This window comes from Triturus cristatus, chromosome 6 (assembly GCF_964204655.1).
Source record: "Triturus cristatus chromosome 6, aTriCri1.1, whole genome shotgun sequence".
Lineage (NCBI taxonomy): Eukaryota > Metazoa > Chordata > Amphibia > Caudata > Salamandridae > Triturus > Triturus cristatus.
The window spans coordinates 856,173,523-856,245,611 of record NC_140589.1 but is presented as its reverse complement, the minus strand read 5'-3'; the positions used below and the strand labels follow the sequence as shown (position 1 = coordinate 856,245,611).

General features: G+C 45.4%; 1 protein-coding gene across 1 annotated transcript; it reads left to right on the top strand.

Annotated features, from left to right (window-relative positions):
• The first annotated feature begins 27,800 nt into the window (after window positions 1-27,800).
• On the top strand, window positions 27,801-33,961 carry LOC146817962 (zinc finger MYM-type protein 1-like). Its single transcript, XM_085611441.1, has 2 exons — window positions 27,801-31,129; window positions 31,575-33,961. Exon 2 carries the CDS (start codon window positions 31,614-31,616, stop codon window positions 33,726-33,728), a length of 2,115 nt encoding a protein of 704 aa, XP_085467567.1. The 5' UTR covers window positions 27,801-31,129; window positions 31,575-31,613; the 3' UTR covers window positions 33,729-33,961.
• Window positions 33,962-72,089: the final 38,128 nt, after the last annotated feature.

The window sequence follows — 72,089 nt, the reverse complement described above, 5'->3', positions numbered from 1 at the left end:
ACGAATAAGTTGCTGAGATGAATTGGCAAAAGCGCGATCCCATCTGTGATGATAACATAGAAGGTTCCACCATGCTGAAAAAAAGACTTTGGAGGCGTCTTTCCAATTAGAAGTAATTACCTGAAAAGCAATCGCTATTAAAAGGTCCACAAATTTACCCAACGTACGTGATCCAAACCAAATTACAGAATTACTTCCCCAAAAAATTGAGAATATATCAAACGGAAAATTAATGTTACAAATAGAGGAAATTGATTCACATATCCTAGTCCAAAATCGAGCAATATTGGGGCATAAGAAAAAGGAATGCATGAAGGAGCTGGGAGTAGAAGGGCATACCCAACAATTCGGGAATAAATTAGGGCCATATTTGGAAATTGATAAAGGTGTTAAAAATAATCTATGATAAAAATAATAAAGGGTCTGAGTGGTGCTGGAATTGCATGAGGTGTGATGTATGCGTGCCCAGATGGAGTTCCAAGTATGAACAGAGAGGGTATGTTGTAAATCAGATTCCCATACGAGTTCAATTTTACTTTTAGGACGAGTAGGGAGGGAAAATTATAAAAACTTGTAAATTTGGGAAGCTTTAATAGAAGAAGAAGTGGGTAAAGGTTCTATCAGGGGATGTTGAAGGGGAGGAGACGCTACAGAAATTAGGGAAAGCTGTTCCGTCAGGAACAAACGTAAAGATTCATATCTTAATAAAGAGGATGCAGATAAGTCAAAGGTAGATTGAACTTCTTGTAAAGATAGAAAACGAGAATCTTGTATTAGCTGTTTAACCTGAAAGATCCTTTTGCAGCCCATGTCTTCCAAAACATAGTACGGTTAGACAGTTTAATTCTTTTGTTGTGCCAAAGAGGTGAATCCAGAAATATCTGTAAGGGGCTATGAGATTTACAATAGATAGAATGAAAGGTTGAAATTAATTTTGAGATCGTTGGACAGTTAAAAGATCGAGGAGGGTGAGAGAAACTTGGTAGAAGGGAGAAGGGAGAAATCAGAGAGTTCTCTAATCTGTGCCAAATAGAAGTGGTAGATGTTTCCAACGGTGATACATACGGTAGCATTTGGCGTGTTAGGAAGGAAGAGTGATATTGTCGAAAGTTAGGGAACTGAACACCACCCCGATCTTTAGGAGCAGAGAGAAGGGCGAAAGAAATGCGAGCTTTTCGGCCATTCCAAAGAAATGTACTCAAAATGGCATTAAGGTTTTTAAAAAATTTTAAAGGTAATTTAACAGGTAACATAGATAGGTAGAAATTAATAACTGGAAGGAACATCATTTTAATGGTATCTAATCTGCCCCACCATGACAAGAAGAGAGGAGACCATCTATCCGCCATACTTTTAACTTTAGACAAAACCTCTTCCAAATTAACTTGAATTGTTCTTGCGAGGGTAGAAGAATAATTAATTCCTAAACAAGTGATATTATTGGTATTCCATTTAAAATTGATGCCCTGAAACATACTTTTTAGACAATACTTGTTTAAAGGGAGTACTTCAGATTTAGAAAAATTCAATTTATATCCTGACAAGGCAACCATTTACGAAAGGGGGACCCCAGATGCACAATAAAGAACCGGTTTATGCGGGGTAAGTAACAATCAACTCAAAAACAAAACCAAAACCGGTTCAAAAGATATATGTTTGGGCCTAGTAAATAGGTACCTATTAAGAAACAAAACAAAACTGGAAGAAAATGGACAGATAAAGATACATCAAACACCCAACAAGAATATAGATATAAAAAAATATATATCTTTTTATTTGTTTTTTGTTTTTTAATTCAATTATTCATTTCGATTTATACAAAAACATTCTTTATCTAGTAAATACATGTATAGGTATTAAACATACAGTCAAAGCACATCAATATATATATCTATTCATGAAAAACAAAGTTCAAGGCCCCAAACACAAACAGTCAGATTCATACAACTACTCATTCAATCTGAATCACATTCACCAACACACATCACAAAATAAAATAAATTATCCTTGGGTGTTTAGGTGGGTATAATGGTTGGTATATCTTCCAACGGAAGCCAGGTGGTACTCAAAGAAGAAGGAGGTCAGCAAAACAAGCGCCAACGCGTGTTTCGGTATAGGACCCACTGGGGGGTCCCACCTTCATCAGGGCGTAGACCAAGGATAATGAGGGGCAAGAACAAAACCTAAAAATTTAATAGAATAAACACAAATAAACCAAAGGTAATAAAATCGAATTCCAACAACGTTTAACTATATTCAAATGCATTTTTCTTCAGAAAGGGCATTAATGTAATTTGGTCCAAAGACAGTTCCAGTTAATGACGGATACAAGTCAATCACAAAATTATTTAATGTGGCCCAATGGGTCCAGAGGTAGCTCAAACAGACATTCACCAAGAGAATATAAAGGTCAAGTGAGAAGAGATAATAAAACCCAGCACCAAAGTATGGACAAAGAAAATTCCGAGAATAAAAGAAACATCACATAAAAATTTTAAAGTATTAAGAAGGAAAGCGCCTATACCAAACTTCCGAATTATAGGGTGTAAGGATTGAGATATATGCCCGTGAGTGAGAGAAAGGTTCATCCATAGCTAATACATACTAAACACAAGATCCTTGGTAAGACGTAGGTGCCAATCAATCGCACCTATACTCAAGACGTCGTCAGATGTCCGACGGAAGCATCCAGAAAAAAGTTACGTTTATAACTCAGATCTGTGCAATACATAAAAAACCTTCTAATGGTATAGAAAGGTCTGACTGCATTAACGATTACAAAATCTATAGGGACAACAATTAAGAACATACTTGGATCGGTGAGAGCGGCGTGTGAAAACAAGTAGCCAATGCTATACAATGGGTATCGTCAGGCCACAAGGCGTCGGGGTGCAAAAATATGCGCTCGAGGATCGGTAGCCGGTAATGGAGTGGGAACGGTAACTAGGGTTTATGCGCAAACATCTGTGGAAAAAAATATATATATAAATACAAACATAGTTGTATCTAAGACAACCGCTAATAATAACGTACAACAAACAAAAAACCACATAAGTAAATCTCGACGGTGACAAGCTGATACAAGTAATCAACAAGGGATGTTATGCGGGTGAATAGTGTGATACAGGCCACTGCCCAGAATGGACATGTGCGGCAAACCGAGAGCCGATACCCGTGGTGGCGTTTAGTGATCAGAGGGGGACCTATGGAGCAGCAGTTCGCTATCCAAACGTACTTACTAGCTAATCAAGAATTCGGATCCCGCGGTCCCTCAGTTTCACACGCACGGCAAAAGTGGGCGTCAGGAGACTTCCTCGCTAAAGGAACTAACAGTCCCGCCATTATAAATACATGTAGCTGTTAGGTCGTCAACCAATGGGACACTGGGTGAAAGGGGAGAGACTCCCCATAGAAAAGGGACTGGCGCACAGAGGAGGAATCGGCGAACCCAGCGCCATCTTAAAGCGGGTTCCTGATATCAGAGTATAACGACGACACTGATCCTAGGTAAGTAAAGTGATAGAATACACATTGGTTAAAAATAATGCTAATTTAAAACGGGCTATTAGAGCCCGATGCTGGGTCGAGATTTGTATATCAGAGGCCTTCGACATCAAAAGATGTAGTTCCAACATTGCAGACACAATCGATGTACAGGGTCCTGCTGGTACAGCGAACACCCACTTCTAGATCTAAAAAGGAAAGACCTAGATGGGGTTGGACACGCAAATATAAATCCCAGTGTGCTAATCACCTGAACCAATAGATTTGATAATACAAATAAAGAGAGAAAAATAATAAATCATTAATCCCTCAGATAGGGATGCATTAATGCCGCAGGTTCCTTAATCACCAGCCCAGGATGAAACACAAACAGGCAAGGAGGATAGAGGGGGAAAAAAGAAGGGAGGAAATAAATCAAGATCATAACTCCTGAAAGGAGATTGAAGCCATACATAAAATCATGGGGAGGAGATATTCAAAATCGGAAGATCCTGTGATGGCATTTTCCCACGAAATAGTTTCATTTAGGCCATGCTGGACAGAGTTAAGGTAAAAAATCCAAAAGGTTTCCCTTTTCTTCCTAATAGAAGTAGGATTTCTTCCCGAGGGAGTGTATATCTTCTCCAAGATGGTCCATCTCAACTCGGTATCTTTATGGTTCTTACTTAGCCAGTGATTGACGAAGGGGGCAGATGTTTTGTTGGTGCGGATATTAGATTTATGTTCGCACATCCGCAATCTTATCTCCCGACTAGTTTCCCCAATGTAGGGGAGGTTGCAAGGACAAATAATGATATATATCACATTAGATGACCGGCAGTTGGTCATTCCATGGAGCGTAATCATTTGATTGTTGATGTCAATTGTACTGCCTACAATCGCCTGGGGACATGCTTGGCAGGTGCCACACCGGTGGTTGCCTTCAACAGGTTTGGTGCCGACAATAGCAGATTGTATGGGAGTTTTTTTCTTTTTATCCGATATCTTACCTCTAATCAAGCAATTTTTCAAGTTCTTATTCCGCTTAAAAGCAAAAAGAGGTGTGGGAATCCCCATCCCATCGTTACCAACATTCAGCAGATACCAGAGGGAGTTAATGGTTCGTCTGACCTTATGATTGATGTTAGAGTGCTTCGTGACATAAACCAATTTGTCCATCGGGTCAAATTCTCTTTGCTCGAACATGGTATCTCTGTTAAAGTATCGCACTCTTTTGAGGGAGTCTTTGATAAGCTTGTGAGGGTAACCTCGTTTGAGGAATTTGGTTTTGAGAATGTCGGCTTGAACCAAAAAATCTTTCATTTGTGAACAATTTCTACGAAGACGTAGAAATTGGCTAAAGGGGATACTATCCCTCTGACTCCTCGGGTGATAACTGCCACATTGGAGCAGTGTGTTTCTGGCAGTTGGCTCAGTGTATAAGGACACACTTACTTTGTTGTCATGATGTTCAACCCAAACGTCTAAAAATTCAACCTTTGTATTGTTGGAATGGACAGTAAATTTGAGATTGATGTCCACTGCATTCAACCAAGCTACGAATTCGCCCAAGGAGTCATGGTCTCCGCTCCAGATGAAGAATATATCGTCTATGAAGCGTGACCATACTCGGACGTTCTCGTAGAAGGGTGCCATGTCATTATAGATATTGAACTGCTCGAATTTGCCCATATAGAGGCATGCAATACTGGGGGCACAAGATGCCCCCATGCTAACTCCCTGAATTTGGTGAAAGAAATCACCGTTAAATTCAAAGTAGTTGTCATTCAGGACAACCTCGAGACACTGGATGACAAAGGAGGAATTGGTAATCGGGTTGTCGTTGGTAAGGATTTCTTGTATCACCGATAGTGCTCCCTCCTGCGGGATATTGGTATATAGCGATTCCAGATCTAGGGTCACCAAAAGCTCCCTATCTGGATCAAAAGGGATGTTTTCGATCTTGGAGATAAAGTGGCCCGTATCTCTCACATACGACTCCAATTTACTCACCAAGGGTTTCAAGAAACAATCCACATATTTCGCAAGGGGTTCAAGAGCCGAACCGATGGTGGAAACAATAGGCCGTAAGGGCGGGTCCATGATGTTTTTATGTGTCTTGGGCACCCCGTATATGATGGGTAAACGGGTATACCTGGGGGTTAGATATTCTGCCTCTTTAGTGCAGATGAATTCCTGGTCCACAGCATGGCTGACCATCGATAGAATCCGGGTTTTAAGGTTGTTCTCAGGGTTTCCTTTAATGTGCTTATAGTGTTTGGTGGAAGACAATAGCATGTTCATTTTTTCAATGCAGTTGTCAGTACTAAACAGAACAATACCACCACCCTTGTCACATGGTTTGATAGTCAGAGATTTGTTGTTTTGAAGGGAAACAAGAGCTTTCTGTTCAGCGGGAGGTAGATTGTTGGTGGGTTTGGGTTTGGGCACATATTTGATGATTTTAGAGATCTTAGACATAACCGCTTTTTCGAAGATGCCTACCTCTGGACCCACGAGATCAAGCCCGGGGGTGAAATCGGAGGGAGGTTTTAATCCAGACAAATTGTCCGAGGAATCAGGGGAGGGTCTGTTGTAAAAGAATTTTTCTTTTTGAGTTGATTATCCTGACAAGGCAGCATAAAATGAGAGAATATCAGTGAATGCAGGTAGGGAAGTAAATGGATTAGATACATATAGCATAATATCATCTGCATATGCAGTAAATTTCACTTCTACAGATTTATGTATAAAACCATGAAATGAGGGGGAGTGTCTTAGAGAGTGAAGAAAGGGCTCTAGAGAAAGAATAAAAAGTAAAGGAGAAAGAGGATAAACTTGACGAGTATTGTAAGGAGAATTAAGAAGATTGAAAGCCATTGAGGAAAACCGAGGTAGTAGGAGATGAGTAGAGCAAGCTAATCAAGGAAAGAATGGAAGGGCCGAAACCATGCCATTTAAGAGCACGCATCATAAAAAGCCAGTTGACAGGGTCAAAGGCTTTTTCCGCATCTAGGGTTATTGCAGCTATAGGAGAGGTACTCTTAGAGGCAAGATGGATTATATTGAGGAAAGTTCTGGAGTTGTCAGAAATGGACCGACATTTAACAAACCCTGTTTGTTCAGAACCAACCAAGTCCGGAAGGACTTGATTGATGCGAAGAGCTAATATCTTGGCAAAAAGATTACAATCAAGATTAATCAAAGATATGGGACGATAGTTAGCACATCTGGAGGGGTCTTTATCTTTTTTGGGAACGAGGCAGATCATTGCTTCAAGAAAGGAGCCTCTAGCCTTTTCGTTTAAGGAAAAGTATTGAAAAAGAGATAGAAGATGGGGCAAGAGAGCTGACGAGAAACAGGAATAAAACTCAGCAGTGAGACCGTCAGGGCCGGGAGCCTTATCTTTAGGTAACGTGGACAGGGCAGATTTAATCTCACAAAGAGAGATTTCTCCTTCCAAAATAGAACAATCAGGAAGAGGGGAAGAGCAGAGAGGTAAAGAATCAAAGAAAGAGTCCAAATTAGTGTCTGAAGGGGAAGATTCAGGAGTATAGAGGGTCTTATAAAAGTCCGTGAAACAGGTTAATATCTCTTCATCTTTGAAATGAGGGGTATCGTGGTCATCAATAATCCAAACAACTCTAGATCATTGAGATTTCACTTTCAAATAGTTCGCCAAGAACCTAGCAGCTCAGTTACGACCACAATAGAACTTAGAATTGATTTTTAGCAGTGTCCCTGAAGCCTCTTCAGTGGATTTCCTATTAAAATCTAGTTTGACTTGAATCAAAGATTTGAGGGAGTCAGTATTCTTAGATGAATAATATGCATGTTCAAATTTTTTAATAGAGGAAAGCAAGGAGACTGATTCTTTACGAAACGATTTCCTTTTCGTAGCTACATACTCTATAATAAATCCTCTAGCCGTAGATTTAAAGGAGTCCCAGACAAAATGAAAAGGCATATCAGGAGTGGAATTAAGATGAAAAAATTCAGAGACAAAATCTTTGAATCGACTAATAAAAAAAGGGTCTTTAAGAAGATAATTATTAGACCGCCAACGGTGAGATTGGGGAGACGAAGAAGGGAGATCTAAGCTTATTATGACAGGTGCGTGATCTTAGATAAGAATGGGACCAATCTCTGCATATGTGAGGTGTGAAAGAAGGTCTGGACTTAAAAATATATAATCAATTCTAGATGTAGAATTATGAGTGGGGGAGTAGAATGTATATTCTAAATTATCAGGGTTATATATTCTCCATGCATCTATCAGACCCCTTGCAGAAATGGTCCTAACAAAAGTTTTTTGCATTCTATTGGGATTATATTTGGAGGAGGATTTCCTATCTGTGAAGGGATCCATGACTTGATTACAATCACCACCCACTATAAGGTTAGAACTCGAACAGGTATTTAAAGTGTGGGACATGGATTGCCAGAATTGTGAGTCAATGCCTGTGGGGCCATAGATGTTAAGTAGGGAAACCTGGGAATCATTAATGGTAGTATGAAGAAGGAGCCAGCGACCTTCCTCATCTTTTTCTTCTTTTTCTATCACGAGGGATAAAGATTTGTAAAAAAGTATTACAACACCATTTTTCCTGTCTTTCGACGGAGAACAACAAACATGACCTACCCATTGCTTCTTAAGGGAATTGACATCATTCTCATTTAGGTGAGTTTTCTGTAGCATAGCAATTTTACATTGTTGTCTAGATAAATGGGAAAGTACACGTTGCTTTTTGACAGGATTGCGCATACTTTTAACATTCCATGAGGTAATTCGAACGTTGTCAGCCATTATCATTCAAAAAACAATTTAGCCAAATTATATATTCAATATAGAGGAAACCAATAACAAAACCATGAAAGCATTTAATAATTGGTAATTGAACATAGAGATATATATAATTACAACTTGATGACGTAATAGAAATTGTGAGAAGGAGGAGACAGATGAGAAGAGACGGAAGAAAAATCCGAAAGAAGGAAAAAAGGGGGAAAAAAAGAGTGGACAAAGATGAAGAGGCGTAATCAAGAAATGGGGGTGAGAAAAGAAAAGAAAAGCAAAGGGAAGAAAAAAGAAAGTGCAAAAAGCAAGTGATAAAGAGAGAGAAGTTGACTAGAAGTCGAGAAACTTCAGTCAAATGAAACGGAATGTATATCCTTATTGAGAAAATTAACATGTAGGGGCGGGGAGCCGCGAGAGAATACAGACAACACAACCAACACCGACACCGAGATCCATTCAGACTATTAGATAAGAAAAGTGAAAAAGGAAATATGACATAATTGAAAAAATAAATAGGGAGACCAATAGACAGAAAATAGGATGAAATAAAGTTATTAGACGACGACGACCAAGATAACAATAATATAATAACACATACCAGAAAGAAGAGACACCTGTAAACCTAAGGGTCAGGTTGAGAGGGCAGGGGGAAGGAAGACATCTGGAAGAGGAATCAAAACACTAGGAGGAGCAGCTACGAGAGAAAAGATAAATAAATAAATGAATAATAATAATTAAAACACAATGAGAATTAACCATTGAAGAAAGCCATAAAAAACAAAAGAAGATAACATCAACAAATCTTGAACTACACAGCAACAAATCTTGAACTACAACAACTCAAATGAGGAGAATAGAACTTTGAGGATATTAATCACACAGCAAACAAACATAGGACAAAACAGCAGTTGGATTCAAGGCCCTCCGAATTCCATATCATCCCCTTTGTGGCGAGATATGAATTGTCGCAAGTCTTCAGGGCGATCAAAGGAATAAGATCTATCTTTGAAAAACACAGGGGTGAACCAGACCGTATCTAGAATTCATGGATCGCAGAGCCGGACGAAGAGAAAGGAAGTCTTTACGTCGAGCAGCAGTGGTGCGGGCCACATCTTGGGAGAAAAATATTTTTTGACAAGACCACAGCATCTGTTTTCTCGATTTTGCTGCTGAAAGGACCATTAACAGTTCCATGTATTCTGAAAACAAGACAATTATCCCTCGAGGACGATGTAAAGACGAAGACGATGAAGACTCCGCAGATTTGGATCCGATACGATGAGCACGTTGCAAGTTGAGAGAGATACCATCCTTGAGACCAACAATCTTCGGAATGTGTAATTTTAAAAATGCCAGCATGTCGGACTCTTCCTCACCCTCAGGAATACCATAAATTCAAAGGTTATTTCGCCTATTGCGATTTTCTAAGTCTTCTGTTTGTGTCTTGAGAGAAGCAATTTCTTTAGACATGGCCGCTACTTGAGGTATCAAATCCTGCGCATCATTAATTCTCTGTTCCATCACAGATACTCGTGAATCCAAATTAGACCACTTCTCATCAAGCCTCTGAAGGGTAGCATTAGTGTCAATGACAAATGGCTTCAACAACTTAATCTCCTCCATAAGGTCTTCCATAGTAATTGGTAATGGTGACGTAGTGGGTGAGTTAGGTTCTTTCTTATATCTTTTGGAAGAAGCATTCAAGTTAGAATCTTTGCGAGATGAAGACATGTTTGCTGAATTTAATTTCAAACTAGGCGAAGGAAGAGGTTCCATATGTAAAACTTATTAAAACTGCAAGACCTTCAGAATTATGCAGCACAAAAAATATATTGTTTGTCTTATAACAGCGTTCGAATTTCTGTACCTTTCACAACCCAACTATGGCAAACGGTATAATGAAACATGAAATTCAGGCATAGAACAGGCTGTAGGAGGGTCCTTCGCCAAAAATTAAAAAATAAATAAAAAAGTGCCTCAGTCAGAAAATGGCGATAGCAGGGTAGTAATCACCATTAGGTATTGTAAGGGTAGGACATTAAAATAACACTTGAGATGCGTTGCTGGAGAATGAAAGAAAAACTCCTCAGAAGGTGAAACCGAACTGTGAGGAAGCTACACCAGAGTAAGAGGGTGTAAGGCTCTCAAAATGGCGGTCGCAAAGCTTTTTACCTCATAATAAATTGTATGGCAGGCTGTTTAGAGATGAAGGGATTAGCGAGAAAATAATTGCAATTGTCCTGCACAAAAAAGAAGGAAAACCATAACGGCCGGCATACCATGCAAGATGTCCGTTTACGAGCAGGAGCAAAGCCGCATAACCAGCCCAAAATGGCGGCTGCGAATCTCTCAGGAAACGCGTCGCATTGTAAGGATGAAAATACAGGCGATAGCGGACTTCATACGGCGGGAAAAGGGGCTCTTTTTGATCAGCGGACACTCCGACGTCCGCGTCCGACCTCAGAAACCGCTGTGAATTGATGCCATCAGCCGCCCTTCGTCCGCAGTAAGATCTCAGTGCGGAGCAAGGCTAGTCCACCGCCATTACCATCGGCGCCCAGACCACCCCCCCATCCAGACTGAGTGTTCTGATAAGCTTTAGGAACAACATGAGATTCAGCACTTGGCCCTTGGAGCTATTTCTTCTCTTCGCACTTCATGCTGCAGCCTATGACTTGTGCTATGCTTCAGGCAACAACATCAGTGAGGACAACTACAACTTCTTCCAGACCTTCCCACCACAGTACAACCATATGCCCTCAGTCTATGACACCTCATCTTTATCATGTGACACCCACTACCTAATCCTGCATGATGCAACCAGCCTGACACTGTGTTCCATTTGCCTTTTGCATGTGTCACGCCTAATCTGACCCTGCAGCAGTAGTATCCAACTAAGAGATGAAGAGGAAAGGTATCATAATTTGTGTATTGAAAAGTTTCATTTGAAATGTTGAAATATGTGATTTTTAAAATAAATGCATCTGGTGATGCAGCATCACTATTCGCCATTTGCATTTGCTGACATGTTTATGTGTAATGTGTAATAATTTCTTACATATATTCATGTATAATTTCATATTTTTACTTACTATAATGTGCGACTACATATTAACATTTAACCAGAGCTAGAATGTGTTCACGTCACGTTAGCCACAGTCCCTTGTAGGCCTCAATTGAAAGGCCTGTTATTAAATGAAATATTGTATTTCTGTTTTCTTTGCATAATCTCTCGTTTCATGAGCCACGTATCCAGAGCATACTCGTTAAGAAGGTATTGTTATTTTTGCAGTTCTATATGAAGGCCGTTGGATGTAACATTTTAATGAATTGGACAGTAAATCCCAGCACCTGTGTGTGAGAACAGCAGATGGAGAAGAAATCCTCCCTTGTCTGATATCTCTGAAGACCATGGAACTGAAATCTTGCCTTATATGACTCATGTGAAGTGGGCTGACACAAACCGCACCGTGAAAGTTACAATTTGATTGATTTCTTCTTTTGTTATTTTTCACATCTGATTCTAATTGTATTTCACTGACCTTAGTTACTTAGACTTACTTCTGTCCACCCTTGGAGGCGGACGTCCCTTCCCACTGTTCAGACCCCATGCTCCTCTTATTTTTGTTCATAGAGTTAATATCTTTAGCCAGCACATTTCTTCTTGTTCTGATTGGAACCTTAATTTGGTTCTATTTTAGATACTATGGGCCTGATTATGATGTCGGATGGATTGCCACAGACAGGCTGTCGGTGGCAGTCTTCCCGACATTTAAAGCCGCGGTCCGACCGCCGGATTATGATGAGTGGGGTTGTCCACTGGGGGGCTACCCATGGTACCCCCTGCATTTCCCTGCAGAAAGTGGCAGGCGCCATGTGGTGTCTGCCACGTAGTGCAGGGAAATGCACTACGTGGTATTTTCGCATGGCAAATGGTGCTGCAGTCAGCAGCTCCATACGCAATGTTCAGGGCCCTGGATGCGCCTGCCATAGTGGCAGGCACATCGTAATTCACTTAGTGGTACCGCCGCCTTACCGGCGGCCGGTTCCCAGCACACAACGATGGAGGGTGGACTGATGTCCGCCCGCCATCGTAATGAGCCCCCAAAGATCCATCCTTTCATTGCAGCTGAAATCTGAAGATTTGCACCATGTCCTGCATGATGCAAACACAGCCCTTTGCCCTCCATCACATCAGACGGCTGCTCTATCTTTATCATCAAACTTTGAGCAGTAAGCCGCATCTTTAATTGAAAGGAGAGGGCGTTTGCACCTCTGTCATGGACGCTTCTTACACCTGCAGCCACTTCAGCTACGTACATTAGAAAGTATATCCCCCACTGATTACTACCACCACACACAAATGCACATACAAATTCACTCATCAATTTCCAAAGTCTTCCACTAATAAAAAAGGAGAATTTTCGCCTAGCTGCTCCACAATTACAGCAAATGCCCTGCATAACTATTAGGCAGAGCACTTCCAATCAGTAACTATTAATGTAGGGAAGGATTCTGCTTTCTTTTGGTGTGTTATGCAGAAGAAGCACGTAAATAGTAATGGGAGACACAGAGTTAAACCATTAAACTGATTTAGTTTGATAGATATGTCTAGATCACAGTAAATTATGTAGCCGTACTTTTAATGAGGAAGCATTAGAAGGATTTTGTTTGATTATTTGCAGCATTTACTGACGGTACATCTAAACCAGGGCCATGGCATAGATTAACATTCAAAGATGAAATAGTGTTGGCAGAAAAAAATGCGCATCTTTGTTAATTGATTCTGTTTCTCATACAGCTCTGCAGAGAAATAGTAAAAAAAAAACGAGGTTTAATAAACACCAGAGCCGGCAGCTGTGTTACTCTGCATAATTCTAAATCATCTCATTAAACCCAGGACTTTTGCCAAGTTCATAAGGAGAAATGACCTGGATCAGATTTATGACACACAGCTTCCATATTGATCAATCTTACTTAGAGTTCTCATTTTCTCTTTCAATTAATCCAACTACACAGCTTAGTTTTCATCAGCCACCGGACGCGGACGGCCATGGAGATAAATATATTTATTCTCTAACAACCACACACATTCACTGCTCAAGAATGGTTTCTAATGCTTTTAGAATTTGGTTGCAAGAAATGGATTTTAAAATGAGTTATTCATGAAATCATCCCTACTCTTCTGCTATTGTACATGACCTATGACCACATCGTGAAAAAAAGACAGCAAAGCTGCATAAAACATTATGTAACCATTACTGAGCATAGATCCACCACACATCTGCAGAGGTACATCAGATTTTCTCATTTTAATTCAGCCAGTCGCTCCTGTTAACAGCCATAAGGGACCTTTTAAATAGGCACATAGAGTTACAAGTCAGCATGGTAGTATAGGCACTGTGCTATTGCGATTTTAGAGAAACCGAGGCCCAGATATAGTAAGCGCTTGTGTTGCCATTGCGTCACCCAAGGCGACACAAGGGCTTAAGTGATATTTACTAACCATGCAAAGCAACCTTGCGTGGCTCTGCATGGTTTAGTAAATGCAGAGTAAATCGCTGCCTTTTTGTTAGTCTGTGTTGCAAAGGCGTTCCATGGGTGGAGCATGGGCATTGCAGTAGTGGCTGCTACCCGACGGGGGTGGTGGGCGGTTAATTCATAAATATTAAAAACACTTACCTTCGAACGGCCGGCAGGCTACTGCCTTCCCTTCATCTCTTCCTTCTTCCTCTGCACTCCGATGGCAGCAGGAAGCACCCGGTGCACAGGTTCCCCAGAGCCAATAACAACGCTGCAATGTAGAGTTCAATCAATCAATGAATTTGTATCGCGCACTACTCACCCGGAAGGGTCTCAAGGCGCTTGGGGGAGGGGGTCTGCTACTGCTCGAACAGCCAGGTCTTGAGCTGTTTCCTGAAGGCGAGGTGGTCCTGGGTCAGCCGCAGGTTGACGGGCAGGGAGTTCCATGTCTTAGCCGCCAGGTAGGAGAAGGATCTTCCTCCGGCGGTGGCTCTCTGGATGCGAGGGACGACGGCGAGGGCGAGGTTCGCGGATCGTAGCTGTCGGGTGGGCGTGTAGAAGGTCAGGCGGTCGTTGAGGTACCTTGGGCCCAGGTCGTGGAGGGATTTGTGTGCGTGGGTGAGGAGTCTGAACATGATCCTCTTGTTGACAGGGAGCCAGTGCAGGTCTCTCAGGTGGCTCGAGATGTGGCTGCGTCGGGGGGCGTCCAGGATGAGACGGGCGGAGGCGTTCTGGATATGCTGAAGTCTTTTCTGAAGCTTGGCTGTTGTACCGGCGTAGAGGGTGTTTCCGTAGTCTAGTCTGCTGGTGACAAGGGCCTGGGTGACAGTCTTCCTGGTCTCGGTCGGGATCCATCTGAAGATCTTGCGGAGCATGCAGAGGTTGTGGAAGTAAGATGAGGAGACGGCGTTGACTTGTCTGGTCATCGATAGGGAGGAGTCCAGGATGACGCCCAAGTTGCGTGCGTGGTCCGTTGGCTTGGGTGCGGTGCCCAGGGCCGGGGGCCACCAGGAGTCGTCCCATGCGGAGGGCGACGGTCCCAGGATGAGGACTTCTGTCTTGTCCATGTTCAACTTCAGGCGGCTGATGTTCATCCATTCGGCGACATCTTTCATCCCTTCGTGTAGGTCGGCTTTGGCGGTGTCGGGGTCTCTGGTGAGGGAGAGAATCAGCTGGGTGTCATCGGCGTAGGAAATGATGTTGAGGTTGTGTTGGCGTGCGATGGCAGCGAGGGGTTTCATGTAGATGTTGAAGAGAGTGGGGCTGAGCGACGATCCTTGCGGGACGCCGCAGATGACTTCGGTGGCCTCAGAGCGGAACGGAGGGAGGCGTACTCTCTGTGTTCTGCCGGAGAGGTATGAGATGATCCATTCCAGAGCAATCCCCTGGATGCCGGTGTCGTTGAGGCGTTGGACTAGGGTGCGGTGGCAGACAGTGTCAAATGCTGCGGAGAGGTCAAGGAGGATGAGTGCCGCTGTTTCACCTTTGTCGAGGAGGGCTCGGATGTCGTCGGTGGCTGCGATGAGGGCGGTCTCAGTGCTGTGGTTGGCTCTGAATCCGGATTGCGATGGGTCGAGGGATCCGTTCGTCTCGAGGAAGGTGGCCAGCTGCTTGTTGACGACCTTCTCGATGACTTTGGCAGGGAATGGAAGGAGCGAGATAGGGCGGAACTTCTTGAGGTCGGTCGGGTCCGCAGTTGGTTTCTTCAGTAGTGCGCTGAGCTCGGCGTGCTTCCAGCTCTCCGGGAAGGTGGCTGTGTCGAAGGAGGCGTTGATGATTGGTCTGAGTGCCGTGGATTGGTGTTTAGACTCAAACAGGTAGCCTGTGCATCTTCCTGACCAGGCTGTGTAATGCAGCCTGGTAGGAACATGCAAAGTGTGCTTTGGGAGTGCAAACTACTCCTTCCCTGGTGAGCCCCGCCCCACCCCACACTGCACACAGGCTGCGTTCAATAGGAAAAGTAAAATGACAATAACAATACAATATTGTAATTTCATTTTACCTTTTTGAGCAGTTTGGCAATTCTTCTCCGCCTCAGCATAGGAGCCACCACTGGTGCATTGCCATGCATGGATTTTGATGCAATCCCAGATTTAGAAGTAAACCTGTGAATGCCTCGAAATGCTACGCCACGTCAACAGAGGTGTAACAAGGAGAAATATGGTATTTCGCCTCGTTATTTCCTCTTTCTATGTGTGCTGCATTCTGCAGCACACTTAGAAAGAGGAAAATGCCTCTGTGGATTGTTTTTGTACTTGAAGTTGTTTCTTCCTGCACACAAACAATCCCACCTGTAACACAGACACCCTTGCACCATGGCGCTAGGGTACCTGCATTGGCACCAGGTCAAACTCAGAGTGCCAACACAGAGAGAGAGCGGGAATGTGCAATTCTCTTAGTAATTATGGCACATTCCTGCTCCCTTCAATTGACGCAGCTCAGCAAGTTGTCTGGCTGTGTTGTGTTGTGTTGTGCCAAATGTTAGTAAATCTGAGCCCGGATGCATGGCTTTCCTTTGTGCCTGTCTGCAGTTTTCGTGACATAGGCACTGACCATTGTGGATTGGCTCCATTGAACAATTTATTCTCTTGTGCAAGTACAATGCTTGGAAATTCTTCCCCCAATATCGTTGACAATCTGGGTCTGCCGTGCATGCGGACTGTGCTTTTGTCACAAATAGTGAGCAAGTCGTGGATTCGGATACTCAAGTGAAAAATCTTTGATTCTGCTGGTAAAAGACAGAGGGAAAATGAGAAATTACTGAGGGGAATCAAGAAGAAATATCTGATTCCTCCAATAATTACATGTTTCTGTGGGCACTGTGATCGATTGGGGATATTGAATGGTCCCAAGAATTCCAAGATGGTGGCTGCGCTGACCCATCCTGGAAACGAGATCAGCACTCTAGGACTTTTGACAATGCCGGGACTGGGAAAGCGGAAATGAGACGGCCAGGGGGAGTCCGGGGAGATAAAATGGACCGACCCCGAAACTGAGCGAGGAGGAGCAGAGACGCACGGACGAGGAGCAGAGTGCACAACAGAGAAGAGAAACGGGACAGGAAGAGACAAACGAGCCGGACAACAACGGAAGAGCAGAGTGCGAGGAGGCACAGGACGACGTTAGGAATTGCCGCTCACAGAGCACTGTGGTTGAGTCCAGCACTCCTACAGAGGAAGCAGAGGCTGTGACTCCCCTCCCTACAGCCCTGGAGGGTCATGAGCACAGGCAAGTGAAGTGCATGCCCTTTTTCTCTTTAAAGGGTGGGTGGGCAGGGTTGCGGGCCGCACCATAGTGAAGTGTCACTATTTTCCTCCTCCCCTGAGGCACGAAGCACGTTAGGGCACTAGTGGCGGCTAATCAGGGCAACCCCCTTTCCTCCCCTTGTTTGATAGAGAGTATTAGTGGGCCACATCTTTACACCTTCTCTACTTTATTTTTCCGGTTCCTTTGTGATGAGACAACCCTGATGACCTGGACCACAGAAGTAAAGAAGGGATCAGGACCCATCCCGGTCTATCTGGAAAACTGGACAGAGACTATATTTGTTCTACAAACCTATTATTGTTTTAAGTATCCTGACCTCAAATTGCCCACCCCAAGAAGCATTGGGACTATTCTACCTTAGCCAATAAAGAATACTAATTCTACCTTCAGGCTGGTGTGTCATTAAGGGGGAGTCCCCTACAGCAGGTCCCTTGGGTCAAAGACCTTACAGGCACATTGAGGATCCAGTTGTAATCTCCTGTATGCCTGCCCATCGGATTTACAGCTACCCTTAAGGTATGCAGATAACTCTGGGTAGAGTTATGTGGAAAATAATGGATATCTCATCATGAGTTTTTATGAGTAACTTTAGGAGCTACAGACAGCACATATTGGAAGTTCAGAGAGGTTTTTGTATGTGGTGCTGGAACTGGTTCAGGGCACGTGCACCCCACCCTTTTTGGAAGCAGGGTCACCTGACCAGTGACGCCTGTGATGGTTGGGTGTAAAGTGGGGTTACAGCACAAGACTGAACACTAGAACGTGTCCAGCAGGACACTACATCCCTCCGAAATTTTATTGGGAATGAACCAAACAAAAGTCCAACCTATGGGCAAACAAACAACAATTCGCAGCACCATTGAGTCTCTTTAGGCCAGCTGCCGGGCAGTGCTGGATGTCTGGACCGCGCATTCAGGAAGCTTTAGTTCACCTCGGCGATGTAGTTTGGGCCTGCCTAGTCTAACGGTTTTAGAGACTATTCATACAGTTCAAATAGGGGTGCATCTGGAGCAGTGGTGGAGTCCATTTCGGAGATCTTCTTGAAAACACTCAGGCTCCAGTGGAAAGCAAGCCTGCAAAGATTGTGGTTGACCTTGGTGGATAAGGGCCTTCCTTTAAGTCAATGATGCCTCCCAGTGCCCGCTGTTGAAGGAAGTGGCCCTCAGGGGCCACCCGGGTTACTTACAACCACCTTCTATGCCTTCCCAAGAATGAAGAGTTGGTAAGACAGTAGAGAATACAAACATACAGTTATTAGCAATGCTCTGCAGAGGAGTCCAATCTGACCTGCACCCTAAGATGTCTGCCGAGAGACTGAAACCCCCCAACAGTCTACAGTGAGTAATTATTCCCCCCGAGAAGCCTCCAACCAGGCCCACAATGAAAAACTACCAGCCTGGGCCGAACATGAACAAAGTTGCACAGTAGGATGAGCTACCACCTGCCAGATGGGTACATGCTATCTACCATTCATGGCCACAGAGCTGAGTCTCATCGCCTCCTAACGTTGGATCGAAACTACACACTTAGATAGGTATGCGAGGGCAGAATGGCCTATTTATTAGTAAATCGGGAAGCCTTGAACAGAAGAGAAAATAATGATGATGTACAGTGTTCTGCTGAGGCAAGCAATACTGAAAATGAGGCCTAGTTCAGACACAGACTAATGGAGATTGCAAAATACAAAATGTAGTCACACGTGTTAATTGAGGTTTGCGCATTACAAGGATAACTCAGTGGGTTACATAAGGTGAATGCAAATAGAACGTCATTTAGCCGCACACTGCTGACCTACTATGGCACAGAATAAGTATATAATAAGAATGGGGTTTTTTCAAACCTAACAGACCCTCCTTTTCGCGTGGGACGTAAATGCTTTATTGTCACTATCCGGTTGGGTCTTCACAATTCTAATCTGGAGGGGAAATCTCTATTCACATGATCAATATCTTAATACTCAGAAGTGTTCAAATGCTCGCTATTAAGCAGGGAAACCTTAAGAGACATGTTGACCTAAAAAGTGTCTGCATCAATGTTCATTAACCCATCGATCTCTTTCTGAAGCATGATCTTAGCATTTGTATCGCATGGATATCCTTTTCTTGGGAGTCGGTGTACTTACACAGCAGGCACAATGAGCTGGGAAACTGTGTATACATGGGCATATGCTTTGCGTTAGCAACTCTTTCTGACTAAGGGCAGAAACCTACTATTACGTTGTAGCTGATGGAAGGTATGATGCGTAGACAAGGCAACAAACATTGGGGGAAAAGGAAAGAGATGCAACATCTGTCAGACCATTTTCTCATAGATAAAACATAACTGTGCAAGTAAACATTATAAAGTATGATCCAAGGCAAACTTGTTATCAAGCAAGCTATAACTCTACGGGGCTGCAAAGAGATGTTCTTTTTCAATAAAGGAACGACCAAATGGATACATGGTAATTGGGAGAGAAATGCAATGCAATAGAATTGATGACCAGGGAACAGGAGGATGGGCAAAACTCTTCTTTCCAGTGTCTTTCAGAGAGCCATCACTGGCAGGCTCCTATTGTTCGTCTGGCGTAGGTGCTGTTGAGCACCGGCGGTGGAGCTACTCGTCTAGCTCTTTCTGGAAAAATCATCTTTGCTCAGGATAGGGCACCCTCCCTCCTTGGAGGACACCCTCAACTAATCCTGTCCAGTGTCCAGGCCAGTGCACCAATCTCTTCTTCTCTACTCTATCGCTGGCACCTTACACAGGGTACCTGCACCATATTCTTCATCCATGAAGTCCATCCCTACTCATTCAACTTCCCCTCTGGTGCACAGTCCTTCCATCAGGGCACAAATGGCTCTTCAATAGTCCAGGCACAAGGGGGGTCAAGGAAAAATGGTTTCAGGCTCAAGAGGACCTGGGGGCTGAGACTCAAACACAGGCGTGCCCACAGGCTGGGCTCAATGGGCTAGGACTCAAGCACAGGTAGACCAATGGGCTGGGGCTCCTGGATAGCCCCTCTCTCTGTTTTGAGTTTTGGTGGTACTGCCTCGTCCAGCACTTCTTTGCTCTGCAGCTCCGCCTCAATCATATTCATGGATGTTCCATAATAAGCAGCCAGGCTGTGCATCTCATCTGAGGCCCCTCTGATGACTGCAGGGTGTCCCTGACCTTTTAAGGGTGGAAACGCAAAGTTTTAATTAACTGGCAAGGATAAAACGTTATACAAATAATTGTTTTCTCTCCCAATACCAAGTAGCAGGGTAAGCCTTAATTCATTTACTAAGCTCTGTAAGAACAATCCAGACATACTTTTAATCATTGCATCTATCCATTTCTATTTCACTCATCAGAAGAACCTCAAAAAGGGAATTTCAAAGCAATGGCTTGTTTGTCTTTCTTGTCTTAGCAAACTTGTGTTCAAAAGTCATAGAGATCACAACACAACTTCAACTTTATGAATCTTCGCTGCTGTGCAGGCCGGCAGACACCTCTAGAATTATTCTTCCAAGGGAGCCAACATAAATATTGCATTTGTGACTATGCTCTCAGTTTATAGTTGTGGCAGGAAAATTTAAAATTGCTAATTTAACAGAGATCCTGATTATATATATATATAACTGACAAATTAAGAACAATGTAGCAAGCACATGAATTCTCCAGCAAACCCTGTTGTTCCAAACAAGCTCCTGTAGAGCTATGTGCTCTTCAAACTGTTAACCACTAAAATATGTGGTGCGCAATTACCCGGGGCATACAGGCGCCCTCTCTAGTATTATGATCATGTGCATCGTACAATACACAAACTGAGCAATGCCTCATCCTGACAATGTTCCTTACTTTCGATTTAGACATCATGACTTCCAGTACCCACCCAGCAGGGCCTGCTACAAACATTCTTTCATTTCATTTTAATAATTTTCTGCAAACACATTGTTCCTTCCCACATCATCTGTTACAACCCAGTTACTCAGGCAAACTAATAAAGGATTGTGATGTCTCTACAACTGTAAGTAGTGTTGGTGTAACATGAACAATAATGGTGGGCATTCAAACGAAAGCCCCCAACATATAGTTCCCCATAAGGGTCAGATAAGGGAACATCAGTGTAGTCTACCCGTCCTTTCAGGGGACACTAACATGGCTGACTTCAAGGTGACACATTTTTCTAATCATGACACTTTTTGCGAACAATGTTGTTTTATAAGCAATTAGACGTGCACTGGTGAGGTACTGTGTCTCTGTTCATTCAAATATAACAAAAAAAACGCTAATACTGTGAAAAGTCTTGAGACTCAACTTCTTTTATGAGGACACATCTTGAACTGAAACAAGAAGTGTCAAAGACCTTTGTTTTTTGAATTAATCAAAAAGTTTCTTTATTTTGGATTGTTTTAAACCTTCCGTTTAACTAAACATTTTTAGAAAAGTGAACAATCAATTAATGAGAGTTTTTAGAAAAATTGCCCCACACTATTCATTGATTTTCTTCATACATACTATTCTGACATATCATTTATTCCCATACATTCATTGTATCCATACATTCACAAGCACACGTATCCTGAATATCTGGTTAGACAATAAACGTAAAAGTCTTTATATTAGGACCACAGAGAGAGATTTTGAACAAGATAATCTCTATATTAGTTTCTTTTTTCAAGATTTTTGAAAAAATTCTTGTGGTCTCTTCCAAAGGTCTACGCGTTTCTTCAAAAGCATGTTCAAAGCATCCTGTGAAATGAGTGGCTGAAGCGAGCCCAACCGATTGTCTTATGGAAATGGCCACCGTCATGACCGTTCCTAGACAGTTCGGGCAGGCGCAAAAGATAGAATGCACACAACAAGCCGTCTTGCGTACTTACAACACAAAACAGCATACAACAATATATGTAGCAAGCACAAAAGCCAAAGAAGAAAAAAAAGCAGTTTCAAGTGCTAGGCATTCAGAGTTAAGGCTTATGTACTCCATGCACCTCATTTAATGTGTTAGATACCCAAGGAACTAATCTCCTACCCTCTTTGACAGTAGGTGACCTGAGAAGGAAACCTCCTGTCGACAATACGTACCCCTTTTAAAAACAAGCTCCCTGGTCAGTCAAAACTAAAGATAAGAACAATTTGTTAAAATTGAGTTTCTCTAGTTGGCAGAGGTAGGTACCTTTGTCCAACTAGGGACCCTGCCCTTCAGTCAGCATAAGGGGAATATACACCTTAGATAACCCCTACTTACCCCCATAGTAGCTTGGCACGAGCAGACAAGCTCATCTGAAAGGCAATGTACAAAGCATTTGTACCAACACTCACAATAACACAGTGAAGACACCACAAAAGGACACTACACCAAATGCACATCCTATTCCTCTGTCACACTGAAACAAGACAACCAATCCACAAGAAGACAGAAATGCACAGAAAAGTTGGACAAGAAAATATCTGCTTCCTAAGAGTGCTGTCTTCAAACACAGACTTTAAAAACCATACCTACTTAAAGATGCATTATCAAATTCTGAGCTCATTCCTATTCTCTATCTTGTCATTATAAAGGATATATTCGTTACATTCTGCCAAAATTCCCCATTCCGTCCTATCAGCAGGACAGCCCTTCAACTGTGAAAAAGGAAAATGGAATATTTTCACCACCAGGACACGCCACACACACCAGCACACATCAGCATATATCCCACTCCTCACATACACCACGCCCCATCCAGGGGGGGTCCTGGACCCACCATATGGGTACCCTATGGAGGAACTGCGTGCAGGTACTGCGGTGGCAGGCCAGAGATGTCTTTTATGGGCCACTCATGTGGGTGGCACAATCATCGCTGCAAGCCTACTAGTAGCTATTTATTTACCAGCTCTGGCACAATCAGTGCACTGTGACGCTGATCAGCAGTGGCAAAATACCTAAAGCATCTAAGCTAGCAAAAACAAAAAACAGCACTGCATCAAAACATAGGACGTAGAGGCAAAAAGTCAAGGGAAACCACGCCAAGGATGCCATGTCTAACACCATGCAACTGTACTGCCCTGCAACTTTGCTGTGTCTAAAACGATGAGTAGGTAACTACCTTGTATTTTTTTACTTTTTATAGATGCCCTGTCTTTCTGCATGGTCCTAAGAGGCGCAGCAAAGCCTGTATCTCTTACCAGCCAATGTTAATTCCAGACAAGGACCTATCATATACATTCTATAAGCAATACTACCCAAGAAAGCACTTTACATCAGTGACAGAAAAAAATTGAGCAGCAGAAGAAGCATAATAATAGCAGCAGACAACTGGAGGGGATACATTTTTATTTTTCCTTTGAACTGCACACAGGTCAGTCACAAATTGTAAACACAATTGAAATAGTGGGACTATTACAATGTGCCAGCCTTCTCCTCACCAACACCTTTCTGAACCAAATCGGGAATCACACACAAAAAGGCTTGTGAAATCTGTAGGAATCCCAGCTCTTCATTACCTGTTGCCCACAAAGAGGGTGGCACATCCGCAAAATGCGGGGGAAAACAAACACTACTCTCTACTTACATTAAGGCCCATCATTAGACACTCACCTGCCTGAGAGCAGTGATAATAGGATGCCAAATCCATCACATGCTCACCACAACTAGGCATTAACTGAAATGAAAAGTTCACAATAAAAAAGGGCCAATATTCTGAGCAAGAGAGCGTAAACTTTAACTAATGTGTCTGAAACACCCACCCTTACACGCATAGCACTGTACTATGTTAAATACATAACAGCAAGAAACAATATAGACCAATTATTTCCCAATATCTACAACCAAGTTGCTATTGCAAAAACACTACAAATCTGCAAATAAACAATCAAATTCCTCTTTTAAGATACAAATCCTGTATTCTAAAAGCTAAATAACACCTTCACTCTATCATCTTTCCTCTGACAGCAACAACCAGAACAGCCTGAACATCACAGCAGGACTAGAAACTGCAAAAAGAAAAGGACAGCATTTACGAATTGACTTTTCTAAAAACAATGCTACAGCTGTCTCCTGCTGGGCCTCTCTAAACTGTACGTACGCATTTTAACTCACTATTCATTTCCTGCAAACACTTTTCCTGCGCAACCCTCTCTGTACCATCATATTTCTTTCTTTTCTTAAACTACATTTCTTGTCCAGCACTATCAATCAATCATAGCATTTGTAAAGTGCACTACTTACCCGTGAGGGTCTCAAGGTGCTGGGGTGTTGGGAATGCTGCTACTGCTTGAAAAGCCAGGTCTTGAGGAGTCTTCTGAAGGATAGCAGGTCTTGGGTCTGCCGTAGGTGGATGGTGAGGGAGTTCCAGGTCTTGGCGGCGATGTGGGAGAATGATCTGCCGCCGGAGGTTGCTCTTCGGATGCGGGGGACTGTGGCAAGGGCGAGGTCGGTGGAGCGGAACTGGCGGGTGGGGGTGTAGAAGCTGAGTCGGCTGTTGAGGTACACTGGTCTGGTGTTGTGGAGTGCCTCGTGTGCGTGGGTGAGGAGCTTGAAGGTTATCCTCTTGTTAACAGGGAGCCAGTGCAGGTCTCTCATGTGTGGTGTTGTGGAGTGCCTCGTGTGTGTGGGTGAGGAGCTTGAAGGTTATCCTCTTGTTGACGGGGAGCCAGTGCAGGTCTCTCAGGTGGGGTGTGATGTGGCTGCAGTGAGGGATGTTGAGGATCAGGCATGCAGAGGCATTCTGGATGCGTTGAAGCCGTTTCAGGAGTTTGGCTGAGGCTCCTGCATAGAGTTTCCGTAGTCCAACCTGCTGCTGACGAGGGTCTGGGTGCCCATTCTTCTTGTTTCGGTGGGGATCCACTTGTAGATCAAACGGAGCATGTGGGGGTGTTGCAGCAGGAGGGAGAGATGGCGTTGACCTGCTTGGTCATGGAGAGGATGGAGTCAAGGATGACCCCTAGGTTGCGTGCATGGTCGGTGGGTGTTGGAGCTGTTCCCAGTGCGGTCGGCCACCAGCAGTCGTTCCAGGCCAAAGGGGTGGATCCGAGGATGAGGATCGCCGTCTTGTCCGAGTGCAGTTTCAGTCGGCTGTTCCTCATCCATTTGGTGACGGCCTTCATTCCTTCGTTGAGGTTGGCTTTGGCAGTGTGGGGTTCCTTGGTGAGGGAGAGGATCAGCTGGGTTTCATCGGCGTAGGAGATGATGTTGAGGTCGTGCAGTTGGGCGATGTAGGCGAGCGGTGCCATGTAGATGTTGAACAGCGTTGGGCTGAGGGATGAGCCCTGGGGTACGCCGCAGATGATCTCAGTGGCTTTGGAGCGGAAGGAGGGGAGGCGGACGCTCTGTGTTCTGCCGGAGAGGAAGGAGGTGGTCCAGTCCAGTCCAGGACCTTCTCTTGGATCCCAGCGTCGTGGAGGCATGTTCATAGTGTGCGGTGGCAGACCGTGTCGAAGGCGGCTGACAGGTCCAGGAGGATGAGGGCCGCTGTTTCTCCGTTGTCTAGCAGAGTCCTGAACTCATAGGTGGCGGTGATGAGGGCAGTTTCGGTGCTGTGGTTGATGTGGAACCCGGACTGGGGCGGGTCCAAGATGCTGTTCTCCTCGAGGTAGCGGGTCAGTTGTTTGTTGACGGTCTTCTCGATGACCTTTGCCGGGAACGGGAGCAGGGAGATGGGCCGGAAGTTCTTGAGGTCCTTGGGGTCCGCCTTTGGTTTCTTGAGTAAGGCGTTGATCTCGGCATGCTACCAGCTCTCCGGGAAGGTTGCTGTCTTGCAGGAGATGTTGATGGCTTTCCGGAGATGGGGTGCGATGGCGGTGCTGGCTTTGTTGAAGATGTGGTGTGGGCAAGGGTCTGACGGAGATCCGGAGTGGATGGTGTTCATGATCTTGATGGTGTTGTCATCGTTGATGTTGGTCCAGGAGAGCAGGCGGTTGGTGCGGATGGTGGTCATGGGGGCGGAGGTCTCAGTGGTTGACGAGGCGCTCGTGTTGTTGAAGCTGTCGTGGATGTCTGCGATCTTGCGATGGAAGAAGGTGGCCAGTGAGTCGCACAGGTCTTGCGAAGGTTGGATGTCATTGGTGTTGGAGCTGGGGTTGGACAGTTCCTTCACGACGTTGAAGAGCTCTTTGCTGTTGTGTGCGTTGTTGTCTAGGCGGTCTTTGAAGGAGGGCCTTTTGGCTGATCTGATGAGGTGATGGTGTCTGCGGGTGGCGTTCTTGTGGGCTGTGTAGCTGTCCGGAGTTGGTTCACGGAGCCAGTTCTTCTCCAGCTTTTGGCAGGTTTGCTTGGAGGCCTGGAGGTCTTCAGTGAACCAGCTTGCTTTCCTGCTGCTGTGACTGTTGGAGGGTTTCTTGAGCGGGGCGAGGGTGTTGGCGCAGTCGTTGATCCACTGTCTGAGGTTGCGGGCGGCGGTGTTGGCGTCGGAGGACTCGGGGGTGGGCTCTGGGCGAGGGTGGTGGCTAGCTGGTCTTCGATGACTTTGCTCAAGCAGCGGCGAGGCATCTGTTGGGAGCGGTGGTTCGTGGTGGGTTTCCGGAAGGTGAAGTGGATGCAGCGTTGGTCGGTCCAGTGGAGTTTGGAGGTGTGGCTGAAGGAGACGTGGGGGCTTGCGGAGAAGATGGGGAGATGCGTGTGGCCAGAGGAGTGGGTGGGTGTTGTGATGAGTTGTCTGAGTCCGAGTTTGCCTAGGTTTTCAATCAGGGTGGCAGAGTTTGCGTCGTTGTTGTTCTCGAGGTGGAAGTTTAGGTCCCCGAGGAGGATGTAGTCCGTGGAGGCGAGGGCGTGTGTGCTGACGAAGTCAGCGATGGAGTCACTGAACTGTGGTCGGGTTCTGAGGGGTCTGTAGGCAAGGGTTCCTCTGAGGGTAGTGTTGGGGTCGGTGTGGATCTGGAAGTGCAGGTGTTCGGCGATGCTGAGGGTGTCGTCGCTGCTGGTCGAGACTCTGAGGGTGATCCTGTGGACGATGGCGATTCCTCCTCCTACTCCGTAGGTGCAGTACCTGCGGGTGATCTTGTAGCCTTCCAGGATGGCTATGGGGATGTTGGGTGCCGAGGAGGGGTTCAGCCAGGTCTCAGTCAGGAAGGCGACGTCTGGGGAGGTTGACTCGAGTAGTACCCTTCATCCTTCAAAATACCATCTATCAACTTTCCTTGAAAACTAACCAATATTTACGGTACGTGCACATTAAGCTGATCAGAGAACATCAATCCAACAACCAAATGAGTCACAAAGAAACTCATGCCACAGGCTCCAGGACATTCTATCCCACAATATTGTGGAAACTCTAGATACACACTTTCACAAAACTCATGAACGAATTTTTTGCTCCTGTGTTGTTCTTTTAATCTGTACCATATTAACATCTTTTGGTGGCACTCTGCCCTAGGAAGGTCCGTGCTGCGCATCTCTGCCTGTCTGTGTCAGGAGCTAGGCATGGCCCCCACCTTATTTTCTTGCTTCACAGAACTCTCTCCCCAGCATGAGCCCCCTCCTTGCGAATTCCCTCCTTATCTCACCGAAGGCCATAGCAAGCCTGCCACACACTGAATTCACAAACTATGGGGTACATTCACAAGAACGTGTGATAACTACCGCATGAGTAGCTTAAAGCTACTCTCAACATTGCAGCCTATCGCGGGAAAATTTTGCCGTGCCAACCAAGTATTCACAACCAGCGGCGGTGCGTCCATTGGGGCGCAGGGGCGGAGCCCCACTTACCATGCACGCAAATCAATCCCCAGAGTAGACCGGCAGCAATGGCAATGCAAATGATGCATTGCGTCGGACATGAAGGGGGTGGGGCCGGGGGGCGAGCACAGTTGAGACTAGTTGACAGACAGGCAGCGGCTCGCAATTTTATTGCGCATGCTCGAGTTTGTCTCACGACAAGCACGAGCATGCGCATTCGCCGCACTGTCTGCCACTGACTACTGTACTGAGAGGAGGGGGCCGAGAGGCCGAGGGTTGCCTCTGCAGCAGCCCCCCTCTAGGTATCCGGGCGAGCCCTATCCGTGCTCTTTCGCCAATCCAGGGCAGGCGCTGATAATGCAGCGTCTCTGGATTGGCTGAGAGCCTGCTACAGCAACGAGTAACTGCTAATTGGGTGCCGCGCACCTATGGCCAATCACTGTGGCTTATGTCTGAACACAGTGACAGTGATTGGCCATGAGGTGCGCACTCCAGCAGTCGGTCGCGTCATCACGCACGCGGTGGTGCGACACACTGTCTGCTCATAACCTCGTGGCGGCGGTGCGTTCAGAGGAGTCGACCCGTCGTGACTGAGTGACTCGTCGTCGTCGTGTGTGTCATCGTGAAAAGTACCTGGGCTGAAGTAAGTACTGTATGAGAAAACAATAAGGAAATATGTACTAGGCCTGTAGCTCTTACACTCGCCATGCTTCTGGGACAACACATAGGAGATGGCAGCCCTGTTTCGGCAGAATATTGTACAGCTCAAAATTGTCCATTCTGTGTTCTGTAGGTGCACATTGAACATAGCAACTAAATATCTGTTTATGAATTAATAGAATATTTTTGAAAAACTGAATTTCCCTTTTATATACACAGAAATATTACACACCTTACACTCTTTAATACGTGGAGTTCGAGAGCAACCGTGTGTTCCGTGCATCCTTTAAAGGGTGAATTCATAGTGCCGAGTGGACACTACTTGACAGATATGAAAGAAATCACTCAGTCAAGTTCGACAGGAAATCATTATGTAAAGTCTTTACTATAGTGGCGCGTGGAAACGACGACAATGGCACGCGGCGGGAAGGGTTAGTTATGAAAGTCTATTTAATTTGTGAAGTAAATAAGGAGGCGTGGCCGCCTCCCTGGCGTGCACTGGGATTCACGAGGGAGACTTGGAACGGATCCCAGACAATTAGGAAAAGACTTCCAATATTGGAAATCTGTGAAGGGGCTGACAGAAAAAAGAACAGTTTATTAGCTTTAATTCCGAGCTTCTTGGAATTAAGTCTCCAGAGAATATGAACCGAAGGGGCATCCAAACAAAACCGAGCCGCGGGAAGCTGATCGTCATTAAACGGATACAGGACTTAACAAGGCGAAATCAGGTGTGCCACCTACCAATTTTGGCTTCCAGATGAAGCGCCGAGACCCACGTTCTCAGCATTACCGTTGCACTCCCAGTTTCATAAATAATGGAAGCAATCTTTCTTATGGTAATTGCTGTGCCCTTACTTGCGAAGGCTTCCACAAAGTGACGCTAACTTTAGAACTTATGCAAATGACGGCCGTGTCCTTGGAGTAATGTGGCATTTCACTGTCCTTATTAAAGGACTAATAGGAATGGAGGAGGCTGTGATGTGGGTCGGGCCGAGGAGTGCAAAGTGGGCGACAAGGGCGAGCGAGGACATCCGATTTCAAAAGCACGCACGATGTTGTTTGAGTCCTACATTTTCCGTAAAAAGTTAAATGTTTTCAAAACGTTCAATTTGTACTAGCCAGGGTGTTAATTAAACCTGCACCAAAGGTTATTAATAAAAAATCTGATTATTTTGGATAGATTATGTGGATCGCTTTTAATAAGAAATGCGACTAATACTTATCTGTCTGTAAAATTCTGATGCGTTTTTGTTGCCTTCCGTTCCTATCATGCTTGATTTAAATTGTTAATTTCTCAAGGGAATCCGTGAGGGGGTGAATGAATCTGCCCTCGGAATGAATGTCATTTTAGCAAGGTGCCGTTGGGCCACTTTTAACCGAGAAAAAGCAAATGGCTTAATTGAATTCAAATCCACAATAACAAGGGCACCGGCTTTTCTGATGAGATAAACAATAAACGATTGAACGCTGCTAATTTTCAGACATTTGCGAATCAGAATTTCCTACAGATGCAGGAAAGGAGCATGAGGCAGCAGAATAGTGCAGAATAACACCTCTACATTCTTTACAATTAGACTAGGATCTCCGTCTATGGAAGGTAATACTGCTTCTGCAGATACACCGCTAAAACATGCCTGCAGTCATTCTCCCCAAGGAGGTGAATCTTCTGGAGAAAGGCCATTGACACCTCTCTAGCATGGACACACAATGTGCGTCTTTTCATGGGAAAACTTAAACCCACCCTGCACGTTCTAAGTCAAACATTTAAAGGTGTCCTAGTCCTAACTGTCTAAGTAAGCAGCAATTCATGCTCCAGCAAAGCTTAACTCCAAAAAAACAGGATAGAAAATAGAAATGCATATGTCCCACAATTATGTGATAAACCGATAGGGCGTATGTTGGGCGCTTGTGAGCTAGGAGCAAAAACAATGTGTGTGTACGAAGAATGGTTGTATGCGCACTTTCTCTGTCCATGTACACAACCGAGCGATGAGGTGGGTTTCAGCTGGGTGTGCAATTTATCACCCCAACTAGGATTTATAGTTTATAGCTGCACAACCCGAAATAAAATAAAGGAGCAAAACGCTGTTTTGAAGCAAAATCCGGTAGATTTACAGATTTTAGAGACAGTTCTCAAGGGGAGCTCTTGAAATAAATGCTTGAAGATCTGCACCAGTACCGGGCAGAATTACCCTTCGGTGCAGCATGCACGCCAAGCTTTTCACACTATGCCCATGCACACTGACTGAACTACTCGCACGCTCTGTCCGGGTGGGTCAAGCTCCTTGCAGATTCACGACGAGACGCAGTTTCACGCTATTTTTTCACGTTGGACTACTACCAGTGTTGCACTTCTTAATGTATTGATTAAAGGATAATTTGAATTTAAAATTGTGATCTATTGTATTCCATAAAGATACTGAAAGCTAAAGATCATATCATTATTACATTTAAATGTAAGCAGGTTCCAATGGATAATTTTAACGTAGCAGACTAAAAAAAAGTCTGGTTTCCCCGAACATCAAACAAAATAAATATTTGAAGAACACTGTAGTTATTTTATGTTAACTTGAAGAACTGACGCTGGTAAAATTCATTGGGATTACTTGTATTTTAAAAGCAATGCTTGTCTAGTTACAGCACGTTATTTTTATTTTCAGCACCTTCTAAAGCTTGACAACCCTTACCAAATTTTTGGTCATATTTCCGGCGAAGAACAAGACCTCCTTTGCTGCTCTTTCACCCCGGCTACGACCCAGCAAACACCAGAGTTAAAGGTAAGGAAACTGATGCTATTTTTTTTTTAGATTGGAGTTAGAGCTATGTGTGTGGTCACTGTACATGGTGGTTGGGGTAGGCACACATTCTGAACATTGTACCCTCAGTAGATGGAATTTACTAACAGCCTTAGCCCTGTGATTTGGCCAATAACGGTTGTTAACAGCACTGCTGTTAACAACCGTTATTGGCCAAATCACAGGGCTACAGCACTAACTATCCCTTGCCTTGTTCAAGGCCCTCAAGCAGTGTCTGTTTCAGTGCCTTCAGCAACCACTATGGCACACAGAGGCAGCAGGCAGTAAGGCTGTATTTTTAGCAGTCATGTTGTGCAAAGGGGAGCTGTTGGAGATTTATTGCGATACTGCACAAGATATATGTATTTATACTGCAATTTTATATTATTGCACCGCACCTTATATGTTGTACTTTGATTATTGGCAGGTTTCTTTAATATATATTGGTAAGGCCAGCATCGTCATCATGAATACAGTACAAGAGCTGATTACAAGGTCATTCCAGGCACGGCCACTTCAAGAGAAAATAGATTTAAAGCAATTGGGACCTCATCGGCCTGACCTAAAACTACAGCAAACTTCCCAGGACAGAGGAAAAATGTCCACACGTACATTCTCAAACGCCTGGTACACAAAAGCTGATTGGCTTACAGGGTGCCCTTTAAGAAATTCTCTGTTCTGCTTCCCCTGCTTGCTGTTTGGTGGTGAGTTTTCTTGGACAAATCAAGGAGTAACAGACTTGAAGCATTTGTCTGAAAAAATAAAGAAGCATTCACGCACAAGAAAGCATATGGAAAACCTGACTAGACTGGGAATGTTGGGGGAAGATGCTCCGATTGAGCAGCAGATAAGTGATGCATACCGCAAAGCAATACAGAAACACAATGAAACAGTTGATAGGAACAGACAGATTCTATCCAAAATAATTGATTGCATTCGTTTCTGTGGTGCTTTTGAACTGGCATTGCGAGGCCATGATGAATCGGAAGGTTCCCCAAATCCTGGAATATTCAAAGGCCTTGTGGATTTAATAGCAAGCATAGACAAGGATATGGAAGCACATTTAGCACGTGCTACAGTCTTTAAGGGCACCTCTAAAACAATACAAAATGAACTTCTTGACTGTATGCTCGAAATTATGAGAAGCCATATTGTGCAAGAATTGCAAAACACAGACTTTGTGGCTATTCAGGCTGATGACACCACTGATGTGGCCACTAAAACACAGTCCGTATTAGTGTTTCGATACATTGACAATGACAGACAAGTTGTGGAGAGGTTCTATGGTTTCACACATTTAAGAGACTCTAGTGCAGAAACCATTACTGCAGCTATACTGCGTCAACTGAGCTTAATTTTTCCAGAGCTGCCTCAAAAAAAAAAACTTATTGCGCAAAGCTATGATGGTGCGTCCGTAATGAGTGGAAGCCTTAGTGGAGTACAAAAGAGAATTCGAGATGTGTACCCTAATGCTCATTATGTGCACTGTTACGCTCACCAACTTAATCTTATTATGCAACAGGCAGTATCAAAGATCACCGAGACACGGATTTTCTTTCAGGATATAGGAGGCATGGCAGCATTCTTCTCGCGTTCCCCCAAAAGAACAGAAGCACTTCATGACATTGTAGACAAAAGCGTTCCAAGGGGATCCTCAACTCGTTGGAACTTTAACATCCGTACAGTCAACCTAATCTATGAACATAGAGAGGACCTTCTGAAATGTTTTGAAGCCATAGAAGCCAATGATGAGTTTGATTACAAAAGTCAGATTGAAGCCCATGGCTTTGGTAGAACACTACAAGACAGAGAGTTTCAGTTCTTACTGTATTTATTTCATGATATAATGCTAGCTGTCGACCTGTTATACAATCAGTTACAAGCACGAGAGATAGATACTGTCAAAGTGCAAGCATATACTACTATGTTTGTACAAAGCATAAGCAAAGTGAGAGATGGGGTTGACAATTTAGAGAGCAAACTGCCAGAGAAATATTTTTTCACAAACCACAGGAAAAACATCACCACTATGGTCCGAATTGCAAAGGAGATCTGTGACATTGTAATTGTGCAGGCACGAGAGCGTTTTTCTTTCACTAAACATTTGGTGAGTGCCACATTATTGCAAAGTCAACAGTTTGCCAAATATGATGAATCCTTCCCGGAGCGTGCTCTGAATGAGGCTGTGGGAGCTTATCCTATGCTCAATAAAGAAGAGCTGAGAACTGAGTTGACTGTACTGTACGGAATGCCTGTGTATCGGAAGGCCACAAGTGCCTTGTCTTTGCTGGCTTTAATCCATAAACTTAACATGGAAAAGTCACTTGGAGAGACAGTGGCTTTACTTAAAATTGTCATAACCACTCCTATGACAACAGTCGAGGCAGAACGATGTTTTTCAGCCTTAAAGAGGATTAAGACATTCCTGAGAAACACCATGCTTGAGGAAAGACTCAATGCTTTGGCAATGCTCTCTGTAGAGAGCAAGCTAGTTCAGAAAATCCCGGACTTTAACACTAAAGTTATTGAAAAGTTTGCTGCTCTTAGAGAGAGACGGGCTGATTTCATTTACAAAAAGTAAACAATGTTGAATGCTGCTACTTTGCAACCAGTTTAGTTTGTTAAATAAAAAACATCTGTGAGTGAGGTACTCAGAAATGCATTGTATCTCGAAGTCTGTTATGAAGCTCTGTGGTTATACACTGAATAAGCAGCTACCTATGTTATATGACATCTCTTTATTAATGTTATAACTGCACTTTCACAATTGCTTTATTAACCTTCCTGCTTTCTCAAATTTGCTTGAAAATGCACCATTTCTCTTCTCTTTTTTCAAAATTTTCTCGGGGGGAGAACCCCCCCGAACCCTCCTTATAGGGGTTTGGGCTCGCTCGCTACGCTCGCTCGCTACGGTGAAGTATACCAATCATTTTACGCCCCACCACTTTAAAATGTCACCAGCCGCCCCTGTTCACAACGCGTCGGTAGCATGCATTAGTCACCAGATAACGCGTCAAATGTCAGTGTAAAAATCAACGTCACGCCACTAAAATGCGAAACGCGAATGCAAAAAATCATGGTATAAAAATCAGCAAAAAGCAGACACAGACCTGCAAATCCCAAGCATCTGGCGGGAAAATGCACCATAAAAGAAAGGAAAAAAACACAACAACAATTCAAACTGCATAGCACCATGGATGCACCCGGACCGAGTGCAGAGGACAATCCGAATCCCACAAGCCCCACGGAGGGCCAGCCAGGAAGACCAAGAGTAAGACGGGGTTCAGTCTGCAGGAAGACCGGATCATCGTCACGGAGGTGACAGAACACCATCAATAACTGTCCGGCACCTCCACTGTGGCACTGGCAACCCAAACAGAAATATAGCAGGCCATTGTCACCAACGTCAATGCAGTTGGAGTGGTGAGGAGGTCAATGCAGGAGGTCAAGAGGCGCTGGCATGAAATGCACAGCCAAACCAAACAGAAACTCGCTGCCAACAGGAAGGCAGCAACGGCGACAGGAAGTGGAAGTCCTGTGACACAGGAGGAGCTGGATGAGCTGGAGGAAATGGTGGCCACAGTCAGCAGTTTGGAGACAGTGGCAGGATTTGGGGCCCTGGACACAGCTCGATACGACCTGACCCAACAGCAACAGGGTGAGAACGACCAGGGACTGGGGGGACGGGGGGGGACGGGGGGAGATGGGCACAATGGCACACATGCACACTTATGTGCAGCATACTGCACACCCACAATGATTGTAGAACATGTCCATGATAGCCTTGGCACACTGTAGCACACATAGAAACACCAAGTTGGCCCCCGTCCACAATGTGCACAAAGGGGCCCCCCTCCCTATCACAAATATCACAACCGACCCATGCACAAGCGCTGAATCCAGCAAAGCAGCGGCTCTGTGACCCACACTGACCATGCAAGTGACACTGCATTCCCAATAGCATGGCAGCAGCCAAAAAACATGACATGGCCCACGAATCGACATAGAGGTGGCCCAGTGCGGATCACATCCATAAAGGAGCAGGTCACACTCTGACATATCCACGTGCACCCTCAACACATGCCGTACAATACACACAGCAGATGAACAATGCACCAGGCCACAATATCGGTCCAAGAGCACATATGACCCAAGTCGTAAACAAATCAGCCCCCAAAAAGCACACAATTTAAAGGCACCTTGCCTCAAAGGGAGAAGGCTACATGAAATCAGAGCTGCAGGGGCAACTCACCCACAATGCAGCACACACACTTAGCAAGCACAGAACATCAGCAATGATGGCAATGTGGCACAAAGAGCAACACCAACACCACAGGATAGGGCTCACAACAGGTTCCGCATGTGCATAGTAAATGTCCACTCACATCTGACATTGCCTGACACAGTGTGATGACAATGTACAGGTACTACCACACATCCGTCATGTAGTCGAAAAACACACTGACTGCCATCAAATAGCCAGCTCCATCAAAACAGTCACAATGTACATTGGCATGTGTAACTCTGTTAACCTGCATCTCCCCTTTACATTGCAGAGGGACAAATAACACCTCCTGCAGAGCACACACACTTCCCATCATAGATGATAAAGAGGACAACCTGCACATATGTCAAGACACCCTCCAACAGATAATGGACAACCTCCCCATCCCCAGGAGCAGGGCAGGCCAGCTGCCCCTAGGTGAACCCACCACCTGCACAGACCACACAGCAGGCAACACACACCACCACGGCTGTCTCCCAGGACCACCCTGACCAATACATGGAGTTGCAACAGCGTGTGTGGGCTTGCCAGGTGGAGTTGGCTGAACAGCTGCGAGTGGGTTTTGAGCTTGTGCAAGCCAAACTCTATGCCATACGTGGGCGTCTGAGTCCCATCAGGGACCACGTACAGTCCCTATCGGACAGCCCCTGTATGCACCATGCTCCACCACAGACCTTGGCTGACCTCGCTGTGGCCATTAATCGAATACAAGTACTGTCTGGTCAGACAGGCACCAGCGATCACAGCACAGAGTTGGCACAGATGCGGCGGTCAATGGAGACCATGGAGCTGATGCTGGCTGGAAGCATGGCTGCTACGGCTGCACACCAGCGAGTAGTAGCTGGGAACTTCAATACCCTGCGGTTCATCATCTTGCCATTGCTGCCACTGAGCCTGTCCCAGATGACTGAAGCGGGAACATCAACACACACATCTCCGACCCTTGATGTGTCAGTGGCACACAGTGATGCTGCCCCATCACCTTCGCAGTCTGATGTGTCAGTGGCACACAGTGATGCAGTAGTTTTCCGTTATGGAACTACAATGATCAATGTGTTGAACCATGCCCTTGTGATTGTCGGAGCGAGCAAACAATTTTACATTTTTTATTCTTCTGTAAATTTTATATCAAATATATTAAATGGTTTTTAACCCCGTATTTTAAAAAATTAAAACCAATTAGCCTGGAACATGCATTTTCGATGATTTTGACCCTGGACGACCATGAACTTATTTTTCGTATGAGCTCTTTCTTAAAAACTGTGGTTTGTGCTCGATTAACCATGTCTTAAAATATGTTTGGCCTGTTGTTTTTATTTTGTAAACAGCATTACATTGTGTATTTTGTATTGTTTACTGCATTCTGTACTTTTATGGATTATTATTGATCCGAATAAAGTTTTATTGACTGACTGACAGTGATGCAGTCATCACCCCGCCACACACACCGGACACAGGACCCATATCAGGAGAGTAAGATGGGGATGGTAATTACTGTGTGAGGAAGGAGGCTGTAGCATCCATCACCACCAAATGGCCTTTTCCTGCCTGGTTGTGCCCTATGCATCATGCCCTGGGACAATACTTCCCACTGACCCCCGAACACTCTGCGACATTCCCCCGGACCCAAACACGGACTGCCATATCTTCACTGCTGGACAATTACACAGCAACTGGGGACTGCACTCCCCTCTTCCTAATCACTTTTCAATCCCCAAAGGCCTCTGGTTGACCCACCACTGGGCTTCCATGTAATGTGGTCTTGGATGGCCATGTACAGCTCCAGCTCCGTCAATCACCTGAATGTGAATAAAACATTCTAAATCACACAGATGAGTCATGACTATGTTCACTCACGTATGGAAGTATGGCTGGATGTAGGGACAGTGATTGCACATGAAGGTACACCCTGGTAACTGACATCTATGTGCATGTGTATCCCTGAGACACATGGCCAATTGGATGACTTTGAAGGTGAGTACTAGCTGTGTCCCCATTGCACATCAACAACAATCTCCCAACCTCCCAACATAGGCACACGTCCATGTATTGAATAGGGCTGTGTGTAGGAATGACCAAATCGATAGCAGGCCAGGAGTGGTGTGCTACATCACATGTGACAAAAGAACTGTTGCATACCTACTCACACACATCTGTGTGGACACATTCTGTTATGATATATGACATTGCTCCACATGGTCAGAGGTTGGACAACATACTCACATTGCTGAAGTCACGTAAGTGCACAGGTCGGCCAGCAACTATCCCAATACAATGTCTGGCTCACAGAGGTGGAGCTTGCAAAAGGGAGCAACCCCCATTGTACATGCATCAGTCAGTTCCTCCCTGCGTAGGGACGATGCTCATTGTGGCACACGACAATATAATCAACACACATCACAGTTAGACACCAGTGGAGTGGCATAGACTTTATTGGCATGTGCGTGTCAGTACGGACGAGGCTACGGCCACAACAGGCGGGGACGTGCTTAAGACACTTACACGCAGCATGGGAACATGTCGAGGTGTAGAAAATGGTGAGTCCAAATGGACAACAATCATCACAGATGGCAAGGGTCTCAGCCCACCTTGCCTTGCTGGACGAGGCATTTGTTGTTTGGCATCTGCCCATTTCCCCATGTGAGGGGGCATGACTCAATGCCCATGCACAGTGCTCTGCCACCGGAGTGCGCCTGTTGTCTGCTCTGCTGACAGTGATCAGGTGAAAGGGTCCGACAGGTTCACATGTCGTGCTACAGTGCCATGTGTGTACTTAGGGGTGGGCGGAATTTGCGAAATCCACTTTCGCAAATTATCGCGAAAATGTTTAAAATTATCGGAAACAAGCGGAAATATCGCGAAGATGCGGACTATTTTTTCCCGCATGTTCGCGAGATTTTCTGCATGGTTGCGGGTCGCCAACTTACCCATGTGGTTGCTCACTGGCGCGGCCATCTTGTTTTGAGTTGTCTCGCGGTGCATGATCGCGAGAAGAAAGACGTGATCGCGCGATGCATGACGTCACTGCGGGCGCGAACTGTCGCGAGAAAGCGCAAATGGCTAAAAACAATCCAACATCTCATGGAGAACGCGACCGGATCAAGAAAACTTGTCGGCGAACGCAGGGATTCAGGTAAGGCGATCGCGCGCGCGTGAGAATGTATTATTTTACAGCGCGAGCAAGAAACAAATTGTCGCCAAGCTGCAGAAAGCGGAAATTTTTACATTTTCGCGCTCTCCGCGGAACGCGAAAATGTCAAATTATCGCAATTTCCGCAAACGGAACACAATTTTTGCCCAGGCCTATGTGTACTCTCCCCCCTGCAGTGTGTCCGAATTTGCAACGTTGCCAAACGACGCTGTGTTGCTCCGACCATGGACCTGCATCACCTTGCACAGGTGTGTGTACAGACGCATAGTTCCACGCACATGCATCCAGAGTCCTGACAAAGGCAGACATGTCTTCTGTTGTGGTGGGATATGTGAGCATTCCCCACGATGCAACAAGTTGTTGGGACCTGTGCTGTGGGTGACAATCGGATGTGGCTGCAGGAACGTAGTTACTCGTCCATGAATGCCCGTGCAGCTTCTGCAGCTTCATGTGCAATGTATTCCAATAGTACATCATTGTCGTGTTCAAGGAACACCAGGGTGAGCCAATCCATTAACTGGTCCGGGCAGGTGTGCTCAGCCCACGCCGTTTCACCAATCCACAACACAGCCAATAGGGGAGCCTCGATGTGGTCACAGCACATGAGGAATTGTGCAATCTCCCATGCGCAACTGCCAATACATGCGCAGTATGTCAAGGCATCCCATGCATGGCTGTCTTGGTTACACTCCTGTTCGTGATCCAAAAGGGGGCGCAGACACAAGTCATAATCCAATTCATCTACGTTTGTGTTGGATAGGCAGACATCCATGGACCACTCGAATGTGCATGTTTGGCATTGGAACCCGGGCTGGACGCAAGTGACGTAGACAAGGCGGAAGGCGGAAGGTCAGCCAGTAACTGATCCGCCAGTGGCAGTGCGCCCAGTAAATGCAGCATACATGCACCGTACTGTTCCACGTGACGGGGATTGTGCATGTGCCCGGGATGGCCTGCCATTACGTTGGTGCATCTCGTGGAACCGGCACTCTTCTGGACTGCGGCAGTTGTGTGGAGGATATGCCACAGCTCTGGGCAATGATTTGAATGTGTGTGCAACGTTGGGGAGAATGAGTTGCTGTTTCCATGAGTGTCAAGGGCATCCCATGCGGGGGTAACTCAGGCAGGGGCTTCTGTGTGTGGGGTGTGGATAAGTCAGATAGTTCATTGGCGCAGTGCGTGGTGTGGGAGTCGTCCCCATCTGCCATGGAATCTATCTCAGGGTGTTCCAGCCGCATTCTGGACCAAGGTCGGAGGTGCAGGTGTCCTCCCGCCTTCTGCATTGGAACAATTGAGTTTTCATCCCTGATGTTTGTCTGAATGCTACTTGCGTTTTCGGAATGTGATGTGGCTTTGGCGCTGAGATTGAGACAAGGCCTTGGGTTTATGGTGTACCTATGGCGATACACACACACAAGTTGGCATGTGGAGTCAGGTGCCCAAGAGGCCTTGCGCTGCTTTTTCAATCTCACTCCGTCTCTCTTCCTCACTCTCTCCCTCCCTTTCCTTTGTTGGGCTTTGTTGGATTTTGTCTTCCAGGCTGTGTCCTACAGATTGTCCAGTGAGGACCCGCTAGGACTCATCCGAATGGTTGTTTTGGCTTTTGTTTGAATGGTGTTTTGTGTTGGTGATTGCATTGCTGTATGACTGATTCTCCATTTTCTGGCCACGCATGTATGTTGATTTTCCTGCTTGTGCGACATCAGGCAAAATATTTGTTTTGGTATTCGTGGTGTGCAGTTTCTTTGTACGGGGTTCAGGGGCCCTGGGGGGGGAGGTGTTGCAGGCCTGGGGGTGGTGTTGGTGGGTGTTGTGGCCCTCTTGGGTGTCCGTGCTGCATGTTCAGTTGCTTGGGGCATCTGTTGTTCTTCATGTGTGACTGTGGGCTGTGATCCCTTGTCTGTTGCAGGTTGTGGTCCGACTGTGCCCCAGGTCTGAGCAGGTGTTAATTTCCTGGTGCTAACGCGCCTTATTGCCTGTTTTGTGTTCCTATAGCAGATCTGTCTGGTCGTTGAGAATGTTGCGGAGTGATGTTGTCGCTGCTTTTTGCTCCGGAACGCCTACTCTGCATCTCATTAGCGATAGTTGCCGGGGTCATCCGTGGCGATGTTTGTTGCGGATGCTAACGTGGGAAAAGTGGTGCTGTTGGCTGTTTGCACCGACTTGTGAAAAGGGAGGTACATTTATCACAACTTTGGCTGCGCTAAAGTGCCGTTAAACCGGAGATAAGTCCTTGTGAATATCCCCCTATGTTTTTCAACTCTGAAAATCCTTTTATTCAGCATCAAGACACACTGCCTGAAGTGCTTGAAACACTTTTCCCAAATTAAATACACGTTCTATTGTGAGCAAATCCAAATGAAACACACCGACTCAAATCAATCATAGATTAACTCCTGAGCATTGCACCGAGTTTCTACGTGCCATTTTTCAGAATGCAGTTCGTGTCTGAATCTGGAAAGCTCCAAGTACCAACACACTGCTCCCTTTTTCCCTTTCCAGAACTCCTGCCCACCCCCCTTTTCATGGAGAGACCGAACACATTCAGCGCTACTGAATTACGAGCCTGTATTTCACCTCTCCTAATGCACCTTTAGAATGAGTGTCTGTTCAGCATAAATATACATTACCTTGAATCGTCTCAACATTGTTTTCAATTAAATGTGCATCCCTTCCTTAACTTTTTCTCATATTATACTCTTCCTATGTCAAAACAAATGTACATTCTTGCTAGTATTTCTGATCAAACCAGGTTTCTTTTTATTTATTAATTTTCCATTCTTCAACAACAAGAGACCAAATTAAGCTGTTTCCAGACATTTTCAAGAAGGGGCCACACTCATCATTTTGCCTGTCAAAGGAATTGCAGTACTTTTCCCAAAGATGGTCCTTAGACGGTATCGAACACATACCCCACACAGCACAGCTTGCTGAGGCAAGGCATCCTTACCTCCACACACAGAGCACAGTTGCAACTCACTCAAACAAACATTTCACAAGCACCACCACCAACGTCAGTCCACAGACCTCATAGCACCCAAACACAACAATCAAACCACAAGTCAGCCCGGAGAATGCATCAGAACAAAACAGTCCAAAGACTGCACCAAGACAAGAAGACAGTCTGGAGACTTTACCAAGTTCAAGAAAACAGGCTCTAGCCCCAAGCCTTTTCAAGCGTAGACCATATTACCAATTGTCGTGGCAGATTGTTCGCAAACAGTCCCAGACTTTTTCAAGGGTGGGCCAAATTTGCAGTTGGCCTGGTAGACTGTTCACAAACACTCTGTGTCTTTTAAAAGGGTCCGCAAAACCCACCAAGTTCAAACCAAGGCGGGCAAGAGACCATACCAAGACACAGCCCGTCGGCTCATGCCGTTCAAGCAAGGCAGTCCAAAAACTGCACCAAGACAGCCCATAGAATGTACCAAGACACAGCCCGTAAGCCCGTGCCGTTCAAGAATGGCACAATTTTTCCAAGATTCAAATCACTCACTTGGTGCACACAGGTCAATTCAAGTTATTCTCCACTGTCGACTCTTCGGACCAAACGGTCAACTACAAGGTTTCGCCTTCTCAGGACCATAGCCGGTGACCACTAGATGAGGAAACGCCCGATCAGATGGGTGGGGCAGCTGTGAGAACCAAACTTGATCGTGTGGGGTACCCCGATCCGCCCGACTAACCGGACGCAACCCCTACCCTGCAACCGGTTCGCGGACGAGTTGGGTCACCTTGCAGGGTCCCTGTTCAGGTGCCAACTGAAGGAAGTGGCCTTTGGGGCCACCCAGGTTACTTACAACCACCTGCTATGCCTTCCCAAGAATGAAGAGTTGGTCAGACAGTACAGAATACAAAAATTCATTTATTAGCAATGCTCTGCAGAGGAGCCCAATCTGGCCTGCACCCTAAGATGTCTGCTGAGGGACTGACCTCCAAACAGTCTACAGTGAGTAATCATTCCTTCAGAGAAGCCTCCAACCACGCCCACAATGGAAAACTACCAGCCTGGGCCGAAGATTAACAAAGATGCACAGTAGGATAAACTACCACCTGCCAGATGGGTACATGCTATCTACAATTCAAGGCCACAGAGCCGAGTCTCATTGTCTCCTAAAGTGTGAAACTACACATTCAGATAGGTACGCGAGGGCAGAATGGCCTATTCATTAGTAATTCTGGAAACAGCCTTGTACAGAAGAGAAAATAATGATGAAGTACAGTGTTCTGCTGAGAAAAGCAATACTGAATAATGAGGCCTAGTTCAGACACAGCCTAATGGGGATTGCAAAATACAAAATGGAGTCACGCTTGCTAACTGAGGTTTGCGCATTATAAGGATAACTCAGTGGGTTACATAACGTGAATGCAAATAGAACGTCATTTAGCCGCACACTGCTAACCTACTATGGTACGGAATAAGTATATAATAAGAACGGGGTTTTTCAAACCTAACACTGTTGGTGCTACTTCAGATTGGCCCCTCCTGCCTGAGTTCCGCTCTCACAGGAGTCTCCTTGAGGTCCCTTTCTGTCGGGCTGCTGCTGGGACCATGTGGACTGTGCAGGGCCTCCCATAGGCCGCGCAAAGGCATCACTGAGGATCTGCCAACAGGACCACAGCCAATCCTCTCCTGCATCCACAAAAGGTGGTGTCTCAGGGTCTGTGTGCTCTTGCCATTGGGACTCAGGTGTACCTGCCTTCATCAGAAGGTGCTTGAATGACCAGTTTCTGTCCGCAACATCTATGTTTCCCGATGCCTGTCGTGGAGCCACTGCAAACATATCTCTCATGTCGGGATTCCCCTCTCACCAAAATTCCCTTGAGGCCCTTGCCCCTGGATTGCACCATGACTGCGTGGGCTGCGCGGGGTCTCTCGAAGGCCGTGCTAAATGGTCGCTACAGAACTCCCCACCGGGCCACAGCCAAGCCTCATGCAACCCCAAGGGTGGATGGTTCAATAGTCGAGTATGCTCTCTTCGGCACGGGGGCTCACAGAAGGTTTCTGGGCAGCTAGCCTCTCAGGGCGCAGGGAATGTCTGGTTGATCTCCAGATGTTTCAGTCGCTTGGATGCACTCTGGTGGCACACTGCTTTCTAGGTGTTCCTGGCAATGCACTTGGATAATGATGACGGTTACCTTCTTATACTTTGGTTACAGGTGGTGATATCTTGGAGTGAGGAGGATAGGAGGCACTTTGTGGCCACGTAACTCCGTGTGTTTGCTGAGGCTGTTCTTCACCTGTGGCATCTGCAGTCATTAGCAGGGATGCTGTCCGACTTAGATTGCCAACGCTCAGGAGTTGACGGTCGCACTTCAAAGCGTTGGGGAGAGACCTGGTACGCACTTGCTGTGGTTTACTTTTGGTTCTCCCATTGAGCTGCCTCCAGGAACATCACTTTGCATTGGTGGATGTCTGGTGTCTACGGGTGCACTCTTGACTTACGGTGGTATGAGTCATTGAACTTCTCCCCTTATTTTTTGTGCACCTGTGGTAGTTGTTCACCCAGAGGCATCGTGAAACTCTCTTCTCCTTCATGATGTTGCATCGTGCTATGCTCTTCCTTACTTCTTACCAGGTGCCTAACTTGGATGTGGCATCCTACTACATGTCTCATGTTGGCGCCACATAGACATCTCCCTGGTCGTGTCCGGTTCTTAGGACTGTGCCTTTTTCTTTGCTGCGGACCTGTTGCATGTCTGTCCTGTTAGTAGGACTCGCTTCTACTCCTCATAGACCTCTTGCAGGCCTCATTCCCTCCTCAGGGATTTTCAAGGTGCTCCTCTGCCAGGATGAAAGGTCACCTTCTTCACTCAAGGGCATCGTGCTTGCCATTGTGGCGCCAGCTCCTGCCTCCGTTCAGGCTTGCTTGGCAGGGCCGGTCACTTCGTGTGACATGTTCCTTCTTGCTTGCAGTGCGATGTGGCTTCCAGCCATGTGTTGCATGTCTTTAGAGCATCTTCTGTGGTGGCAGCTTGCCACGTGGAGTGTGAGACTCTCGTCTTGCCTGTTTTGGGCCACTGGCGACTCCGTCTTGAGGCAATGTGAGGGGTGACACTGTGCTGCCTGTGGCCCACTGCGGGACTTCACTGGTGCAATGGAGATGGTGGTGCAATGGAGATGTAGATTCATTGCTTCTTTTCTGTGGAAAGATCTCATTCTCCTGGGTGCCTGCCCACGCTGTCAAACTTCTGGGTGCATGCATCAGTGCACCTCAGTCTCCGCATTCTTGGACCTTCCTCACGGCGCCTTTTTCTGGCGCTTGGCGTGCTTGCTCTTCTTTCTTGTGGTGGTGTCTGCTCACCACCAGGGGCTTGTGGAGCAGATTCCTCACTTGTGGTGGTGTCAAATAGCCACTGGGGGTTTGCGTACTCAAAGCATGACTTTCTTGTGCTTTTAGTGGGGCTTGCCTGGTGCTCTCTCTCTGCAAGGGTTCAGTCTCAGCATTCCCTTCAGGAAGGCCAGTTCATTCATCTTGCTGTGGTGGCTTAATGTCACTAGGGGGCACACAATACTCTTCTCTCTTCCATTCTGTCTTTGCCCTGTGGGGAAACTGCGCCCAGCACTGCCAGTACAAAGGCCTGACTGGTGAGGACAGTGCAGCACTGACTGTTTCAGTCCTTGTGACTGCCAGAGGGCGGGGAGCCACTCCCACTACTTCTGCTTTTTGCGTTAGTTGAGGCTGGGGTACGTGCCTGCCAATGTGCTCTGTTTTCTTTTGCAGGACTTCAAACCTTTGTTCTCCATCTTTGGCGAGGGCGTGATAGAATAAACAGCCGCAAGATGGCAGTGCTGTGCTTCTATTTACCTGTCCCGTCTGATTCCTTTGAGAAGCTCTCATTTGCGGAGAGTGGAGACTGCTCTTGCTGCTGCAGTCATTTCGAGGAGGTAAGCAGGGGCACTGCTGGCTATTCTTGATTCACGGAGGGCATCAGGGAGGATTTACAGTTGGACAATTGATGGCCCAAGTCACTTCCTTGGCCTGTTAGTGACACTGGTGCATGATGTCCGTGGCAGGTTTCCTTTATGCTGTGAAGCTTTCACCTTACGCGGGCAGTGATTTTGCTCAATTAGAGGTGTGGGGGACATATAATTCTGGTGCTGCAGGTTTGGCTTATATCTTTAGAAGCACCTGGCTGCCCTCATTTGCAGTCACTTTCGGGGTCCTAGATCGGTGCATTTTTCTATAGCTAAGTGGCTCCTCTTATCCCAGGCCACGGCACAGGCTCTGACTGTGGACGCTTGTCAGTCACTGGGGACACCGACACAGGGCTTTCCTCGCTGCTGATGCAGGGCTTAGTCCTGTTTTGCTTGTTGGCGGGTTGTCCCAACTGACTACCTCTCATTTCATTGGCTCTCATTTTTGTTCTTTCTTTGGCGATATTTTTAAGTATGACGGAGGCTCCGGCTGCCGCGGATTCACAGTGGTGGTGGCGGGTGCTGGAGATGCCGTTGTGGAGGCTTTGAATGCAAGAGTGCCCTCGGCCCCTGACTCCTTACCTCTTATTGTAGGGGCAGGCTCAGTTTCCACTCACAAAACGCCGTACACAAGACACTCAGCGCTAGTACTCCACAGCAACCACAGACTCTGTACGCCTTCTCTGCTGAAAGGGGGAGAGGTTGCGACACTCACTGGGTGCGCTGATCTATTCATTTTCCACCTGCGGGCACTTCAGCAACTTTGCTGTTGGTAATCTATTCACCCTCAGTTTTCTCACATTGGCGATACTGCTCTGGGCCTCTTGCCTGACCCTCTCACACCTAGCCATATAGCATGGCTTGTTATCGTGACACCTCGGTGGGCATAAGGAGGACTCTTCCACTCCTTAGTGACTGGCAGTGTTCATGTGCCTCATGCTGTATTCACTGTCCACATGCCTGCTGGTGGCCCTCTCTCACCCTGGAGGGCCAGACTGCAGCACTGCCTACTCTTTGACAGTAGTTGAGGTGCGAGGCGGCTGTAGGGGATTAGCCGGTGGACACCGTTGGGACCCCTCACAGGAAGGCCTTCTCTCTGCTTTGTCTTAGCATGCCACGTCCTTGGTGCCTCGGTCATAGTCACGCTGGCAGCAGCTGCGGGGGTGCAATATGTGCAGGACACACTTCCCCTTCGACCAACTGGAAGACTACTGCCGTCGTACATGTGGGGATCAACCCACATGTACCCTAGGCCCACATGCTGGGTAAGTGACTACATGGTATGTGGTACTGGAACTGGCCCAGGGCACGTGCACCCGGCCCTTTTTATTAGCAGGGTCACCTGGCTGGTGATGCCTGTGATGGGTGGGTGTAAAGTGGGGTTACAGCACAAGGCGGAACACTAGAATGTGTCCAGAAATAAACTACACCTAGCAGTGCTGGCATTCTGCTCATACACTACCTCCTCCAGCAGGGCTGGATTGATAATTTTTCCCAGTGTGCATTTCCCTTGTGGGCTGAATGCTTTGGAGGCCGGTGTTAGGGCAGTGGACTTCTGCATGCAACTCTGGCTCTTTTTCCAGCTTCTCAGGATAATTACTGCAGGAGGGTCGGAGGGCGGAGTATCAGGAGAGAGAGAAGAAAGATAGGCAGAGAGAGATGACAGAGATAGATGAGAAAGCAATAGGGAAGGGAGCAGGGCTGGTTTTGACTTCTTTACAGGGCTCCTTTTGGTTCCCAGTCCAGCCCTGTTACCAATTTAGTGCATGCCCACCCACATAGACAGCCCAATTTTGTTCAAAACAGATTCCTAACTCCGTTCTGCACCCATGTGCAGTGTTCACGATACACCTAGAGATGTGCAGAGCTCAAACACCAAATCCTGGAGCCACTGAGATGCAGGTAACTCATTGGAGACAGGTGCACACAATTCTGCGCTTGTACCGATTGTTAATGTTTAACCCTCTGTCACCAGAAACAGCAGAATGTTGAATACTCAAAATAAGTGTTACTAGTACCCACCACTGTTTCCATTGTACTCTTCATCAATCCTACACACAGGAACAAGCAGCTGGCATCTGCTTTATCTACATCTTAAGGCTACTTAACAAGAAGACATAATGAGTGAGATCCACCACATACTATCTATCAAAAGTAATTTCAGATCACAATGGGGGCAATGATAAAAGGATGCAGTTTTATGAAGACTGAAAGTTCAAATTGAAAATATTTCACCTTATTTTGGTATATGTTATTGTTAATTGAGAGTCTAAAAGACAATAAGCCAGACGTGTGGACTTTAATTTTATTAACAATTTGAAAACCATAATATTTTCCAATAATTTAGCCTCATTTTTAAAAACATAATGTATTATCTGTTTTTAAGGCAAAAAATGCATATATTTCTTCTTGGAAAATTAACACAGTAGTTAATTGACACAACCAAATTACAGTAAAGTAATAGTCAGCGGCAGCCGGCACAGGTAAGTGTGGTGGGCGGTCGATGGAATAGGTATCATTTATTTATTTAATTATACCTATTCCGTCGTCTTCGACTTCCCCCCTCCCACCCTGCCCCACCCGGCCGCACTACTTCACCATGTTTACCTGTGCCAAGTAAACATTACCTGTGCCAGCTGCCGCTGGTAATAGTGTGTATGACAAAGGATTGGTGTGGTAGAGAGCTCAAGGGTAAATGGTATATTGGACATAATTAAAGCAAGTTTGGTCTCAAGGCATAAGCCATTTGCCCCTTGAAGTCCTTTCTTACTGAAAGTGAATATTTGAACATTCTGCCTTGGTTCTGGTCTTTGTCAAAGCTTTTTCAAAATCTTCAATTTGAGTCAAAAACATTTTTGAATGCTAATTATTTTTATGATGAATGTAGTCATAACCGATGAATTAATATTGCACTTGAAACAATCAATGTTATCCTATGGAGGAAAATAGTGTTATTGGTTTTTAGGTAAGTATTTGGTAGTGGGAGTTGAGGTTCTGGGGGTAGACTCAGAGGTCCCCCAGGCTCAAGGATGCACTCTAGTTACACCCTCAGCGGCACTAGGGCAGCCAAGTGCAGAGTGCGGAAGCCCAATGTTATTCAAAGGGGAATGGGGGCCTCCAGCTGGTGGCTGCTTAAGAGCAGGCCACTTGGTTGTGGGAGCAAAGCTCCTGAACTTTAGTTCAGGGCAAATGGAAAAACAAAGTAGCACCAAAGGTGCACCCTCAGCGGCACTAGGGCGGTAGGTGCAGGGTGTTCTTTCGACGTTGGGCGCCCAGGTGTTTGCAATGGGGAACCTCCGGTTTGCAAAGGCATTGCAGGCTTGGGGACGAAGGTCTTCTGGGTGTGCCCACCACTTCGAGAGGTAAGTTGGGAAGTTGGGGGTTGGTTAGGCACCATCGGTTTGGCCACTCAAGGCCGTGAGGCATCAGGTGCAGGGGTTCTTTTTGGGGTCGGATCTTCTTACCAGCTCTTGGATGCGGTTGGGGGGACCTTCCGGATTAAGGCTGCAGGAGTCGGCTGGAGGCTTGAGGCAGGTCAGGGGTCACCGGATCTTGGGCCAGGACCTCCTCGTGGTGTTTGCCCACTCGAGCGCGGGTTGTGGACGGCAGGTGCAGATGGTGCGGATTTGCGTTGTCCGGCCGGAGCCAGAGGTTACAGATGAGCAAATCCGGTGTTCACGGGAGACAAAGTCTTTGTGGTTGAAGGCAGGCAGGCCCTCCAGGGTTTTCGAGGTTGCTGGCTGTAGGACACACTGGGATTTTGCAGGAGCAGGTTCGAGGTGAAGACAGGCCGGTAGGGATGGGGCCAAGTCAGTGGGCGTCTTTCTCTTGTTAGCTTCGGCATGGCTGTTCGGTCCTTCTTCTTTTCTTGTTGCAGGTTCTTGTCTGAGGAAGCAAGGTTCAGGGGTGCCCCTAAATGCTAGATCTAGGGGTGTTGCAGGTAGGTAAAAGGTAGGGACCAATTGGTCCCTTCCCTGGGGTGGGTACACCCCCTATTATGCCACCCTCCAGTAGGAGGGGGCATGAGCCTGTCCCTGGTTGGCTGTTTCCCTCATCTGCAAGATGGCAGGGACTGAGAGTTGTCCTTCACCTCTCCTCCCCCACCTGAGGGGTGGAGTTGGCAGAGGTGGGCACGCCTCTCTTCCTCACTTGTTTTTCCTGCCAGTTCTCCCACCCAAAGTGGGAGTCAGAACCAGTGGGGATCAGTTGCTGGAAGCAGTCAGTGGCCTGGGGCAGCTCACAAAGGCGGCAAGCCTTTAAAGCTTCCCCTTCGTGAACCCTGCCCATCCTGGTAAAGGAAGCTTTGCACCTCGTCCTAGGATAGGCATTGTTTCAAGCCCCAGAGTGCAGCAGGTTTTCGACCCAGGGGTCCAGAAACATGTCTGGTGGTGGTAGCTGAAAGCAGCCACTCAGCCTGGACACTAGTGGTGGGTTAATTTTCAGGGGGCATCTCTAAGATGCCCTCTGTGTGCATTTTTCATTAAATCCCACACTGGCATCAGTGTGGGTTTAATGTCCTGAGAAGTTTAATACCAAACTTCTAAGTTTTCAGTGTAGCCATTATGGTGCTGTGTAGTTCGTAATGACAAACCCCTAGCACTATATACTCTTAATGGCAGCACTGCACTTACAATGTCTAAGAATGGACTTAAACACTGTAGGGGTACAGGGCTCATACACCTACACCCTCACCATTGGTATAGTGCACCTAGCTAGTGGGGTTACTGATCTATGCCAGTGCAGTGGGTTGTAGGCATGGCACACAGAGATGTGTGCTGTGTCGACTCTTCACTTTGTTCTGCACCAAAACACGCAGCCTGCAAAGGCAGTGTGTGAGTGTAATGGTACAGGGCCTCTAATGGTGGCACAATAATTGCTGCAGCCCTTAGAGGCCTTCTCTGGTCACGGTGCCCTGGGTACCTGTGGTACCATTTACCAGGAGCTGACCTGTGGCCAGAGATGCCAATTGGGTTTAGGCTTCAATGCAGTTTTAGGGAAAGAACATAGGACCTGGGTACCTGATTGGCAGGAGCCCAGTGCACACTAAGTCAAAGCACATCAGCAATTCAGAATAAGGTGGGGCTACCATGCAGAAAGAAGGCACTTTCTCACAAGGAGCCGAGCCACCAAAGGAAAAATGTGGGGGGACTGAAATATTGGGGTACAGTGAAATATTGGCATTCTTCTCCCAAAAAATAGTAGCAGAGTGTGGCTGCATAAGAGCACCACCTCTTTATTAGGGAGCCTAAATAGTCCTGAATAATTCCTGTGATTTCTGAGTCTTTAATGTCAAGTCCAATAAAGAATGGATTTTTTGTAACCCTGCCAAAAGTCTGGTGCCGGAGACTCCTGAGAAATGATTTGCTGACTGTTCCCTAAAGATTCGGAGCATAAGTACTTTTGTATTCTTCAGATTTGGAAACACATTTGGAAATGTATTAATTCTATTGGTTCATTGGTTTGGTTTAGTTTGGTTATCAAATTCATTGAAAATCTAAATCTCGAGATATATTGGTTTTACTTCTCTATAATTGTGGTGTGTAGAGTGAGGCGCCGGATACACATTGGAAGGAATTCTTAAAAAAATGAGTTTCCTTTCCAGGCTGCGTGTTTGATTTGAGTTGCTGAGTCTTGCTCTTGAGTGCACAGGAGCATGAGCATTGGCTATGGTGCATTTCCACTAAATGGGAGTCTGCCTGGTATGAATTATAGTACTTTGTGGATTGCTTTCTGGATATCTGTTTTATTTTTTTTAGTATTGATTTTCTGACCTATATAACAAGTGGTACATACAAAAAAACAGTCTGCCACCATAATAACAATGGATACAGATAGATACTCATCCATACCCAAGAGAGTCTCTTGCCTTGGCCCGCAGCATTCTTCAGGACCATTCTAGTTGTTCTGTGTCTCCCCACCTTAAATCCATCCCTGATCTTACTGGTCCATTATGTTGGCCTGGAGTTCCTCATTTATGGCCCTTTGTAGCCTGCGTGTCTTTGTAGTCACACCATGCAGCTCATATTTTATGATGTTTGTGGCCATCCCCAAGATTTATAAATTGGGATTTCCAGAATCACGCATCTGTCCGACATTGACTCCCATTTTTCTAATGGCGATTCTTCCTTGCTCTTCTAGGGCTGGTAATGTCCCTTTTTGCCACCACTAGGCACAGGCTCACCAATGAGGTCTTGTATCTACCAGTATCCACATCTGTTGCTATATGAAGGAGTGTAAATTTCAGGTCTTCGGGTAAAGTCCAGACCAACACCTGCCCAATTGTTGCCAGCACCCCCTAACAGAAATGGTTCAGTTTTGGCCATGCCCATGCTATGTAAAGAAAGTCTCCCCTCTCAGAGTTAAAATGTAAGCAATGTGGTAAGACTATAGGCCTCATTCTCCACAGCCTTTCTCGTTTGTAGTATATCCTTTGAACATATTTCCATGAGTGAGTCTGAACTGTGAAGCAGTGGTATACTCCAGGTAGAGGCCAAGGCCTCCCTCCAGTCATCATTACAGAGTTGTCCCAGGTCTTACTCCCAGGCTCGTATTGCCAATTTTTCAGTCACAATTGCTGATTCAGCACCCATATCATACCATGCAGCTCATATTTTATTATGTTTATGTGGCCATCCCCAAGATTTATAAATTGGGATTTCCAGAATCACGCATCTGTCCGACATTGACTCCCATTTTTCTAATGGCGATCCTTCCTTGCTCTTCTAGGGCTGGTAATGTCCCTTTTTGCCACCACTAGGCACAGGCTCACCAATGAGGTCTTGTATCTACTAGTATCCACATCTGTTGCTATATGAAGGAGTGTAAATTTCAGGTCTTCGGGTAAAGTCCAGACCAACACCTGCCCAATTGTTGCCAGCACCCCCTAACAGAAAGGGTTCAGTTTTGGCCATGCCCATGCTATGTAAAGAAAGTCTCCCCTCTCGGAGTTACAATGTAAGCAATGTGGTAAGACTATAGGCCTCATTCTCCACAGCCTTTCTCATTTGTAGTATATCCTGTGAACATATTTCCATCAGTGAGTCTGAACCGTGAAGCTGGGGCATACTCCAGGTAGAGGCCAAGGCCTCCCTCCAGTCATCATTACAGAGTTGTCCCAGGTCTTACTCCCAGGCTCGTATTGCCAATTTTTCAGTCACACATGCTGATTCAGCACCCATATCATACCACCACTCATCTACAATAATGAGATGTGCTGCCCTAAAGTATGAGATAGTATCTGGTGTTGCGATGCCAACATCATATGTGGATTTATAGAATTTTGATAGGGCAAATTTTGGGTACCATGATCCCACAAGATGCCTGCAAACGTGAGTCAAACTGTGTGAGAGAGGTCCAAGGTGTGGGAAATGGGGAGTTTTTTAGTTGGCAGAGAAGACTAGGCAGGGGCTTCATTTTATAAATGGCAGAGCGCCCTAATATGGATAGTGGTAGCATTGCCCGAATACCAGCTACCTATGTAGGCAGTCCATACATACTTAGATAATATGTGTCCAGGCCATATAGGGACCAATTATGCTATATACCCCCAGGAATGGGAACCCATCCCAAGACATCCAGAGGGTAGGCCATCGTATATCAAGGTTTTAGCCCTGTGTACAGTGAGCCCAGAAAAGGCACCATAGATACTAAGGATCTGGAGCACCTGGGGACTCGACTCCTGAGGATCATCTAGGAAAATCAGGACTTCATCAGCATAGAGCGTTAATTATTTTGAGATAGCAAGGTCCCACTCTCAGTCCCTGACCGTGATCTCTACTCTGATTCATCCTGTCAGGGGGTATATTCATGAAAAGTAGAGAAGACAATCGGCAGCCCTATCTTTTCCACCTGCATAATGGAAAGAGATCTGTCCATGAGCCACCCGCCATAACCCTAGCCCTCAAGTCTGTGTAAAGCTACCAGATCCAGGAGAGAAACCGGGTCTGAAATTTAAGGCTTCAAGCAGGCAGAACAGGTAGTCCCCATTGACTGAGTCGAAGGCCTAGTGAAAATCCACTAGTAGTAGCGCATGTGCGCTCGGAATGAGATCAGAAGCAAGCGGCCACCATGCTTGGCATCATAACCACACCCTGTGGTTTTCTGTTCTTGATATTGGATTTTGTCCTTGTTTCTGAAGTTCTATGATTTGCAATTTCAATTGTCTTAGTTGATTTACTGGCTTTTCCTTCCTTTTGTAGGTAAACAGGCAAGGGTTTATTTAGACAATTGGTTTAATAGAGGTTTTATGATTGTTTTCCTGCTCATAGATAAGTTGTGTTGTGATTGGTTGGTCAGCCAGGAAGCCGCACTGGGATTGGTGGTACATCACCACAAAGCAGTGCCCTGACTGTATGGCTACTGATGAAGATGCACTGTGTTAGGTTGATCTTCGACAGAGCCAGGCTGTGGTTGGTTGTTTGCTTATTCATTTATTTTGATTTTGAGTTCCGTTTGAGCAAAGATAATCGAAAAAAATGTAAAGTTTGTGAGTAAAGCCTGAGGTCACTGTGGTACCCAGGGGGAGGTCAGAAATTACAAGCAGAGGGAACGCCAGACTACAAGATGATGAAAGAGGTATGGCTGAATACATGTACCTGGATTTCAGATTGGAATAAGTATGCTGCACATGATTAAGTATTACAATTTCCATTAGTATTAATATCAAAATGTAGACTTTTGATACGAACCATGTATGATATGAAGCCGATGTCTAGACCTACACAGCTTGAGGCGCTTATAAAATGGGATTGTACGGTGGCAGAGAAAAAAAGAAAAGAAAGCAACAAAGCCAATGGAAAGCTCATTTGGCTTTAAAAAAAATGGTTCGGAAGGAAAAGAGTTAGAGGGAGGATATTATTGAATGTGTAAAAACATTCCCTGGTATAATTGTTGGCAAAGACAAAACAAATAAAAAAGAGAAGAAGAAAAATTATTCTGATGAGAAGGATAATTTTTGTATTAACTTTTGAATTCCAGACCTCCTACATGCACAGCAAGATCAACAGGAATGAGGGGTACCAGCTCAGGACCTGATATGGGTTCTGGGGGGATGGTGGTATGGTTGTGCATAGCTCTATTACTACTGTAATGTTACTGAGTGCACCAACAGAGAGAGTGATGGCTGAGGTGCCTAGTACGAGTGGAGATACACAATTGGGAGTACAAATTCAAGCTGCTACATCTGTAAGTAAATTGGTAGTTTAAGAAGCTCCTAAACAAAATAATATTCGCATTTTAAATACTGGATTTGGTGATCTGCCACAGGGAAATGTTGAATTAAATAGACTGCTAATCTACAATGCTGTTGAAATGAGATATTTGATTAAAGAGCGCATCCAGATATGCAAATGAAGCAAATGGATAATTAGAAGAATTACTTGATGAATTAGAGGTTGTCCTAAGCGAGATAAAAATTGTGAAATAAAATCATAAAATCAATTTGACACATAATGAAATTAAATAGATGGGTTTAATAACATTAGGAGCTTAAAATATTGGGCACTTGCATGAAGCATTTTACCGGTGACAAACGGGCCGATTTGCAGAATCGGTCCGTTTGCGACTGGAAAAATGCCTTTTCCAAAGCATGTACCTTATTGCTTTCGCATTATAGGTAATCACAATTTTTCGCAATGCATCTTAGCGCATGTGAATGCTACACATGTGCATACTTATCTTTTTTTAAGGGGTGCCTCAGGGGGGCCTTAGGCCCCCAGGCATCCTTGGATTTGCATTCGCAAATTGCAATTACCTATTTGGTAATCGCAAATTGCGAATGCATTCCCATGTAGGCTCATAGGAATGAATGGGAATGTATTCCCTAATAGCGATTCACAATTTGTGAATCGCTATTAGGGAATGTTAAGGATTCGCAAGATTATTTGCGTATCCTCATGCATAGGCATTTGAGATTACCAAATAGCGAATCCTTAAAATTCACTATTTGGTATTCGCAAATGATTACCTTGATGCATGTGCCCCTAAATGTTTAATTGAGAAAAAAAGGAATTGGAATTACTTGAAGAATTATCGAGAAAGATGGAAAAAAGGAATAGCAAATAAAAAGATAATGAAACAGACTGAAGATATAGCGAGAGCCGTCACAAGGAATTCAGAAGTTGGGACAGGGGCAGTTTTAGAGTTTTCTCCAAGAGAAATTCATGGAGGGAGCTTTGTGCATGTGCCACGAACTTGAGCTGATTTGTATGCATATACTAACATTTTCCAAAATTGAGAGATTACCAAGAAAAATGATATGTATAGATGCTTAAAGTGACATATATTTCGCAGATACTGTGGGCTGATTTGAACATGCTTTTTGAGATTGTGGATCCTAGTCATTTTTAAGCTATGTTTTAGGCTGTTGTTGAATAGCCTACACAAGAACCAGCAAGGATTACTCCTAGGAGTGCTCCTTCTGAAGAGGTAGATACCAAATACAAGAATATGACTGAGCATTTGAACAAATGAGTTCCTAAGAAGGGTTTAGATTGGAGTAAAAGTTTGAGAACTTCAGAAGAGCTGAAAGATTCAGAGCATGCCTTTTATGAGAGGCGTATGCAAATTTTTAAGAGACCTGGAAAGAGATGGGGATAGTGGATTTGTGTCTGCTTTTGTGAATGGTTTGAGTCCAGATATTAGTAATTACATTCAGCAGAATGATATTTGTTGGCAGATAAAGAGCATAGATGAGATCTTGAATTGGTGAAATATAGTATTGAACATATTGAGATAAAACAGAAAAGGATCAAGGAGAAATTTATGATTACCCAAACAAAGTAGTTGGAGAAGGGGTCTCAGAATCAAAGGGCTCAAATATAAATGTTGTTTCAGTCTGGTATGAATGAAGGGAATCAAATGCAGATGCAAGCTGGTTGTAGAGGTGTAGCTATGAATTTGAATGTCAATATGATGATATGGAATACAGCTTGTCGCTTCTGTAGAAAGATTTGGTACTAGAAGAGGGAACGTCGTCAGAATCCTAACAAGATTAAGGGGAACCTGGAATAACTTTCACAGATGCAAGAAATAATGTGATGGTTCCAAATATGAAAAATCCTGAACAGAATGTGCACAGTCAGAAATAGTTTAAAATGCCAATGCCTTCAGCTCTAGTATGCTCCATAACGCGAGGAACAAGAAAATACCCTATAGTGCAGGGTACCAGAAGAATCTATTGGTTCTGAATGATGAGTTGGGAGGGAGTAGTTCACAATGACGGTGCCTGCGGAGGGGAAGAGGATTGTATGCTTGGAGCAGTCCTAGAGGTAACCAAAGTAGCCAAGTACTTTGATGGAAAAGTCAATGGCTATCCTGTTCTTTTTTGAACGATATGGGGCTACCCGTTCTACAGTCGGTTTGTTCTGTGGATGTCTTCATTCTACTCCACTCTGGAAGAGAAGTCCAAGTTGTAGGAAACAGCAATAAACACATTATTGATCAGATTACAGCATCTTTTCCAGATAAAATTGCCCAGATGGAGAATAAGCACCAGTTTATATGGTGTGATTCATGTCCTGCGAACGTATTGGGAAGGGATTTGCCGTGCAAAATAAATTGCTTGAATTATTGCACACCAGATGGTGTTGCCATTGAAACACAAGATGAGGATTTTATGCTCAAGATAAATTCATCAGATTCAAGAGTTGAATTATTCCCAATTTTAGCTGAAGAAAACCAGTCTCTGGAGTTTAGACATGCATTTAAAGATGAGGTATGGGATTTTACTGGAAAAGAGATTGGATTGTTTAAATGAGCAAAGCCATTTAAAAAAAAGATCAAACCAGATGCAATATTTTCCAGAACTAGACTACACAGACTTATAAAAAAGGCAGAGGAGGGAGGGAATCAAACCAGCCATTGAGAAGATAATTGAGCAGAGAATACTCCAGGAGATACTTGACTGCCCTTTTAACGCTTCTATGATAGGAATTAAAAAGCTGAATGGCAAATCGCGCATTGTACAGGATTAATGATTATAAGATTGTTGTTCCATATCGTCCATTGGTTTAGAATACAGAAGCAATTTTGTTTCAGATTACATCAGAGGCAGAATGGTGTACAGTCATCAACTTATGCCAAACATTCTTCTCAATTCCTTTGCATGGGGAATGGCAAGTCCATTTTGTGTTTCAATTTTTGAATATAGCTTTCGTGTGGTTAAGAATCCTACAAGGGTATACAGAGTCCTTTGATTTTTTTTCAAATCTTGAAGGAAGATCTCAAAACTTTGAATTTGACAAAAAATTCAGTATTAGTGCAGTCTATGACCTACATCTAAGACAAAAGAGGACTGTAAACTTGATACAAATTCTTTGTTAAATCATCTAGCTGTATGGCTAAAATGCTGTATTGTGGGGAGGAAGTCATCCCTCTTGGACACCATATTGAAAATGATATGAGAAAAGTGTCAAAATAAGGTGTATTTGCAATTCTGAAATCAAGTTAGCGCACCACCCAGAAGGAGGGGCAGATGTTTCTTGGAATTGTTGGGTACTGTTGTCAGAGGATTACAAACTTTTCCTTGAATACAAAGCCTTAAGGAAGAATGACACGTAGTGATGTTTAAGGCTCTGTACCTTTTGATGAAGAATGCTTTTAAATAACTGAAAAAGAGTGTGCGTCATGCGCCTGCACTCTGGATGCCTGTTCAAAAATGGACCTTTTTTCCATGAGAGAAATGTGAGTGCAATTTCAATTCTTGCACAGAAACATGGAGGTTTAATGTGCCCCATAGACTATTTTTCTGTTGTGTTGGATTCTGTAGCTGTAAGTCTTCCAGGTTGTTAGGAGTTGGTTGCAGATGTTTGCATTGCCTTTGAACAGAGCGAAGGTATTGTTAATGAACTGTACATGTCCCACATTCTATTGAAGTTTTTTTGGACCTGAAAAAGAACACAACATATTACCAACAGTAGACTTAGGGCCTGATTACGAGTTTCGTGGTCTTGGAGTGGGCTGCCACACGAGCGCCCTGCTCCAAGACCACCAAACTCATCTGCTAGATTATGATTGATCTCGTCTGGTGGATGTTCCTTTGACGTTTCCACAGCGATGCATATTAAAAAGGAGCTGCAATGGGAGCACCAAATCCCATTCCTGCACAGCATCGACTGTAAAATCCATGTAAAATCCATGCCGCGCAGAAACATGGGTGACTGTACACAGGGGTGCACAACATATGCCGCCCTGAAGGCACGCCATGGCCCTGATGCATCAGGGGTCCCTATAGGGCGCCCTTTGTTTCCTCACCACCAGTTTTCATGGTGTCCTCACTGCAATGAAAATTGCAGCAGTGTGAAAACTCCTAATATGCTCGGCAGTGCTGCAGCGGAACTGGCAGCATATTAGGGCCTCTGACTGTCGCGGCATCCATGATATCTGGCAGTTGTAGTGGTCCTGTGGCAGTCCCATCACCATATTTTTAATACGGTGAGTGGACTACCGCCATGGGTTTGGCGGTCCGATGGATCGCCAAACTCATAATCAGGCCCTAAATCACTATGAGAAAATCATACGTGCAGCATGGAACATCTCTTTTAGGAGATGCAATATTTTGAACCCAGTGACACTGCTTCCTATCAAGATAAATACTGTGAAGAGTGGGAAAATGATTAAATTGATGACGAACGAGACAATAGCTGTACAGACTGAGTTATGTACAAAATCAAGACCAGAAATTAAAGACACAGCTATGGAAATGGCTGATCTGACGTTGTTTGATGATGGCTCTTGTTTGAGAGACCTATATGAGCACTGTGAGCTGCCTATGCAGTATGTTCCATTTCTGAGACTTAGGATCATCAAAGTCTTTGACACGCATACCTTCAGCACAAGTGGCAGGGCTGGTTGCATTGACAAGAGTTTTCTGCTTATCAGAGAATATGGATGTGATGAATTATACAAATGGCCAATATGGTTTTGGAGTTGTCCAGGACTATGTCCAACTGTGGTCACAAAAGGGGCTTATGACATCTTCAGGATCCCCTCAGAAAAATAGTGTTTATATACTGGATTTACTGAAAGGCATACAAAAGACAAAAGAAACTGCTGTTGTTAAATGTTTAGCCCATAGCAGTTAAAAGGGTATGGTCATGCTTCGAAACAAGTATGCGGACCAAGTGGCAAAATATTGTGCATTACAAGATGAGACAGCTGTATAAGATGGTGACAATGGAAAGTTAAGAACAAATTCAGTACAAAATGCAGAAAATGTCAATTGTTTCTTTATGGGTTCAATGCAGACTTCTTTCAGTGAACTGAGAGATTTGCAGAATGATGCCCCAGAAATTGAGAAAGAAAATGATAAGAAAAATCAGGATTTGTATGTATATGCTGAGCACAAGTATTTCTTACCTGACTCAATGCTATATCCTATGTGTAAGTATTTGCACAGTTGGTCAGATGCACAAATAGATAATCTAATCAGGAGATTTTAAAAATCCAGCATTTTGAAATGCTGCTGAAGATGTCTGCAGCCAATGTTTGATATGCTTTTTAAATAATCAAGTCAACAGAACAGTTACTGTTATGAATCATATTGGTAAATCAAAAGGCACATTTACAAGTCTGTAATGGTTTGAAGAGCAAATAGCCTTTCTGTGGCCAAATTGTTGATGAGAGTGTTAATACGATTTAGCCTGCCTACTTTTATTGAGGCTGATCATGGCACTCATTTAAAAAACAAGGTTTTTCAAATAATCTCCATAGTGTTTGAAATGAACCACGGATTCATTGTAGTGATCGACCGCAATCTTCAGAAATTCTTCAGTTATGCCGATTTGTAGAGCACACTATCACCTGGGAGGGTATCCTGCTGCTGAGCAGGTGTGATTCTAGCCACACCTAGGGTCTAATGTGATTCTTGAAAAGCCAGGTCTTCAGCATCTTGAGGAATTTAAGAAGTGAGGAGGAGGCTCTTATGTGTAGCTGCAGGATGTTCCACGCTTTAGGAGCAATGTAGAGAAGGCTCGACTGCTAGATCTGGGTTTCCATATGTATGGGATTTGTGCAAGTAGGAATCTTGAGGAGCAGAGACGTCTGGGAGGTTTGTGAGAGCAGATGCGATTGTTGAGGTATTCTCGGAGTGTTCTGTAGTGCCTTGAAAGTGTGGGTGAGGAATTTGAATTGTGCTTGTTTGGGAAAGGGGAGTTAGTGGAGCTCCTTCAGGTGTGTGATGTTGAATATATGACGGTATTATGTAAACAATTACAATACATGCCTTTACAATGCTGTATCACAGCATCCACTGTAGCGCATGATTTTACAATGCATGCCACCACAACACATTTTTAGAAACTACATTTACAACTCATTCCATTACAATGCATACTATTACAACGCATACCATTACAATGCATAACACTTTTAGGGCAAGAATAGGGTTAGTGTTGGATAGTGTAGGGGTAAAAATTACTATTCCCACTCCAGTGAGTGCAACAGTAGGACAAGTGTTAGATAGTGTAGGGGTAAAAATAGTATCCTCATGTACCCCAACACCCATACCCACACTAAAAGTAAAAAATCCCCCTAACTTACCTTATTATGCCTAGTAGTGACATGCGTTGTAATGGCATGCGTTGTAATGGCATGCGATGTAAAGGCAGCTGCGTTGTAAAGGTAGTGCATTGTAATGGTTGTTTCCCGTGATGTTAGTGCGGCATGCGCAATGGATTTCTAGGTGTTGACAGGTGAGGCAGGAACACTGGTGAAGAGCTGAGCCAATATATTTATTCAATGATTGTGCAGAAAACAAGCACATAGAACACCATCCCTGTAAATTTTCAATGCACAATGATCTACTGAATGATTTGCGGTTCTCACTGCCTATAAAGCCACACAGAGGGTGCGGGCAGGTGATTGGAATTCTTCCTTGATGTTGAGAGAACGCTTTGCTTGCTATCTGCTTGTCACACATTTTCCTGTGTGTAGGCTCAGGTCTTCTCCTGTGCTCCTGCCTCTCCCGTCAAGATAATCTTCAAGCCAGATGTCGAGAACATCTTGCTGAAAGTTTTCTACGTGTGCTGCTTCTTCAAATGTCTTCTGCCATGTCACTTTATTGCATCCTTAGATTTACTTGAACTCTCCAAACGCTTTCTTCAGAGGCCTTAAGTTACTTCAAAGATAGGGAGAGTTTGAAATTACTTTCTTGGAATGAGGGACTTCTGTTGGGCCCTTCTACTGCTTAATGCACCTACGTACTGAGATTGTGTCCTGCACCCTCAGTTGTGCTGTAATAGTTGTTTCTTAGGCCTCTGCAGTTTTGTATCCAGTTGCTGCAGGACATCAGAACAAGACCAGTCTCATGACAATTCTTTTAGTTCTAACAAGATAAAGGCACTGTGTCATTAATATATTTAATGTTTACCATTGTGCACCAGTTACTGGGATACATCTTGAGTATGGCTCAGTTTCTGTAGAATGCTATCAATAATATAAAGTCCATGTAAATGATTTTTTAATTTTTTATTTAAAGATGATGTAAGAGCAGAGTTGCCGTGGGTTCTGTTTAGTATAAATAAAAGCTGTCACTGAGGGGAAGCTTCAAAAAGTCAGAGAAAACCTTCATATGATGAAAGGAGCTCTATGACTACTCCACAGTATCTGTTGTGTGTCTCCTTTCATAGTCCTATCTCCCTTTAATACCTTTCACCATTAGCGCAGACCTCAGTCTTGGACTTATTTTGCACTGTTAGGGCCTCATGTAGGTAGCCAAATACCGGTCGGTAACGGCCGATTTTCGGTAAATATGCCGTTACCGACCGGTATTCAGACAAGTGAGATGTAGGAGTCCAAAAACCACTTTTCGGTAAATATGAGGCGGTAAATACCGATTCATATTTACCGAATTCTAAAATACCGAATCAGATTTACCGAATACATACTTAACGAATCGGTAAATATGAAGTGGTAAATATGAAGTGGTAAAAATTAAAATGACATGTAGGAGCACTCGGTAATTAAGAAATCCAGGAAAATCGGTAAATAAGAGTCGGTAATTAACACGGATTGAAAGCAGGTGGTAACCATCAACAGTGCACATAAGCAATCCCAAAATGCAACAGCGTGGACAACATGGCCGCTATGTACGTCATTGCAAGGCGCCTACATCTACAGGCAGCAGGACTGAGGGTGTGGCGACGGGAGGAACAAATCCACAGACAGCGCATCACACTATTCCAGCTGACTGATGCAGAGATACATGAGAGGTACAGGCTACACCCCGAAACCATCATGGACTTAATCAGGGACCTACACCCACTCCTGGACCATCCAATAAGAAGGTCGCACGCCATACCCCCACATGTGCAGGTGCTCTGCAGCCTACATCTGTTGGCATCCGGCAGTTATCAGGTGGTGACAGCTGCGGTGGGTGGGGTATCCCAGAGTTGCCTGTCACGTTTCTTCAGGAAGTTCCTGGATGCCATGATGCAGAGAATGCACCACTACATAAGCTTCCCAAACACACAGGCTGCACTGCAGAAAACAAAAACAGACTTTTATCACATGGCACAGTTCCCCCATGTCATCGGCTGTATTGATGGTACACACATCCCAATCTGTCCACCAGCTGACACAGAGCACATCTACAGGAACAGGAAGTCCACCCACTCCATCAATGTGCAGGTGATCTGTGATGCAGGGAACATCATCACAGATATTGTTGCAAAGTTTCCTGGGAGCACCCACGACTCTTACATCTTCCAGAATAGTGGGATCTACACACGACTGAGTGCCGGAGAATTCGGAGAGGGATACCTGCTAGGTAAGTAACAGTGACGCCCCTTGAAACCTGCAAATCATAGTGTATAGAGGCATGTTACTGATGGTTCCCTTTTACTCATCCAGGCGACAGTGCATATGCATGCCGTTCATTCATCCTCACTCCCTACCTACACCCAGCAACCCAGAGTGAGAGACGATACAACGTGGCACACAAAACAACACGCAATGTGGTGGAGCGCACGTTTGGACTACTGAAGAGCAGGTTCCGCTGCCTGCACAAGAGCGGAGGCGCACGCCAGTACAAACCCATCACCTGCTGCAAGATTATTGCCACTTGTGCAATGCTGCACAACCTTGCCACGAAAAAAGGGACAGATGTGGAACTGACATATTTTGAGGACAACGAGGATGAGTCAGGCCAGCCAGAGGGCAACGCAGCTAGAGTGCCAACTGCAATCGATGGGAGAGAGAGACGGGCAGAGATCACATGCAACTATTTCTGAGTAAGTGAGGGGACACAGCGAGTTGTGAGAAGTCATGACGTAGTTTTAATGTGGCACCACGCCATGAACACATGAACAGGCCAATCTGGCAATATACCATCTATACAAGGAGTATGTCCAGGGTTACGTCACCCAATGGGAAGTGGCTAAGCAGGGCTACATCAAGGTTTGCGCATACGCGCTGCAGTGGTGGATTGCACGGCCTGTGCATCCTCACTAGAGCCAACCCCAAGCCGCCTGCTGCTCCTGCGTGCTTCTGGGACGGGGGGTGTGATGCTGCTGCTGGTGTCGATGCTCTCCGCAGCATCCCCTGCAGCAGTTGTCGACGCCTGACTAGTCAATAGCACCCCTAGTGCACTTGTCACCTGCACCATCCCCCGAGACAGGTCGCTGCAGCACTGTGTTAGGCCCTCCTGCATCGTCACAGAGCGCCGGCACAGTAGAGAAGTCGCAGTTGCCAGACGGTTGAGTGCCCTGCTGGTAGTGTCCCTTCTCTGGCGTTCCCGGCGCCGTGCTTCGATGTCAGCATCTAATTTGCTGCACAACTGCTGGATTGACTGGGACATGTCCCGAATGCCCGCAGCCATGCCGCTAATGTTATTGTCCATGTTGACTAATGTTGTCTTCATCACCCGCATGTGCCTCTGGACTGACATAACTGCCTTTGATTGCAGGCGCTGTTGCTTCAACATTTGGCCCTCGAGCCCCAAGAAGACACCATGGCCGTCAGTGGGTGCTGGTGGACTCTGGACACGCGACCTGCGGCGCCCTCTTGCTCCCGTCTGTGCTGCCTGTGAGGTGTGGGGCACAGTGGCATGGCTCCCTTCCTGGGGCCCGGTGCGGTCTTCTGGGCCCATGCTGTCGTCTGACGAGGTGTCTAAGGCTCGTAGCCTGGCTGCTGGACGCCTCCTCATTCTCACACCTGCAAGCGGAGATGTGGCCGGTGATTCGAACATGAGTGGCGATGCTGGCTCTGGTTGTGGTGATGCTGGCTCTCGGTGAGGTGATGCTGGCTCTGGGTGCGGCGAGGCTGGCTGTGTTGGTGGTGCGGCTGCCAGTGGGCCTGCTCCCTGGTCTGAACTTGTGCTGGCTAGAGGTGATATTTGTGGCCGGTGTGCCGTCTCTCCTGCAGCATGCCCTGTCCTGCATGATGTCACATCTGTGGACAGAAATACAACATTGGCTCAGTGTCCCCGAAGGGCTGCATTGCAAGCGTCACAATACATCATTTCACATTCCAATATGTCCTCTGTCTCCTTGTGCCTCGAGTGCGTGACATGCCTTGTTGCCCTGTAACATTTACGTCATGGTTAGTGTTGCCCTGACTACATCTCCCGGAATGCATTGCCTGTCTGCACTGACACGTGTGGACTGCAGTGTGATTCTCGTTTCACAATGGGGGATGTGGGATAGGGGTAGGGGGGGCTACATTGCTGTGCTTTCGTCTTACCTTGGTGTGTTGCGGCTCTGGCAGAGCTGTCGGCGTCCCCAAGACCCACGACGCTCTCCTGCTCGATTGTGGCCGCCACCAGCTCCTCCAGTTCGGTGAGGGCAGGTGCCCTGTTGGTTCCACCTCCGGTCTGGCTGGCCTCCTTCTGGATGTCGCCCATCTTCCTCTTGGTTACAATCCTCAGGTCATACCAGCGCTTTTTGAGGACCTCAATGTCCCTGTGGGTCACTCCCACAGCATTGACCTGCGCCTGGATGGCCAGCCATATGTTGCGCTTTTCAGCCTCAGGCACTTGCAGGGATTGCCTTCCGAACAGCTTCTGGTGCTGCTTCACCACCTCCTCCACCAGCACCTGGAGTTCCTTGGGGCTAAATTTCAGCTTCCTCCTCCTTTCCCCTCCGTCTCTCTGTGTTCTCTGGCTGGACATGCTGTTCGTTTACCCGCTCGCACATGCAACGGCTCCCTGCCTCTCCTCTGCACTCCAAGCCTCTCCAGGGTCGGCTAATTATGTACACCTGCCTGGGTGTGGCCACTTCGGCTAATTATGTACACCTGCCTGGGTGTGGGCACTTCCTGATTGGGTGGGCTGTCGTTGCACAGGATTAGCTTTTTCGTCAAGTCATGTGATTTTATTTACCGAATCCGTACATACCGATTCGGTATTTTCCGATTCGGTAAATACCACCTCGGTATTTTCCGATTCGGTAAATACCACCTCGGTATTTTCCGATTCGGTAAATACCACCTCGGTATTTACAGATTCGGTGAATTCCGATTCGTGATTACCGAATGTTACCGAATCTGTAACTGTTACCGAATTTTTACCTACATATAACTTTCCGATTCTAATTTACCGATTCGGTCCGGCTCGGTATTTAAGAACCGGTAAAATTTATTTACCTACATGAGGCCCTTAATGTGATAGGAGGATTCACTTCATTTCTTCAGCAACTTTCAGATTTATAGGTTAGCGGTGACAAGTCTGACAGAAAGGCACCCCACCAAATCTTGCAGCCTAATGACATAGATATAGGACTTCCTGGTTTCTCTCTGGGTTTCAACAATGTGATCATAGCCTAAGAGGACAACAGTTGCCCTTTTCTGACACAATCACTTTAGCTATCATTCAGACCGAGTTGCAGTCCATCTTCCAGAGAACCAGCCCCCAAGGGCAGAACTAGAAAGGTCCCGCCCCAGGAGAGAATCCTCATCCTTTTTTAAAAAATGTTTATTTTTTTATCTCGTTTGTCCTCATTCGCCACCAATCTCCCTTCACTACGCATCCATGAGCTCTGCACCAAACTCAGCAAGCTGGAAGAGAGTGGATAAGTATGTATAAAAGTCCACTTTCAGGTACTAGAAGTCTACTAGGATGCCAGTGATAATTCAACAGAGATAACTCTCATGTCAAGCACCAAGAACTGGGGGACTCCCATTATTAAGTAGTGAGCACACAGCATAGCCCGGAGAGAGTTGAGGTAGCATAATCATTGGACTCGAGGGGGAGAAAAAAAACCCTCACACACTTCCTGGGCCCAAGCCAAGAAGTAACAGGTCCCAGAATGCCAACTTCTTCTTGCTGCAAGATCTAGCAAGATGGAGTTTAGAAACTGCAACAGCTGATGACAACCAAACAGAGAAAATAGGAGGGGAAGGATCTGCCCACTTTTTGCAGATTTCTATCCTGGCCAACAAGATGAGATAAAAAAGCAGTGATCTAGGAGGGCCCATTACTTCATCTGAAAAAGCAAAAATGAGAAGGGACAAATCAATATGTATAGGGGAACTCAAGATCCTTGACAAAAAATGACCAACTTCATCCCAAAAGGTCTCCAGAGCGGGGCATTCTTTAAACATGTGGATGTCCGAGGCTGAGGGCAATTCAAATTTCTTGCAACACACCGGAGAACCCGAAGAGATTTTTGAAAACTTCAGTGGAGAGAAGTAGGCCCGATGAATAGTATACAGGTGGTTCCTCTTCAGCCATGCAGGTTTTACCGTCTCATATGAAAGCTTACACGAACTCTGCCACAGATGATCACAATTTTGTGCAGGTAAGGAACCCCTCCACAGTTCCTCCGCAAGCTTAAATTCGCCGTCTACCGAATCTACAATGGCGTGATACCAAAATGAGACCTCCCTTCTCTCACATGGCTTAGACACCAACTGTTGTTCTAGAAAATAACTTTCCCCCTCAAAATTCCTATGATCAAGCTTAGATTGGGCCCAGCTTTCCAACTGGAGATATTTAAACCTGGAGAGACCCTCACCGACTTTAGCTTTAAGTTGATCCCATGAAATGAGAATACCGTAGGGAGCCAGATCCCACCAAACCACTAGTCCAGCATCTCTCAAAGGGATTGCAAGCCTGTCCCTTAAACACTCTGGAGTGCCAGGAGAATCCCACAAAGGCGATAGACTAGAAAAATAGCTGAGTGTAATTGCTCCCCTAAGTTTGGTCCAGGTTTTAGCAAATCCTTGTAAGACCTTCAGCTTGATCTTTTTGAAAAATTTCGGATCCCCGAATTTAAACAAAAAACCCTCCTCAGCTAAGCTGGCACCTCTGAGCATGGCCAAGAACATAACCCCTGCACCTGTCTGAACCGGCATTTTCAACAACATGCGCGCATGGGCAAGTTGGAAAGCCCAGGCATAGAACTGAAAATCTGGCAAAGCGAGGCCACCCTTCTCTCTCCTCCGCCTCAGCTTTTTCCAGGCTATTCTTGTGGATTTATATGCCCAAACAAATGAGTTTATATCACGCTGGAGCTTGTCAATTGCGGATTTTTCAAAATATAAGGGGATACAATTAAAAAGAAAGGTGACCTTAGGGAGTATTGACATCTTAACTAAATTGGCCCTGCCCAAGATGGATAATGGAAGCAGGGCCCACGATTTCAAAATCCTCCGACACTCCTTGGCCACCCCAACTAAATTGGTCTCAGCAATCTTAGTGATGTCCTGAACTATATTAATCCCCAAGTATCTCATTTTAGGGCTGATCTGATACTGGTGCTGGCGTGATGTCCCCTCAGGATTCCACGCCATGATTTCAGTTTTTGCAGCGTTGATCTCATAACCTGAGACCAGGCCAAACTCCTGAGCCTGTCTTATCACTGCGGGGAAAGCTGTTGACAGATTGGCTGACATGATTAGAATATCATCAGCATACAAGGCTACCTTCCTCTCCTACTCTCCAAATTTGAATGGCTGAATATTAGGATCATCCCTAAGCCGTTGAGCAAAAGGCTCAATGTATAAATCAAAAAGGATAGGGGAGAGGGGGCAGCCCTGTCTTGTCCCCCTTGAGATTTTAAAGGGCTCTGTGGTGATCCCGTTCACAAAACGTCTGGCCGTAGGTTTCTGATAAATCAGCTGCACTGATCAGATGAATCTTGGCCCTAGATTGAATTTCCCCCAAACTTCGGTCAAATATGTCTAATTCAGCCTATCAAACGCTTTAGTAGCGTCTAGAGTCATTGCTGTTAAAGGGAGGAAATATGCAGATGCCACATCAATGGCCCCGATGAGATCATAAGTGAGATCTGATAGCTGCCGTCCCCTGACAAAACCCTTCTGATCTAGATGGAGAATATCACCTACCATACGTCCCAACCTGGCTGCCAAGATTGAAGCAAAGATCTTATAGTCTGCATTCAAGAGTGAAATTGGCCTATATGTCCCGCAGCAGGAAGGGATTTTCTCGGGTTTCAAAATCAAGATGATTGTGGCATCGTTCCACGAAGCAGGGAGCGCCAGCCCTTGCTGTAGGATCTGGTTGAAGAGCAATGTCAGGGTAGGGACAATCTTATCACTCACTGCTCAATAGAACTCCGCTGGGAGCCCATCGGGACCTGCAGCTTTCCCATTCTTACAGAACAATATGACTCCCCTGACCTCCTCTTGGGTGACTTCCCCATCTAACTGTTGCTGCTGTCCAGGATTTAGGGAAGGAAGAGTGATATCCCCAAGCCAGTTCTGAACACTAGAGTTCGCCACGCTTTTATCCTCGCAATAGATGTTTTGAAAAAAAGTCTGAAAGACATCGCCTATATCCTCATCTGTGGAAAGAGTCGTGTTTCCCCTGATGATTTCTTTAATATGGTTCTTTGCCCGATCAGATTTCGCTTTCCAGGCGAGGAGTTTACCAATCCCTTCCCCATACTTGAAATGGGCGATCTTGCTAGCTTCCCATCTTCGAGTGAGTCTAGTGTGAAGGACAGACTCCAGCTGTCCCTTTAAGTTGTCACATTCAGCCTGGGACTCTTGTTGAATTAAGGGGGAAGCTTGGCCGATTAGATCACCCTCTGCTACTTTAAGCTTGGCTTCTAACAATGAAACCTCATCTTTGTATTTTTTATTCCTATAGCTTGACCTGCTTGTAATTTGACCCCGCAGGTAGGCTTTTAAAGAGTCCCAAACTACTGCTATAGGGGCCGAATCCACATTAACCCCCCAAAAAAAATCTATTTCCTGAGATAAAAAGAAAATCTCCTCTTCTTCCAATAAAAGGGTACGGTCAAAAGACCATGACCGAGTAAGGCTAGCTTTTGGCGGCTCAAGCCCCAGCAAAATACCGGAGTGGTCTGACAGATGTGAAGCCAAGTAAGACATCTCTTTTACTCTTCCTCTTAGTGTCTGACTAATCAATATATAGTCTATTCTAGATGTATGCCGATACTTAAAATTCCTAAACGAGACTCCAATCTGGTGGCCTGATTTTTCTCTCCATATATCTGAGAGGGCAAATTGCTTCAGGGCACCCAATAAAAATTCCAGTGATTTAGATGGTACCCTAGCTCTGTTATTAGGCGTCTTACCAAGCAGAGGATTCAAAACAATATTAAAATCGCCGGCTAGTACCACTGGGTCAGGTAAATCGACCAAATGGAGAAAGATAGTCTTCAAAAAAGAAGGGTCATCTTGATTTGGCCCGTAATAACCAACCAGGGTAAGCTGGAACCCCATATTACCAGCTTTCACAACAATCTACCTACCACCTGGGTCAGCTAGCTGGAACAAAATACGTGCCCTGGACGATTTCTTAAAAAGAATTAGTACTCCTCTAATATTAGCAGTCAGGCATATGGTCCAACCCATTTTTAATTTGTTAAAAGGGCGGTAACCTCGTCATTATGAAGATGAGTCTCCTGGAGGACAATAACCAGCGCGGGGGAGTCCCCGAGATATTACAAAATCGTATCTCTCCTTGGCCTTATACGCAGACCATTGACATTCCAGGACAAAATCTGGAAAACACTCATGGTGGATCAAACCGGTACACCCATAAAGACCAGCACCAGCACCGAAGACCAGCCCTACGACCTGCAAAGCTCCCTAAAAGATCCATGATTGCTCTGAAAAATGAGATTAGCACTGTAACAAAGGGGCAAATGAGGAGATTTTTATTACATTTTTTACCTTGAAACACCTCCCAACCTCCCACCTGTACCCCCACCCCCCGTGGAGAACCCCTACCCTCGAAAGCTGGACGGAGTCCAGAAGCTGCTCTCGGAGGCCTCCCACCCCCACCACCTGATGCAGTGACGAAAAAACTAAAGAGAGAGAAAGAAAGGTTTCTAGCCTGAAACAATTCTACACTTTTTTTCTTTCTCTTTTCTTTCCCTCCGCTTCTTCACCCTTGCTCACCCTTCCAAAATTATATCTTATCTTATTTTATTGATTTTGATTATAAATGTATATATTTATTTATTTTTTCCCTTCCTTCCCTTCTCTCCTACTCCTCTCCCTTCCCTCCCCCCCCAAATTTTCTTTCACATTTAAACTAACATAATTACCATAGCCCAATCTGAACTAGAAACCCTGATCCGAATCCTACGTTCTGAAACCCTATAAGACCCTGTTAAACCCTCTTACTAATAGAGTCCAACAACTCGTCCGCCTCCTGGATAGATCTTAAATTGAACATTTTGTTGTTGTACATAACCCTCAAGGAGTCGGGAAATCTCAACTGGGCAACTGCACCTAGCTTTTTAAACTCTTCAATCTTTTTCCCTAGTTCCCACTGTCTGTCCAGAGTCTGCCTAAAAAGGTCAGAGCGCACTTCGAAGGAAAAGTCTTTGGTCTTCACAGACTTCGTTTTCAATGCCAGATTCAAAATCTTTTCTTTTAATGCATAGGTAAGGAAGTTAACCAAGATCTTTTTAGATTTCGCTCTATTTGGATTCTTACGAAAAGGATCCCTATGCACCCTCTGTATATCAAGATTTATTACAGCTTCAGAGTCTTAAAGCTGAAGGGAAGATTTAAGCAATAAGGTGATATATGACTTTAAGTCGGAACCTTCGCTTCCCTCTTGAACATTCAAAATGCGTAGATTATTTCTACATGCATTATTCTCCAAAACCTCCAATCGATCCCGCAAAAAGTCCTTTAATGTCTAATTTTACCATCCCAAGATCTTCTTTCAATTCACCCACGTTGTTTTCAAGGGTAACCGTTCTGGAGCTCAAAAGGTCTATTTCTTTCTCAAGGGATTCACGATAACTTCTTATTTCCCGCTGGTTGGCCGCGGAGACAGCAAAACCCTTCTTTATGTCCTCCGATAAAGTGACAAAGAGGGCCTCCAAGGGTGAAGGAAAAGATATATCTCCAGACCCACAGATAAGACTGTCCGAGAGCGTCGACTGGGACTGTGATGATGGACTGACAGTCGGGATAGCTGGAATAAGAGGACTAGGAAGAGGGCTAGAAGGATTTATCATGGTTGCCTGAGGGTCGGGGGCCAAACTGGGGTTCACCTGCGAGTTCACAGCTGCCGCTAACTCTTGTTCTGACTCCATATCGCTCTCTAAGATTGATTTAACACTTAATGCGTCAGAACTCTCTCTATGGCACCCCCCCCCTGTGTGGTAATATGCAATACCTCCGGTAACACTTTAAAATACGA

Excerpts from the sequence above, each read along its gene's own strand:
- LOC146817962 (XM_085611441.1), top strand. The coding sequence starts at position 31,614 with ATGAATACAGTACAAGAGCTGATTACAAGGTCATTCCAGGCACGGCCA.